The sequence below is a fragment of the Elephas maximus genome, chromosome X, assembly GCF_024166365.1.
Source record: "Elephas maximus indicus isolate mEleMax1 chromosome X, mEleMax1 primary haplotype, whole genome shotgun sequence".
Taxonomy (NCBI): domain Eukaryota; kingdom Metazoa; phylum Chordata; class Mammalia; order Proboscidea; family Elephantidae; genus Elephas; species Elephas maximus.
In genome coordinates this window covers 141,308,939-141,381,027 of record NC_064846.1, presented here as the reverse complement: position 1 = coordinate 141,381,027, position 72,089 = coordinate 141,308,939, and the positions used below count along the sequence as shown (strand labels likewise).

The following is a 72,089-nucleotide window of genomic DNA, read 5'->3' as shown; positions in this document are numbered from 1 at the left end:
ATTATTTCAGGAGGTGATCAGTTTGTATTGTTTTTGCTGAATGAATGTATGCCCCTATCAAAATGTTCAATATAACTACTGCAGTTTTAGCAGTTATGTATTTGTAATATAAATATAACATTTAATGATCACTACTCCAATTGCTTCATGACACTAAAAAGATATTACATTAAAAATGTGGTCTCTTTAGCTAGATTGTCAGTGTTCTAATCCCAAAGCTGCCACTTACCTGGGCAAGTTATTCAGCCTTTTTATACCTTAATTGCTTTATCAGTAAAGCAAGGCTAGAGGTACTACAAACCTCACAGAGTTGTTATGAGCATTAAATGCATTAATACAGGAAAAGCACTTAGAATGTATCTGGCATATATCAAGTACTATATGAGTGGTGAGTATTATCTTGACCAGGCATCATGTTAGGAAACATACATGTATTAATACTAACTCTAATGATAACCTGTGAGATAGGCATTATCTCTATTTTATATATAAAGTCATTATGTACTAAATTAAACATTTAGTAATTAAACATAATTTATATCTCCTTCCACTACTAAAAAATTGTTATTTTGTCTAAGCTAGAGCTATCATATTGATACTAGATAGATGTTCAAGGGTCATTTTTGAATATTTATAAGTGGCAGATATATAGGCATTCTACTGTGTGGATCATAACAAATTATGGATAACATTGCGAAGAACAGGAATTCCAGAGCACTTAATTCTGCCCATGAGCAACCTGTACATAGACCAAAAGCAGTCGTTAGAGCGAGGGGATACGGCATGGTCTAAAATCAGGAAAGGTATGCTTCAAGGTTGTATCCTTTCACCATACTTATTCAATCTGTATGCTGAGCAAATAATCCCAGAAGCTGGACTATATGAAGAATGCTGCATCAGGATTGGAGGAAGGCTAATTAACAACCTGAGATATGCAGATGACAACAACCTGGCTTGAGGAAAGTGAAGAGGACTTGAAGCGCTAAGTGATGAAGATTCAACATGGATTACATCTCAACATAAACAAAAATCCTCACAACTGGACCAATAAGCAACATCAAAATAAATGGAAAAAATATCAAAGTTGTCAAGGGTTTCATTTTACTTGGATCCACAATCAATGCCCATGGAAGCAGCAGTCAAGAATCAAACAACGTATTGCATTGGGCAAACCTGCTGCAAAAGACAGCTTTAAAGTGCTGAAAAGCAAAGATGTCACTTTGAGGACTAACACGTGCCTGACCCAAGCCATGGTGTTTTCAATCACCTCATGTGTATGTGAAAGCTGGGCAATGAATAAGGAAGACTGAAGAAGAATTGATGCCTTTGAATTATGGTGCTGGTGAACAATATTGAATACACTGTGGACTGCCAGAAGAACGAACCAATCTGTCTTTTGAAGAAATACAGCCAGAATGCTCCTTAGAAGAGAGGATAGATAGTGTGACTTCTTGCTTACTTTGGACGTGTTATCAGGAGGGACCAATCCCTGGTGAATGACATCATGCTTGGTTAAGTAGAGGGTCAGAGAACAAGAGATGGACCCTCAAAGAGATGGATTGACATGGTGGATGCAACAGTGGACTCAAACATACTAAGGATTATGAGGATCACAAGGACTGAACAATGTTTCCTTTTATTATACATAAGGTCATTATGAGTAGGAGCCGAATCGAAGGTATCTAACAACAACAATGTTCTCTATTCTCTACCTCCCAATTTTAAAATATTTCTTTTTTTTTAATTTTTATTGTGCTTTAAGTGAAGGTTCCCAAATCAAGTCACTCTCTCAAACAATAACTTATATACACCTTGCTAACCCCCAAAAAACCAAGCCCACTGCCATCGAGTGGATTCCGACTCATAACGACCCTATAGGACAGAGTAGAACTGCCCCATAGAGTTTCCAAGGAGCACCTGGCGGATTCAAACTGCTGACCTCTTGGTTAGCAGCCATAGCACTTAACCACTACGATACCAGTGTTTCCATACACCTTGCTACATACTCCAAATTGCTCTCCCCTAATGAGACAGCCAGCTCCCTCCCTCCACTCTCTCTTTTCATCTCCATTTTGCCAGCTTCTAACCCCCTCTACCCTCTCATCTCTCCTCCAGGCAGGAGATGCCAACATAGTCTCAAGTGTCCACCTGATCCAAGAAGCTCACACCTCACCAGCATCCCTCTCCATCCCATTGTCCATTCCAATCCCTGTCTGAAGAGTTGGCTTTGGGAATGGTTCCTGTCCTGGGCCAACAGAAGGTCTGGGGGCCATGACCACCGGGGTCCTTCTAGTCTCAGTCAGACCATTAAGTCTGGTCTTATGAGAATTTGGAGTCTGCATCCCACTGCTCTCCTGCTCCCTCAGGGGCTCTCTGTTGTGTTCCCTGTCAGGGCAGTCATTGGTTGTAGCCAGGCACCATCTAGTTCTTCTGGTCTCAGGCTGATGTAGACTCTGATTTATGTGGTCCTTTCTGTCTCTTGGGCTCATAATTACCTTGTGTCCTTGGTGTTCTTCATTCTCCTTTGATCCAGGTGGGTTGAGACCAATTGATGCATCTTAGATAGCTGCTTGCTAGCATTTAAGACCCCAGACGCCTCTCCCCAAAGTGGGATGCAGAATGTTTTCTTAATAGATTTTATTATGCCAATTGACTTAAATGTCCCCTGAAACCATGGTCCCCAACCCCTGCCACTGCCACACTGGCATTCGAAGCATTCCGTTTATTCAGGAAACTTCTTTGCTTTTGGTTTAGTCCAGTTGTGCTGACCTCCCCTGTATTGTGTGCTGTCTTTCCCTTCACCTAAAGTAGTTCCTACCTACTATCTAATTAGTGAATACCCCTCTCCCATCCTCCCTCCCTCTCCTCTCTCGTAACCATCAAAGAATATTTTATTCTCTATTTAAACTATTTCTCAAGTTCTTATAATAGTGGTCTTAAACAATATTTGTCCTTTTGCAACTGACTAATTTCACTCAGCATAATGCCTTCCACATTCCTCCATGTTATGAAATGTTTCACGATTCATCACTGTTCTTTATCGATGTGTAGTATTCCATTGTGTGAATATACCATAATTTATTTATCCATTCATCCTTTGATGAGCACCTTGGTTGCTTCCATCTTTTTGCTATTGTAAACAGTGCTGCAATGAACATGGGTGTGCATATATCTGTCCATGTAAAGGCTCTTATTTCTCTAGGATATATTCCAAGGAGTGGGATTGCTGGATCGTATGGTAGTTCTATTTCTAGCTTTTTAAGGAAGCACCAGATCGATTTCCAAAGTGGTTGTACCATTTGACATTCCCACCAGCAGTGTGTAAGTGTTCCAACCTCTCCACAGCCTCTCCAACATTAATTGTTTTGTGCTTTTTGGTTTAATGCCAGCCTTGTTGAAGTGAGATGGAATCTCATTGTAGTTTTAATTTGCATTTCTCTAATGGCTAATGATTGTGAGGTTTTCCTCATATATCTGTTAGCTACCTGAATGTCTTCTTTAGTGAAGTGTCTGTTCATATCTTTTTCCCGTTTTTTATTTGGGTTGTCTTTTTGTAGTTGAGTTTTTGCAGTATCATGTAGATTTTAGAGATCAGGCTCTGATCGGAAATGTCATAGCTAAAAACTTTCTTAATTTTTTTTACTCTGTAACAGAAGAAAATGGCAGTGATGATAAAGAAAGATATTCATAATTATAATAATTATCAAAAAAACAGAAAACTACGTCTGTGATTTTGGGGTTTTAATGTGAGTCTTTTTAAATTAATTGAAAGATTTTTATACCCTAATTTGAGCTAGCTTTTAGTTTCCAAAGTGCTTGAACATGGATTCTAATTTTAATCAACATAATAGCTTTGTTTTGTTTTAAAATTTCAGTGCATTGGATCCATTATAGCACTGATTTTATGAATGGTCGTGAAGGCACATTACTCCTTAGTGAGAACATGGGTCAAAATGCCATAATAAAGACTTGAATCTGGACTACTACTGAATGACTCTTAGTTCCAAAATCTGTTGTGTTGTTCTTTTCTTGTTGTTGTTATTAGTTGTCATTGAGTGCATTCCTACTCATGGCAACCCAGTGTGTTACAGAGTAGAACTGTTCCATAGGATTTTCTTTGCTATAATCTTTATGGAATCAGATCGTCAGGCTTTTCCTCCATGGTACCGCTGAGTGAGTTTGAACTGCCAACCTTTAGGTCAGCAATCAGTTGCCATGTAAATGCTTCTTAACTCTCCTTCTAAGATCACTGTGTTCTTTCTGCTGACATTAATAAAACCTGGCTTCTCACCTCACATTTGTTGTGCATCTTTTTTTATACCACTCTGCATTTTATTAGGGCTGTTCATGTATATATCTTTCTCTCAATTAATTAGCAACTAGGATAATGAACCTCTCTCCCATCAGGTAAGAAGTTTACGGGCTTATTTATTTATTCTTTTTTTTTTTTGGAAGTTGCATATGGATTGGCCTATTCAGTTTCATACTCCTCATGAGTCAGCTGGTAGAGGTATGTGTTTTGGAGTCTGTGCATGCTTGACATGGACAGAGCCTGTGCTTCAGCAGGGCCTGGGGTAAGGAAAGTTCCAACAATGTGCTACCATCTGGCACATAAGGTTATGCCCTCTCCATCCATGCTAGACAAAGCCAAATTCCCTATTTCATTTCCTCAGGATGTCCCCATGCATATATCGCCTTGTGCTCTTTTGGTCCTCCCAAGCTGAGGTTGCCATCTGGGAAGGTGTGCAGGAAAATTGGCCTAGATGTGCAAGTAATTTTTGAACACCTTCATTTTTATTTTATAGGTAATATACATATTCTTTTAAAAAATTAGAAAATGCTGAAAAGAGTGAAAAAGAGAGGTGAGATCACTCATAGTGTCACCATCCAGAAATAACCAGTTAACATGTTAGATTTTATCCTCCTCGATGTTTATCTATGTATTTATATGCAAATAGATATACACATACATATGGATATAAATACATATATGCATACATACAGAGATGGTGTTTTTGCCATATAGACCTTGTGCATTTTTATACAGTCAAATTTACAAATGTTGCCTTTATGGCTTTTGCTTTTCCATTCCTTTGAAAGGTTTTAGTATTAATACAGTTACATTTATCGATTTGATCTTTAGGAGTTGTGATTATTTCATGTTTAATTAAGAAATCTTTTCCCTACCTTAAATTCATAAAGTTATTTTACTCTTATATAATAGTTTTTATTTTTTCACATTCAGATCATTATATGAAATTTATTTTTGCATTTTGTTAGTTAGGTATCTAATTTTATTTTTTCCTTACGTAAAGCCAACTGTCCTAGCGTCTTTGACTGAATAGTTCATTCTTTCCTCTTGATATAATTTACAATACATACCAAATTTCCAGACATGCTTGTGACTCTTTCTGAACACCTACCTTACTGCATGTCATTGATTTGTTTTTCCCTCTGCCAATAACACCAGTTTTGATTGCTGGAGCATCTCAATAAATATTTTCTATTTAGCAAGGCAATTTCTGCTTCCTTGTTCTTTTTAAGAATTGCACTGGCTCTTTTAGAGTTCTCTAGTCCCTGTGTGGTACAAATCACTTGCTCTGGACTAACAAGAAACACTAATCTAAAGGTTGGAGATTTAAACCCACCCAGCAGCACCAGGGAAGAAAATCCTGATAATCTGCTTTGATAAAGGTTCCAAAAAACCAAAAACCTGTTGCCATCAAGTCAATTCTGACTCATAGTAACCCTATAAGACAGAGTAGAACTGCCCCGTAGAGTTTCCAAGGAGCAGCTCATGGATTTGAAACTGCCAACATTTTGCTTAGCAGCTAACTGCTTAATCACTGTGCCACCAGAATTCCTTGGTAAAGATTACAGCCAAGAAAATCCTACAGAACACTTAAACTCTGTAACGCATGTGGTCATCATGAGTCAGAATTGATTTGACCGCAATGCTTTTTTTTGGTTTTTACTTTCCATCTTAACTTCCAAATCAATCTTACGGTTTCATAAAAATAAGCTGTTGGGATTTTTATTGAAATTACATTGAATTTATAGGCTAATTTGAAGAAAAACTGACACTTGAAAACATTGTGTCATTTCCCTGCTCATTTTGTAATCCTGCTAAATACTTCTATTGATGCAGCTTTGTCTTCTACAATGGGATCTAAGGAAAGATGGATTAGAAAGAGGGACTCAAATTGCTGATTTGAAAGTAGACTTCCAAGAATATAAAAGCCATTTTTCTTTAGTCATAGAGTTTTTGTCACAAGAAAACATGATATAAAACAAACACTGTGTTGAAGATTCTGGGAAGGTGGCAGAGTAAACAGACCATCGTTCCAACCCTCCTGCACAATTACAGAAAGAAATACAACAAGAAAATGGTGCTCAGCTTTGAGAGACCCTGATTTGGGGAGCAGAGGAAAGCAGTAGGGAACTGTAAACAGGCAAGAGTCAAGGAATCAACAACAAATCACTTACATTAGGCAAATCCCTTCTCCCACCCCCCTCCCCCTCTCCCGAACCACACAGGCTACTGGCTGCTGTGAACTGGTGAAGTAGCCCCGGAAAAGAAGCCTGCTTCCCTAACCACCACAGCCCCTGCCTATACAAAGAGACAGGTCCCCAAGTTTCTGCTCTAAAATCAACAAGGCAGACCTCCCCAGGGGTTCATTTGGAGTGTGCCAACACCTTCCTACCCAGACACTGTTGCCTGTAAGCCAACTGTGAATTGCTACAGAAGGCCTGTGCAGTGGCATCTACTCTCATAGTCAACACTTGACCTGCCTCCCTGCACACCCCGCAGCTCAGGACAGACCTCCCAGGGAGTTAAGTCAGGTCTGTCTGCTCCCCCTTTCAGTTGGGGCTGAGGACTGCTGACTGAGGCTGCTGTGTGCTAAGAAGCAAGCATCTTTAGTGGAGGCTACACCTACACCCAACATACTATGGTGGGGGGGTGTCTGATAGCAACAAGGCAGACATCCCTGGGTGTCCATTTGTAGTGTTACAATTGCTCCCCCACCCAGACACTGTCATCTGCAAGCCAGCTGTGAACTGCTACAGAAGACCCCTGCAGTGGAGTCTGCCCCCCATAGTCAGCTGTGCATCCATAGCTCTGGCCTCTGAAACCTCCCTGAGGGTCAGTTAAGGTTAGTCTGCCCCCACTTATGGTTGGACAGTAGGAGAAATGAAGCCTTGATACATGCCTCAACATGGATGGAGGTGGAAAACATTATGCTGAGTGAAATAAGTCATAACAAAAGGACAAATATTGTATGACCTCACTTATATAAGAAGACAAGAAAAGGCAAATGTATAGAGAACAAAGTGTATTAGTGGTTACCAGGGGTGGGGGGGTTAATGGTGATGGAAAAATTGCATTGGTTAAGGGTAGAGTTGTACAATTGATTATTGTAATTGCTGTCAATAAGTTGTACACCTGTAAAAAGAAGAATTGGCAAAATTTGTGTGATAGATATATTTACAACAATGACCAAAAAAAAAAAAAAAAGAGTAGCTGCTGAGGCTGCTTATGTACAACCAAAAACATCATGGGGTTTGGTTTTTTGGTTTGGAGGTTTAGGGTCATGGTTTCATGGGACACCCCAGTTAATTGGCCGAATAACATGTTTAGTACCTTTCTTCTACCTCTGCTGACTGAGGCTGCTGTGTGCTGGGAAGCAGGAATCTTAAGTGGAAGCTGCACTCACAATTAACAATCTACTGGGGGGAACTCTGACAGCAACAAGGTAGATCTCCATGGGAATCCAACCAGAACATGACACCCCCTAACCCGGTAGTTGTTGGTTGCCAGGCTGTTGCAAACTGCTACAGAAGGCCCCCGAAGTGGAGTCTGCCCCCACAGTCAGCACTGTACCTGCCTTCTTGTGTACCCCATGTCTCGGGCCTCTGAAACTATTAGGGCAGATCTCTCTGGGATAATTTTGGGTCTGTCTCCTCCCCTTTCCAGCCATCACTGAAGACTGCCATCTGAGGCTGCTGTGTGCTGGGAAGCAGGCATTGTTAGTGGGAATGGGTGGATCTGTGATAGCAACAAGGCAGACATTCCTGAGGGTCCATTCAGAGTGTGACAACCCCTCACCCAACTGATAACTGTCAGCTGCTGGACTGATACAAACTCCTACAGAAGGGTCCCTACAGTAGAGTCAGAAGGTGGGTCACCTAAGTAGAGACTGCTCCCCTAACCACCACAGGGACACTGGGGCAGTGAAACTAACAACACAGATATTTCACAGGTCCATCTGGGGAGTGCCAGCCACTCCTCCTCCTGAAACAGAAGATGTCTGCCTGTGCTTCTCCTGAATGCCAGCTCAGATATAAGGGGCCCTGGCGGCATAGTGGTTAAGAGCTTGGCTGCTAACCAAAAGGTCAGCAGTTCAAATCCACCAGCTGCTCCTTGGAAACCCTATGGGGCAGTTTTACTCTGTCATATATGGTTGCTATGAGTCAGAACTGACGACGGCATCTAAGAAAAACAACAACACAGAGCAGGAAAGGAAGCCTTGGGCAAAACCAGACGGTAACACCCAGCCTCGAAGGGAACTCGCTGGGTATGGGTTTTCTGATTTAAAAAGCAATTGCTGAAACAGAGAAGGGAAGGGAGTAATAACCAGAAAGAGAGGACTGCATCCCCTGGCAGACAGATTGATTAGTGCATGATATCTCACTTGAATGGAGTGCCCACTGGTGGACAGACTGACCACAGCATGTTCTTTGGTGCATTTGGGAGAGATTGAAAGTTGGAAACCTAGATCTGGAACTTTCAAATCCTAATTAAACCAGGGAGGGAGAAGGAGCCATCACAGAGAGGAAGAGGAAATGGTAAGCAAAAGCCAAAGGCTCTGCCTGCCTAAGAGTTTTTTGCAGAAAGTAGTATGGGCAAAACCACCAAATACTGGGGAAAACTGAGAAAGTTAACACCCTCAGAAATTCCAATGCCCCAACAAAAAAATCACAAGACATACAAAAAGTAGAGAAACAATGGCCCATTCAAAGGAACATGACACAGGGAGTGAAAGCACATATAAGGATGGCCAAAAAAAAAAAAAAAGGAAGAATATAATACTACAACATCAAACACAATTAAAGAACTTAGGGAAAACATAGACAAAGATCTAAAAGAATAAGGAAAACAAATCACGAACAAAATGAGGGTCTAAAAACAATAGAAATTGCAACTGAAAGAGACAATAACTGAAATGAGAAACACAATAGAAAGATTTACCAACAGATTAAATCATGCAGAAGAAAGAATCAGTGAATTAGAGGATAAGATAGTTAAAATTACAGACACTGAAGAGCAACAAGAATAGAGACTCAAGAAGGCTGAGCACAGTTTAATTAAATTATGGGATAACAACAGACCTAATATAAGCATCATGGAAATTCTGGGAGATGAGAGAAAGAGAAAGAGACAGAAAGAATATTGGAAGAAATAATGACAGAAAATGAAGGACATGAAATCTACAAATCCAAGAAGCTCAAAGAACCTCAAGCAGGATAAACCCAAAGAGATCTACACCAAGAGACATCATAGTTAAAAATAGAGAGAATCCTGAAAGCAGTGAAAGAGAAGCAAACAATCACAAAGGATTCCCAATAAGATTAAGTGCAGATTTCTCCTCAGAAACATAGGAGGACAGAAGGTAATGGAATATATATTTAAAGTGCTGAAAGAAAAACAGAACAAAACAAAAACTGGCAACCAAGAATATTATACCCAGTAAAACTATCCTTCAAGAATGAGGGTGAGATTAAAACATTTCCAGACAGACAAAAACTGAGAGAATTCATATCCACCAGACCAGCCCTACAAAAAATACTAATGGGAGTCCTCTATGTGGAAGGGGAAAAACACTGGAAAATAACTCAAAGCTATACATAAGAAGAAAGATCCCTAATGAAGGGAAATACACGGACGAGTATAAGGGCTAGTAATAAGATATTCATGCTCGATAATTCTAAATGTTTTATCCTTCATGCTTTTTAATAACAAATATATAAAAAGCAAGGATAAAATTATGTTTCAGGGCATAAGAAATATAAAGACACAATTAGTCATAAAGACAACAAAAGAGGGGGGAGAGCAATGGTATAGACATAGAATTTCTTGTATGTTACTTTATTCAAGTTGGTACCAATTTACCCTAGAATGTTATAAATACAAGCTGTTAAATGTAACATCCATGATAACCACCAAAAAAATATATTTTAAAAATGCACAAAAAGAAAGGAGAAGGGAAACAAAAAGGCTTACTACAATAAACCAACAAAAAAGCAAGCAGTAGTAAAGGACAACAACAAAGAAGGCTTAACACACACACAAACCCAGTAACAAAATGGCAGAAGCAAGTCACTTCTTATCAGTAATTACAGTGAATATAAACAGACTAAATGCTTCAATCAAAAGGCAGAGAGTGACAGAACGGATAAAAAAAATGATCCAAATATGTGTTGTTTACAAGAGACACTCCTTCAACCCAAGCACACAAACAGATTGAAAGTGAAAGGATGGTAAAAATATTCCATGCAATTAATAAACAAAAGAGAGCTGGGGTAGCAATCTTATTATCAGACAAAGTAGACTTTAAGACAAAATCTGTTAGAAGAAATAAGGATGGACATTACATAGTGATAAAAGGGTTAATTAATCAAGAAGATTCAACAATCATAAATATATATGCACCCAACATCAGGGCACCTAAATATATAAAGCAAACACTGATAGAATTGAAGGGAGAAATAGATAGTACTACAATAAGAGCTGAAGACTTCAATACACCACTTTCAATATTGGACACATCTAGAAAGAAGATCAATGAGGAAAGAGAGAACCTGAACGACACTATAAATGAGCTAGACTTAACAGACATATATATAGAACACTCCACTCAAAAACAGCGTAATATACATTCTACTCCAGTGCACATGGATCATTCTCCAAGACAGACCACATTTTAGGTCACAAAGCAAATCCTGATAAATTTAAAAAGATTAAAATCATACAAAGTACTTTCTTTGACTGTAATGGAGTGAAGCTAGAAATCAATAACAGAAAAAAAACTGGAAAATACACAAACATATAGAAATTGAAATTGTCAAGGATTTCATTTTACTTGGATCAACAATCAACAGCCATGGAAGCAGCAGTCAAGAAATCAAAAGACACATTGCATTGGGCAAATCTGCTGCAAAGGACCTCTTCAAAGTGTTGAAGAGCAGATGTCACCCTGAAGACCAAGGTGCGCCTGACCCAAGCCATGGTATTTTCAATCACATCATATGCATGTGAAAGCTGGACAATGAATAAGGAAGACTGAAGAAGAGTTGATGCCTTTGAATAGTGGTGTTGGCGAAGAATATTGAATATACCATGGACTGCCAAAAGAATGAACAAATATGTCTTGGAAGAAGTGTGGCCAGAATGCTCCTTAGAAGCAAGGATGGTGAGACTGCGTCTTACATACTTTGGCCATGTTGTCAGCAGGGATGAGTCCCTGGAGAAAGACATCATGCTTGGCAGAGTACAGGGTCAGCGGAAAAGAGGAAGACCCTCAATGAGGTGGATTGACACAGTGGATGCAACAATGAGCTCAAGCATAATGACAATTGTAAGGATGGCGCAGGACCGTGCAGTGTTTCATTCTGTTGTGCATAGGGTCACTATGAGTCGGAACCAACTCGATGGCACCTAACAACAACATAGAAATTAAACAACACACTATTAAACAACCAATGTATCAATAGGGAAATGAAAAGAGAAATCACAAATTTCTTAGAGTCAAATGAAAATGAAAGCACAGCATACCAAAAATTATGGAATGCAGCAAAGGCAGTACTCAGAGGGAAACAAAAATGCCTATATGAATCAAGAAGAAAGATCTCAGATTAACAGTCTAACATGACAATGCCAAGAACTAGAAAGAGAAGAGCAGAGTAAGCCTAAACTTACCAAGAAGAAAGAAAATAACAAAGAGCATAAATAAATTAAAATGAAAACAGAAAAAACAATAGAAAGAATCAAGAAAATCAGAAGTTAGTGCTTTGAAAAGATCAATAAAATTGACAAACGTTTAGCTAGACTGACAAAGAAAGAAAAGATGCAAATAACCAAAATGAAACATGAAAGGGGGAAATTAAACTGACTTGATAGAAATAAAGAGAATTATGACAGAATTTTATGAATGACTGTAAGGCAGCAAACTGGATAGCCTAGATGAAATGGAAAAGTTCTTAGAAGCACACAACCTTCCCAAACTTACTCAAGAAGAAAAGTCTCAACAAACCCATAAGTGAAAAGATTGAATCAGTGATCAAAAGCCTCCCCCCGACAAAAAAAAAAAAAAAGCCCTAGACCAGATGGCTTCACTGGGGAATTCTACCAAATAATTAGAGAAGAGTTGATACCAACACTGTTTAAACTCTTCCAAAAGATAGGGAAGAAAGGAGTGCTCCCCAATTCATTTTATGAAGCAAATATAACTCTGATACGAAAACTAGGCAAAGACACCACAAGAAAACTACAGGCCAACGTCTCTTATGAATATAGACGCAAAAATCCTGAACAAAATACTAGCAAACAGAACCCAACAGCATATTAAAAGAGTCATACACCATCACCAAGTGGGATTTATTCCAGGAATGCAGGGATGGTTCAACATTAGAAAATCAATCAACATTACACACCACATCAATAGAACAAAGGAAAAGAACCAGACAATAACCTCTATAGTTGCAGAAAAAGCATTTGTTAAAATCCAACACCCTTTCCTGATGAAAACCCTAAAGAAGACTGGAATGGAAGGGAAATTCGTCAGTATGATTCAGGGCATATACTTAATGGAGAAAGGCTGAGAGCTTTCCTCTTAAAATTGGGAACAAGACAAGGGTGCCTGCTCTCACCACTTCTATTCAATACTGTATTAGAAATCCTAGCCAGAACAATAAAACAAGAAAAACAGAGATTTCATTTCACTCCAACAAGGCTGGCATTAATCCAAAAAACACAAAATAATAAATGTTGGAGAGGCTGTGGAGAGATTGGAACACTTATACACTGCTGGTGGGACTGTCAAATGGTACAACCACTTTGGAAATCGATCTGGCACTTCCTTAAAAAGCTAGAAATAGAACTACCATACGATCCAGCAATCCCACTCCTTGGAATATATCCTAGAGAAATAAGAGCCTTTACATGAACAGATATATGCACACCCATGTTCATTGCAGCACTGTTTACAATAGCAAAAAGATGGAAGCAACCAAGGTGCTCATCAAAGGATGAATGGATAAATAAATTAAGGTATATTCACACAATGGAATACTACACATCGATAAAGAACAGTGATGAATCGTGAAACATTTCATAACATGGAGGAACGTGGAAGGCATTATGCTGAGTGAAATTAGTCAGAGGCAAAAGGACAAATATTGTATAAGAGCACTATTATAAGAACTTGAGAAATAGTTTAAAATGAGAAGAAAACGTTCTTTTGTGGCTACGAGAAGGTGGAGGGAGGGAGGATGGAAGAGGGGGGTTCACTAATTAGATAGTAGGTAGGAACTACTTTAGGTGAAGGGAAAGACAGCACACAATACAGGGGAGGTCAGCATAATTGGACGAAACCAAAAGCAAAGAAGTTTCCTGAATAAACTGAATGCTTCGAAGGCCAGCATAGCAGGGGCAGGGGTTTAGGGACCATGGTTTCAGGGGACATCTAAGTCAATTGGCATAATAAAATCTATTAAGAAAACATTCTGCATCCCACTTTGAAGAGTGGCGTTTGGGGTCTTAAACGCTAGCAAGCAGCCATCTAAGATGCATCAATTGGTCTCAACCCACCTGGATCAAAGGAGAATGAAGAACACCAAGGACACAAGGTGATTATGAGCCCAAGAGACAGAAAGGGCCACATGAACCAGAGACTACATCATCCTGAGACCAGAAGAACTGGATGGTGCCCAGCTACAACCAATGACTGCCCTGACAGGGAACACAACAGAGAACCCCTGAGGGAGCAGGAAAGCAGTGGGATGCAGATCGCAAATTCTCATAAGACCAGACTTAATGGTCTCACTGAGACTAGAAGGACCCCGGTGGCCATGGCCCCCAGACCTTCTGTTGGCCCAGGACGGGAACCATTCCCAAAGCCAACTCTTCAGACATGGATTGGACTGGACAATGGGTTGGAAAGGGATGCTGGTGAGGAGTGAGCTTCTTGGATCAGGTGGACACTTGAGACTATGTTGGCATCTCCTGCCTGGAGGGGAGATGAGCGGGTGGAGGGGGTTAGAAGTTGGCAAAACGTGCACGAAAAGACAGAGTGGAAGGAGAGAGCAGACTGTCTCATTAGGAGGAGACCAATTGGGAGTGTGTAGTGGGTGTATACGGGTTTTTGTGTGAGAGACTGATTTGATTTGTAAACTTTCACTTCAGGCACAATAAAAATTATAAAAAAAAAAAGAAAAAGAAATAAAAGGTATCCAAATTGGAAAAGAAGGAAAATTATTTCTATTCGTGGATAATGTGATGGTATATATAGAAAATTCCAAAGAGCTCACAAGAAAAATGCTAAAGCTAATAGAGGAATTTAGCAAATTTTCAGGGTACAAGGTCAACAAAGAAAAGTAAGTTGGGTTTCTATATACCAGCAATAAGAAATCTGAAAGGGAAATTAGGGAAACAATTTCATTTGCATCTAAAAAATATAATACCTAGGAATAAATGTAACTGGGGATGTGAAGAACTTATACAGTGAAAACTATAAAATACTGCTGAAAGTGATTAAAGAAGACTTAAACAAATGAAAAAATGTTCTGTGTTCTTGCATTGGAAGACTTAATATTATTAATATGTCAATACTATCTGAAGTGATTTATAGATTCAACGCAATCCCAATCAAAATTCCAAAGGCCTTCTTTACAGAAATAGAAAACCCAACCCTCAACTTTGTATAGAATGACAAGAGGCTCCAAGTAGCCAAAGCAATGTTGAAATAGAAGAACAAAGTAGGAGGACTCACACTTTCTGATTTTAAAAATACTATAAAGCTACAGTAATCAAAACAGCCTGCTACAGGTATAACAATAGACACATAGACCAATGGAATAGAATTGAGAGTCCAGAAATAAGTCCACACATCTATGGTCAACTTATTTTTGACAAGGGTGCAAAGTCCATATGATGGGGAAAGAAGAGTCTCTTCAATAAATAGTGTTAGGATTTCCACATACAGAAAAATGAAGCAGGATCCATGCCTCACATCATACACAAAAACAAATCCAAAGTGGATTAAAAACCTAAATGTACAAACTAAAGCCATGAAATTCTTAGAAGAAAAAGCAGGGACAACTCTGTTAGGCCTAGCTTTCAACAATGGATTACCTAATGTAAAAACAAAAGCAAAAACAGCAAAGACAAAATAAATAAATGGGACCTCATAAAAATTAAAAACTTTTGTTCATCAAAAGACTTTACCAAAAAAGTGAAAACTCAAGGTACGGACTGGGAGAATATTTTCAGAAATCATATATCCAAAAAGAGTCTAATAACCTAAACATATATAAAACTTTGACAACTTAACAACAAAAAGACAACCCAAACATAAAATGGACAAAAGACTTCAATAGACATTTCACCAAACGGGACATTCAAGTGGCCACCAAACACATGAAAAGATGCTCAGCGTCATTAGCTATCAGAGAGGTGCAAATCAAAACCACAATGAGATTCCATTTTACTCCCATTAAAATGGCTAAAATAAAACAATAAATAAATAAAACCAGAAAATAACAAACGCTGATGACAATGTGGGGAAATTGGAACACTTACCCATTGCTAGTGGGAATGCAAAATGGTACAGCCATTGTGGGAAACATTGTGGAGGTTCCTGAAAAACTAAAAATAGAATTACCATATGACTCAGCAATTCAACTTCTAAGTATATACCCAAAAGATTTGAAAGCAGAGAAACAGAGATTTGTAAAACAATGTTCTTTGCAAAAGTATTCACGATAGCCAAAGAGCAGAAACAATCTAAATACCCATCAACAGATGAATGGATAAACAAAATGTGATACCTATATGCAGTGGAATACTACTCAGCCAGTAGGAGAAATGAAGTCTTGATATATGCTACAAGGTCTGATGTCACACAGACTGCTTGAAATTCTACAGACGTACCTATGTCTCCTATCTTTCCAGATCATATCCTGGAATCCTGCCATATAAACAGACGGCTACAGAACCTAATATTTGAAAACGCTTCGTTTTCCTTATAGTGATAATGATTGCACAACATGAAGAATGTAACCAATGTCACTGAATTGTATATGTAGAAATTGTTCAATTGATGAATGTTTTGGTGTGTATATTTTCACCACAATGAAAAAAAGCAATTCCTCCTTTTTGGACAAATCACTGTAGCTTCAAGATCTCTTTTTTACAAGGCAAATACACCTCTGGAGTGATTAATCATTGATACTTTCTTCAAACTCATTGTGTACAACAATCCTAGAGAGGAGATATCAGACAAACGAGTAAAAGAGACAAAATTGGAGAAGTCTTATTTGTGGAAGAGGAAGATGGATTATCAAGTTTCCACTTCAAAAAGACTGTCTTGGATGAGAGAAATGTGGGCTGGGGGAAGAGGATACACAGTTTGGGGGAACAGCACAATACCGGTTTCATGGCCCTGGTGAGGGATGCATACATGACTAATATATAGAGCATGACTTGGAAAGGAAAGATTGAATAGTGGCAAAAGCAAGCTTTGCCCCTTTTCATATTGTTTTATGAATTGCATCCTAGTCTGCTACAATAGATAAGGCTCTGGCCAACCAGGTGATGGCTATGCATACGCGGTTTGGGCAAGCATGTGAGGTGAGGCATATGGGCTAAATCAGTTGCAAGCTTGAGAGGAAAGGATACAGAAGACAGGCAAGTCGCCAGTACAATCTTTTCACTCAGAAATTTAGAAATGCTATTGGCATAATAAAATCTATTAAGAAAACATTCTGTATCCCACTTTAAAGAGTGGCATCTGGGGTCTTAAACACTAACAAGCAGCCATCTAAGATGCATCAGTTGGTCTCAACCCACCTGGATCAAAGGAGAATGAAGAACACCAAGGACACAAAGTGATTACTAGCCCAAGAGACAGAAAGGGCCACATGAACCAGAGACTACATCATCCTGAGACCAGAAGAACTGGATGGTGCCCGGCTACAACCGATGACTGCCCTGACACGAAACACAACAGAGAACCCCTGAGGGAGCAGGAGAGCAGTGGAATGCAGATCCCAAATTCTCATAAGACCAGACTTAATGGTCTGACTGAGACTGGAAGGACCCCGGTGGCCATGGCCCCCCAGACCTTCTGTTGGCCCAGGACAGGAACCATTCCCAAAGCCAACTCTTCAGACATGGATTGGACTGGACAATGGGTTGGAAAGGGATGCTGGTGAGGAGTGAGCTTCTTGGATCAGGTGGACACTTGAGACTATGTTGGCATCTCCTGCCTGGAGGGGAGATGGGAAGGTGGAGGGGGTTAGAAGCTGGCAAAAAGGACACAAAAAGAGAGAGTGGAGGGAGAGAGCAGACTGTCTCATTAGGGGGAGAGTAATTGGGAGTGTGTAGTGGGTGTATATATGGGTTTTTGTGTGAGAGACTGACTTGATTTGTAAACTTTCGCTTAAAACACAATAAAAATTATTAAAAAAAAAAGAAATTTAGAAACATACATTTCTTCATCTATTAAAAGCCGACATGCCACTTACTTAGTATGGAAATTTGGGAAGTATTTAAAATTACAAGTGGCGCATTGAGGTAGGTGGAACACCAACTCCACAACATGAATTTGAATGTGACATTGGCCTTAACACTTCTACTCTTGAAAACATGTGCTGGGAATTTTAACCTCTACGTATCATCAGAATTGATTTCTAATGTCGACATAAAATCCATTTCTGACTTGGGTAAGCATGAAGAAACGAGAGCAGATATTTTGTCCTTTCAGTAAACAACTGAACTTTATCTCCCTGATGTTGAGCTCCCGTTGAAGCTTGTTGGATATCCCCCCCTAGGCAGAATCACTGATTGGGAGAAAGAGGGACTGAGAGCCTGGGCAGCAGGTCCTCGGCTTTATTCTGGCAATATTTTATTAGCAGATAGTGTGATCCCTCTCCTGAAACTGCGTCTGTAACCTGACATTGTGTTACATTCTGCTAGATATTGCAAAAATGTGTTTACATTAAATATAATAGAGTTATGGTAAAAATATACATCAATTTTCAAACGTGTTTAGTTTTTTATTTCCAAAAAGAGACAAGAAGAGGACAGAGCTCCACTAGAAACATTTATTTTAATCTCTTTTTATGGGCAACGATGAAGGAACTGTCTTCCTGCTTCAGAGGCCTTGTCTTTCAGCTTTCGCTGACAGCTCAGGTCTGAGAGATGAAAGTCCCCCAGGAATGTTGACAGAATGGAAACACCCCTTCCTGAGGTTGTCCCTGCAGGGGTTCCCTGTGTTTTCTGTTCCTCTCCAGGCAGGTGGCCCATGAACACAGTTTTCTTGCTTCTTTTCAGCTATTCACAGATTCCTGAATCTTTACTTTCATCCATGCTGCTTGGGAAAGGAGAATAACTTTATGCCGCTCCTCTGATTGCAACATATGTGCTAACAAAGCAACGCAAAGAAAATGAAGAGGGAACTGCTGTAGGGCTGCAACTTCTGGAAATCACATTTCTCAGGTTTCTTTGTTGTCAGAGTGAACTTGATTGTAATTGACTCTGCCTCAGGTCTTACTATGTCCTATCTATAATTACATTTTAAAATTTCGTATTCCAGGGTAATTCACATGGTTTCAGAGTGTGATGGTTTAGGTTGTGTGTCAGCTTGGCTGGGCCATGATTCTCAGTGGTTTGACAGTTATGTAATGATGTTGTTTGGCTCTTATGTAATGATATAATTTGGCAGTTATGTAACTATGCAATCATCTCCCATTTTATCATTTGATGTGAACAGCTAATCATCTGAAAAGGGAGTTTCCTAGGGAGAGGTGGCCTGCATCCAATATATATATGGATGTTCTGGAAAAGCTCTTGGGTTTTGGATCTTACACCTGACTCGTCATCCTCTGACCTTTGGTTCTTGGGATATGAGCCAGTAGCCTGCAGTCTGACCTGCAGATCTTGGGATTCATCATCTCCCGCAAATCTGTGATCCAACAGCTTTCTGCCTGACCTACTGATTTTGGGCTTCTGGGCCCCTGCAACCACATGAGTCAGGAGAAGCCTCCAGCCTGACATCAGACCCACAGATTTGGAACTTGCTAGCCTCTACAACTGTGTGAACCATTTCCTTGAGACAAACCTCTCTATATATATTTAAATACATACACTTCATTGGTTTTGCTCCCCCAGAGAACCCAGCCTAAGACATTTGGTACCAAGAGCAGTTCTAGAGGTACAAAATCGTAATGATGAGTTTTCTGAATTGATTCTCAAGTCTGGTTAGCCTTAAAGGCATGCGTGACCCTGCCTCCAGTAGTAAAGAGGGTACTGCTAATCCATAGCATGAGGTGGCAATAGAAATACACAAAATATCACCATTAAAGGATCAAATATTTTCGAGAGACATGGCTCTGGTTGATGGCATATTTGATACTTTTCTACAGTTTTCTCAGAATGAGAAGTGTAAGGAAGCTGTTTGTTTGGTCCTGCTTTCACTAGACAAAGTGGTGAAAGAAAGAGATAAGCTCAGGGCTTCAGAGTTACAGCTCAAGAGCCACATAAGACCTGAGAGTTGCCACTTGTGCCCTGTAAAAAAGCCTCATTTCTTGTAGTAACAGAGCTGATATTGCCAAAAAAAAAAAAAAAACCCAGAGACTTATTGTACCAAACCAAACCAAACCCAGTGCCGTCGAGTTGATTCCGACTTATAGCGACCCTATAGGACAGAGTAGAACTGCCCCATAGAGTTTCCAAGGAGCGCCTGGCGGATTCAAACTACTCACCCTTTGGTTAGCAGCCATAGCACTTAACCACTATGCCACCAGGGTTTCCGAGACTTATTGTAAGAGTGGCCAAATTACAGTGCCAATTGATTTCTCAACCTCAAATGGTCTCCGACGTTAAAGTGAAGGCATTGACTGGGAAGAAGTGGGATCTGGCAACTTGGGATAAGGATATATGGGCAGATAATTAGGAGGCTAGGGACACTGAGCCCCTAATTTCCATTGAATCGCTCCTGTCAACAAAACCATTAGCCCCTCCACCCCCATCTGATGAGATTAACCCAGCTGTGTCTGAAGAGTCTTTGTCTGAGATATTTCCTTTGGTGGTATGTGAGTCATAACCTGAGGAAGCATCTAAGTCATTGCCTGAGATATCACCTGAAGCAGATGCCTTCAAGACATTGCTGAACGTTCTCAAAACACATCCAGGCCACCCATTTTTGCTTCTAGACCTATAACTAGACTTAAGTCCCAGCGAGCTCCAAAAGGTGAAGTGCAAAGTGAGATCCATGAAGGAGTACACTACACTTCAAAAGAACTGCTTGCTTTTTCTAATATATACAAACAGAAACCTAGGTAATATGTGTGGAAAAGGCTATTATGAGTATGGGATAATGATGCAAGGAACATAAAGATGGATCAGTCTGAGTTTATTGATATGGGCTCACTAAGCACAAATTCTTCATTCAGTGTTTCAGCTTCAGAAGCTAGAAAAGGATCTAATAGTTTATTTGGTTGGGTCACTGAAGCATGAATTAAGAGGTGGTCTACATTAAATTGGATTCCTGGTGGTGCAGTGGTTAAGAGCTTGACTACTAACCTAAAGGTTGGCAGTTCAAATCCACCAGCTGCTCCTTGGAAACCCCCTGGGGCAGTTCTACTCTATCCTATAGGGTCGCTATGAGTTGGAATTGACTTGATGGCAATGGGTTTGATTTTGGTTTTTTTGACACTAAACCAAGTTGAAGTGCCAGTCCTGCATTGATATACTGCAGAACAAGGCTTAGGGAAATTGGCATATTAGAGTGGATCTAGTAGGCTGTACCCACATACCCACCCATGGAGTGCCCAGATGACACATCTTTCACCACAACGGGGAGGAACAAATTTGTCAAGGGAGTCCCAGTATTCAAGAAGATTGCTGTGATTGCTATTTTATGTAAGTCAGATCTGACAGTGGAAACTGCCCTAACTGAATTAAGACACCTAACTACAATGGGGCTGATTGGGCCCCATAGTGGTAGGGGCCAAGTGATGGCACTTAATCAGCAAAGACAAGGTGGGCGTGTTTACCTTAATGGACAGAGGAGTCAAAGCAGTAATCAGAATAGTCTGGCTCTTATGTAATTACGGCATTGTCTACTTACTCACGGTATCCCTAGAAGTGAGATAGATGGGAAATCTATTAAATATTTACTTGATTTGTACAAACATAAGAATTCTAGATCAAATGAACGGAGGTCTAACTCAATCACCAGAATAGAGATTCATGGCCCCTCAATTAATTTACCAGACTTGAGTGAGTCTATAGGCCCACAACACCTCGTATGAAGGGAAGGCCGGATCCCCTTGAGAAAGGACCCTACTACACGGCCAAAACTTTATACTTTAATCTTTTTCCCAGCCTTCTCCAAAGGAATCCTTGGCCTTTTAGGAGAGTGTCTGTTCATTGGGGAAAAGAAAATAATCAGACTTTTCAGGGTTACTGGATACTGGCTCTGAACTGACACTAATTCCAGGAGACCTAAAATGTCACTGTGGTCCACCAGTCAGAGTGGGGGTACATGGAGGACAGGTTATTAATGGAGTCTTAGCTCAGGTCCATCTCACAGTGGGCCCAGTGAGTCCCAAAACCCATCCTGTACTGATTTCCCAGGTTCCAGATTTCATAATTGGAATAGACACACTCAGCAACTGGCAGAACCCCCATATTGGATCCCTGACATGCAGAATAAGGGTTATTATGGTGGGAAAGGCCAAGTGGAAGCCATTAGAACTGCCCCTGCCTAGGAAAATAGTAACCCAAAAGCAATGCTGCATTCCTGGAGGGATCACAGAGATTACGGCCACCATCAAGGACTTGAAGGATGCAGGGGTGGTTATTCCCACCACCTCCCCATTCAACTTGCCTCTTTGGCCTGCACAAAAAATGGACAGATCTTGGAGAATGATAGTGGATTATCATAAACTTAACCAGATGGTGATTCCAATTGCAGCTCCTGTTCCAGATGTGGTTTCATTGCTTGAAGAAAATTAATACATCTCCTGGTACCTGGTATGTAGCTATTGACCTGGCTAATGCCTTTTTCTCCATATCCATTTTGAAGGACCACCAGAAGCAGTTTGCCTTCAACTGGCAAAGCCAGCAATACACTTTCACTGTCCTACATCAGGGGTACATCACCTCTCCAGCCCTATGTCATAATTTAGTCTGTAGGACCTTGATCACCTTTACTTTCCATAAGATGTCACACTGGTCCATTACATTGATGACATTATGCTGATTGGACCTAGTAAGGAAGAAGTATCAATGATTCTAGACTTATTGGTAAGACATTTGCGTTCTAGACGGTGGGAAGTGAACCCAATAGAAATTCAAGTACCTTCCACCTCAGTGAAATTTCTAGGGCTCCAGTGGTGTGGGGCATGTCCAGAGTATTGCTTCTAAAGTGAAGGATAGGTTGTTGCATCTGGTCCCCCCTACAACTAAAAAGGAGGCACAATGCCTTGTAGGACTCTTTGGATTTTGGAGGCAACAAATCCTTCATTTGGGTATGCTACTCTGGCCTATTTATCAAGTGACTGGAAAAGCTGCTGGTTTAGAATGGGGCCCAGAACAAGAAAAGGCTCTGCAACAGGCTCAGGCTCCCATGCAAGCCTCTGCCAGTTGGGCCATATGATCCAGCTGATCCAACGGTGCTTGAAGTGTCAGTGGTAGATAGAGATGCTGTTTGCAGTCTTTGGCAGGCCAGTATTGGCGAATCATGGCACAGACCCACAGGATTTTGGAGCAAAGCCCTGCCATCCTTTTCAGATTACTCTCCTTTTGAGAAACAACTTTTGGCTTGTTACTGGGCCTTACTAGAGACTGAACACTTAACCATGTGGCCTGAGCTATCCATCATGTACCAGGTATTGTCTGGCCCACAGAGGTGTAAAGCCAGACATGCATAGCAGCACTCCATCATTAAATGGAAGGGGTATATACAAGATTGGACTCGAGCAGGACCTGAAGGCACCAGTAAGTTCTAGGAGGAAGTGGCCCAAAAGCCCATGGTTTCCATTCCTATCATATTACCCTCTCTCTCCCAGTCTGCACCTATGGCTTCATGGGGAGTCCCTTATGATCAGTTGACTGAGGAAGAGAAAACTCATGCCTGGCTTACGGGTGGTTCTGTGTGATATGCAGGCACTGCTCGAAAGTGGACAGCGGCAGCACTACATACCCTTTCTGGGACCCCCCGAAGGACAATAGTGAAGGAAAATCCTCTCAATGGGCAGAACTTCGAGCAGTGCATTTGGCTGTTTGCTTTACTTGAAAGGAGAAATAGCCAGGTGTGCGATTGTATACTGATTCATAAGTTGTGGCCAATGGTCTGGCTGGCTGATCAGGGACTTGGAGGGAACATGGTTGGAAAATTGGAGACAAGAAAGTATCAGGAAGAGGTATGTGGATAGACCTTTCTGAATGGGCCAAAGAAGTGAAGATATTTGTGTCTCATGTGAATGCTCACCAAAGGATGACCTCAACGGAGGATTATTTTAAAAATCAAGTGGGTAGGATGGCACGTTCTGTGGAAACCACCCTGTTTCCCCAGCCACTCTTGTCATTGCCCAATGGGCTCATAAACAAAGTGGCCATGGTGGAAAGGATGGAGGTTTTGAATGTGCTCAACAACAGGGACTTCCACTCACCAAGGCTGACTTGGCTACAGCCACTGCTGAGTGCCCAATCTGCCAGCAGCAGAGACCAACACTGAGTCCCCAGTATGGCACCATTCCTCAAGGCAATCAGCCAGCAACGTGGTGGCAGGTTGATTATGCTGGACTGCTTCCATCATGGAAAGGGCAGTGTTTTGTTCTTACTGGGATAGACACTTACTGTGGATACTGATTTGCTTTCTGTGCACACAATGCTTCTGCCAAAGCTACCATCTGTGAAATTACAGAATGCCTTGTCCACCATTATGGTATCCCACACAGCATCTCCTGGGATCAAGGGGCTCACTTCATAGTAAATGAAGTGTGGCCATGGCCCATGCTCATGGAATTCGCTGGTCTTTTCATGTTCCCCATCACCCTGAAGCAGCTGGCTTGATAGAATGATGGAATGGCCATCTAAAGACACAGTTACAGTGCCACCCAGGTGACAGTACTTTGCAATGTTGAGGCAGTGTTCTCCAGGAGGCTGTATATGGTCTAAACCAGCCTGAACTATATGGTGCTGTTTCTCCCATAGCTAGAATTCATGGGTCCAGGAATTAAGGGTTGGAAATCGGAGTATCACCACTCACTATTACTCCTAGTGACCCACTCACAAAATTTTTGCTTCCTGTTCCCACGATACTATGCTCTATGGGTCTAGAGGTCTTAGTTCCAAAGGGAGGGATGCTCCCTTCTGGAGACACAATATTGATTGCATTGAACTGGAAATTAAGAATGCCATCCAGCCACTTTGGGGTCCTCATGCCTCTGGATCAAGAGGCAAAGAAGGGAATTACCATATCGGCTGGAGTGATTGATCTTGATTTCCAAGGGGAACTCTGATTGATATTACATTTTGGAGGTAAAGAAAAGTATGTCTGGAATACAGGAGATCCTTTAGGGTGTCTCTTAGTACTACTGTGCCCTGTGATTTAAGTCAACGGAAAACTATAGTAACCAAATTCTGACATGACTACTAATGGCCCAGACCCTTCAGGAATGAAGGTTTGGGTCAACCCACCAGGCAAAGTATCATGACCAGCTGAGTTGCTTGCTGATGGCAAGGGGAATATGGAATGGGCAACGGAAGAAGGTAGTTCTAAATACCAGCTACGACCATGTGACCAGTTCCAGAAACGAGGACTGAAATTGTTTTTAGTGTTTCTTCCTTGTTTTGTTATACACATATGTGTGCATATATATATAATCATATATACATATGTATATATACATATAAAAAATACACATACATGTATATACATACAGAGTCGCTATGAGTCAGAATCGACTCGACAGCACTGGGTTTGTTTTTTTTGTTTGTTTACATATATATGTGTATATATATATGTATATGTATATGTATATATATATATATATATATATATATATATATATATATATATATATATATATATATACATACACATATGGAGCCTGGTGGCACAGTGGTTCAGGGCTCGGCTGCTAACCAAAAGGTCAGCAGTTCAAATCCACCAGCTGTTCCTTGGAAACCTTATGGGGCAGTTCTACTGTGTCCTATAGGGTTGTTCTTAGTAGATAGAAATGGACTCGATGGCAACAGGTTGGGATTATTTGGATGAGTGAAAACATAAGCCCTCAGTTTACCTGGTGCATTCACTGGCACATTCACTGGCACATTCGTGAACTGTTTTCATGAATCAATGGGTGGTTTGAATACAGCCAATTCCAGCTGCAAGAATCAATGTTTTATTTATGTATTTATTTTTTCATTTAATTGCAATTTATTTTCATAAACATGAAGTATATCAAAGTGCTATGCGATGCAGGGAAACCCTGGTGGCGTAGTGATTGTTACAGCTGTTAACCAAGAGGTTGGCAGTTCGAATCCACCAGGTGCTCCTTGGAAACTCTACAGGGCAGTTCTACTCTGTCCTATAGAGTCGCTATGAGTTGGAATCGACTTGATGGCAGTGATTTGGTGTTTTGTTTTGTTTTTCATAAGATGCAGCACTAAATATATACATTTCGAAGAAATTAAACAAAGAACTTTGCATTCACCCAGGCCTGGTAGTGCAATGGTTAAGCGTTTGGCTGCTAATTAAAAGGTTTGCAGTTCGAATCCTCCAGCCGCTCTTTGGAAACTCTATGGGGCAGTTCCACCCTGTCGTATAGGCCGCTATTTGTTGGAATCGACTTGACAGCAATGGGTTTGTTTTTTGGGTTTTATGCAGCAAACATGAACAAATACATTAATAGGAAGAAACAGGCTAGGAAAAAGGTATACATATATAGTAAATTTCTCAACAAAATTTCTTAGTTCAAAAAGCGATAAAGTAATATCTATTCAAAACTTTCACAGCTCATTTTCATATGAAAATATAAATATCAAGTTTAGTTATGTATCAGCATCATAGTGAAGTATACAGGCAGTGTAAGAATTCGTACAGTACATACCAGAGATTAACAATATATTTGTATACAAAATATGCTCCTCAAACATTAAGGTATTATAGTACTTAGGTATGAACTTCCAGTCTAATACTGGCCTCAAAAGCCACCTTTCATTACCCAAGACATGTACAAAAGGCAGTGTAGCAATGGTATTTACAGAAATGTTGCCCAGGGGTGGAAACCCTGGTGGCGTAGTGGTTAAGTGCTACGCTGCTAACCAAAGGGTCGTCCTGGCAGGACCTCCACTCGTCATGCTCGCAGTCCAGATCCAAATAGACAGGAGACTGATTTGAAAGTACACCAACATTCTTAATGTCAACATGATATTTGTTTTTAAAAAATAAATCAAAATGTGCAAAGTGGCAGTGATGGTCCAGTTCTGAGAAACGTTTAGCAAGTCAGAGCTTGTTCAGTTTTCTTTAGCAACTGCTGCTGTCTTGCCTGCAATTTTTTTTTTCCAGCAAAAGCTGGTGCTCTTCTGCCTGAAGGGAATGGACGTACTCCTTGGCCTTTTTCAAAATGACCGCCTTGGTGGCCTTCTCGTTCTTCGCCAGCTCTGACACGTGGTCCCTGAGCGTGAGGAAGCTGGGGTGCAGGTCGTTGCATCACTGGCGCTCCATGATGTTGTGGTTGGGGTGACACTCACTGTCGTCTGAGTCAGAATTGTGGGGGCTCAAGCTCTCAGCCTTTTGGGGGAATGATGCTCTTGAGGGGACACGGGAGCATCTTGCTCTTCATCTTTTTCTAGAGCTGCGCATCGTCAGTCTCCACGTAGGGTAAGAGGGAGGCATAGTTGTGTTGCTGGCGGTTGGGGACACAGCTTTTGAGGATTAGCTCACCCGACTGAGCCCTCCCTGGGCCCAGAGCTGTGTTCTTGGGATGCACTGTGATGGTGAAGTTGGTGACAGCATTGCTGTTGAAGGAGGCACACCACTTTTCCACTGTGACCAAGTCAATGTCTTCCTCTTCATCTTCCCCTTTGTTATCTTCAACATCTCCTGTTGGCTGCCGGGGATTCAGTGGTAGGCTATGGGTGGGTCCTCGTGTGGCTCTCTGTGTGGGCTTGTGCCTGGCTAGCACTAGCTAGGCTCCAACCCAGTTCCCAGGAGGCCCCTGCATCCACCAGCACATCCAGACAGATGACTGTCTCTCAAGAATCAGTGTTTTAATCATTTGTTTTCATCACCATTGTGAAAGGAACCGTGTCTTACTCAGAGGGGCAGCCATCGTGCTGAGCACAGCACCTGCTATCTTGCCTCTGGTGGCTCTTCAAAAGCAGCTTGTTGAATGACAGATTATTAAGACTTAAAAATTATATATGTTACATCCTGCTTATAAAGAGAAGAGGGCACTTTGTTCCTGTAATATAAACCAAGTTCATTTCTTAGTAATGGGTCATGTGGTTTTGCATAATTCCACTTCCGGCCTTAGTGGGGAACATGGCATTTCAAAGTGCAAAGTACACCCACAAACTGGATTAGCCGAGGTGCCCAAACACTTTTTGTAACTAAAAGTGCTCTGGTTTTAGTTTTTAAGTGGAAACAAAAGAAAGCCTGCAAGTCCTACCTTGGCTATTTTGCCATTTGTAAGTGGAGGCTTTGTTGTCCAGAACTTCATTCTGCCTTTCTCTGGATCAGGTACTCATGACAAATTGTTGCATGAAGCACTTCTTTTTATTTAACATGAAGCACTCTCTTGCATCAGAGAGAAATATTTTTTTCATTGTTTCCATCCATTTAATACTTTAGATATTTGAAGGACAATATTGTTATCTGTTTTGATGGAGTAAAAAAAGACTGTAGTTGAATGCTTGACAAATTGCAATCCAGGAAAGTCAGTGGGGGACATGATGTCAGAAGTAAGTTGACAAGGAAGGTCAGTGAGAAAACACATGGGAAAGGTAAGCAAAAATATGGCCTGGGAGAGGCAGGCTTGATCCCTTTCTCCTCGTGTCAAGTGTCAGCTGGCCGACAGTAGCACATACACAAGAACACGGTCTCAGTTTTTAGAGACACAGACTTTTAGAGCTGGATGAACATGTGGAGATGGTATTCCTCTCATTCTGCAGAGTGATACTCAAGAGGCTCAGCCTCTAAGGAGGTAGAGTCGAACAGAATACCTCCTCGCTTTCTTACAAATGTGGTCATTGAAGCAAAGGCAGGCCTGGAATTCAGAGAGCCTCAGGCTAGTTTCTTGCTTGTCCAGTTTAATTAATTCTTTACTTCATGCAACGAGCTACATGGATGTATGCAGACAAGCAGTCACAGTCAGCATATTGTCTGGATAAAATGGCCCGTTTTTTCTGGAGTGAGGAAGTCTCAGAGCAAATAGCAGTGGGTGTGGTGGAGGTGCTGAGAGTGGGGCAATCAGCTACCCGGGAGAAGTGGGGAGGGAGCTCAGGAAAGGCCTCAGGAAGGGGGCTACATCGGAGCACAGGAGACAGGATCCTCACAACCAGACCTAGCTGGTTATTATGCACTGATTCCTCACACACACACACACAAATGCAACCAATTGTGCTCAGAGCAAATGAAAGCTACAGTTTTAATCTCCAGGAATCCTGCCCTCATAGAATCACAGCTGCAGGGTTTCTCAGATCCCTGGGAACGCACTGCCTGGAAAGAACAAAAAATCTGTTAGGAAATAAAACTTCGGAAATTTAACAAGAAAATATCCCACTTCCAGGAAAGCTTGCACTTCAACCAAAGCACTGAACCTAAAATCATAATAATATAAGGCTCGGATGGTCGCTGCCATCGAGTTGGCCCTCAGTTCATGGGGATCCCACGCGTGACAGAATGATCAGTCATCACAGCAACGTGCGAATCCCCACTGAGTGGGCGGTGGCTGCACGTGAGATGCGTTGGCCAGGAACTGAACCCAGTTCTCCCACATGGAAGGCAAGAGTTCTACCACTGAGCCACCACTGCCTTCACAAGGCTCGGATGTTGTCATTGTTTTGTTGTGTGTTTGCCATTGAGTCAATTCCAACTCATGTTGTTGTTGTTAGGTGCTCTCCAGTCAGTTCCGACTCACAGTGACCCTACATACAACAGAACGAAACACTGCCTGATCCTTTGCCACCCTCACAATCATTGTTATGCCTGAGCCCATTGTTGCAGCCACTATGCCAATCCATCTCCTTGAGGGTCTTCCTCTTTTTCATTGATCCTCTAGTATATCCAACGTGATGTCCTTCTCCAGGGACTGGTCCCACCTGATAACATGTCTAAAGTATGTGAGGCTAATGAGTATTCTGGCTGTACTTCGTCCAAGACAGATTTGTTCATTCTTCTGACAGTCCTGGTGTCGCAGTGGTTAAGAACTTTGCCTTAACCAAAAGATCAGCAGTTCAAATCCACCAGCCGCTCCTTGGAAACCCTATGGGGCAGTTCTACTCTGTCCTATAGGGGCACTATGAGTTGGAATCGACTTGACAGCAATGGGTTTGGTTTTTGGTTTTCTGGCAGTCCAGATGCCATAATTCAAAAGCATCAATTCTTCTTCAGTTTTCCATATTCATTGTCCAACTTTCACATCCATATGAGGTGACTGAAAATACCATGGCTTGGGTCAGGTGCACCTTAGTCCTCAAAGTGACATCTTTGCTTTTTAACACTTTAAAGAGGTCTTTTGCAGCAGATTTGCCCAATGCAATGCTTCTTTTGATTTCTTAACTGCTGCTTCCATGGGCACGGATTGTGAATCCAAGTAAAATGAAATCCTTTACAACTTCAATATTTTCCCTGTTTATCATGATGTTGCTTATTGGTCCAGTTGTGAGGATTTTTGTTTTCTTTATGTTGAGGTGTAATTTATACTGAAGGTCGTGGTCTTTGATCTTCATCAGTAAGTGCTTCAAATCCTCCTCACTTTCAGCAAGCAAGCAAGGTTGTATCAGCTGCATATTGCAGGTTGTTAATGAGACTTCCTCCAATCTTGATGCCCTGTTCTTCTTCATACAGTCCAGCTTCTCAGATTATTTGCTCAGAATACAGATTGAATAAGCATCGTGAAAAGATGCAGCCCTAATGCACACCTTTCTTGACTTTAAACCATGCAGTATTCCCTTGTTCTTTTCAAATGACTGCTTGTTGGTCTATATACAGGTTCCACATGAGCACAATTAAGTGTTCTGGAATTCCCATTCTTCACAATGTTATCCATAATCTGTTATGATACACACAGTCGAATGCCTTCCCATAGTCAATAAAACACCAGTAAACATCTCAGCCAAGATCCATCTGACATCAGCAATGATATCCTTTGTTCCATGTTCTCTTCTGAATCTGACTTGAATTTCTGGCAGTTCTCTGTTGATGTACTGCTGCAACTGCTTTTGAATGATCTTCATCAAAATTTTACTTGTGTGTGATATTGATGGATGGTATTGTTCGATAACTTCCACATTCTGTTGGATCACCTTTCCTTGGAATGGGTTCAAACATGGATCTCTTTCACTCAGCTGGCCAGGTAATTGTCTTCCAAATTTCTTGGCATCTGTCAGTTTGTCATACTGTGGCAGCTTGCATTTTGCTGCGATGCTGAAAGCTATGCCACTGGTATTTCAAATACCAGCAGGGTCACCTATCGTAGACAGTTTTCAGCTGAGCTTCCAGACTAAGATAGACTAAGAAGAAGGACCTGGCAGTCTATTTCTGAAAAAAATAGCCAGTAAATACCTTATAAATAGCAGCAGAACATTGTCTGATATAGTGCCAGAAGATGAGCCCCTCAGGTTAGAAGTCACACAAAATTTGACTGGGGAAGAGTTGCTTCTTCAAAGTAGAGTCAACCTTAATAATGTGGATAGAGTCAAGCTTCAGGATCTTCATCCGTTGATGTGGCGTGACTCAAAATTAGAAGAAGCAGTTTCAAACATCCATCTGACTCATAGCAACCCTATATAACAGAGTAGAACTGCCCCATTGGGTTTCCTAGGCTGTCATCTTTATGGGAGAAGATGGCCAGGGGTGGGATACAAGGGTTTAGATCCTACAACAGAAGTCTTTCTTGGTTCCTCCTGGGACATTCTGTAATCCCAGATGTTACATCTGTATGCAGTTTGTCCTTCCAATGAGTGATGCAATTCCAGTAGCAGTAACCGGATAGTTAACATTAGGCTACAAGAGTTCTCAAAGACAATGCATTAGCGATTGATAATCTTGGCATATTTATATTCCCCTTCCTCCTTTAAACTTATATTAGAAGTGAGTTCATGTGTCACTGATTTACTATTTAAATCTGCATAAATATTTCCATACTACCTTCTGGACTAAGAGGTTTTTTTTTTTTTTGGTGAGCATGTTGAGGGGTATCAGCCTCTTTTATTTCAGCTATTTTTTTTTATTGTGGTTTAGATGAAGGTTTTTCGGGCAAATTAGTTTCTCATTAAACAATTAATGCACATATTGTTTTGTGACATTGGTTGCCAACCCCACAACGTGCCAACACTCTCCCAATCTTGACCCTGGTTCCCCGTTGCCAGCTTTTCTATCCCCTCCTGCCTTCTCATCCTTGCCCCTGGGCTGGTGTGCCTATTTAGTCTCATATATGTGTCGAGCTACATGTATTATTGCTTGTTTTATGGGCCTGTCTAATCTTTGGTTGAAGGGTGGACCTCAGGAGTGACTTCATTACTGAGCTAAAAGGGTATATGGGGGCCATACTCTCCGGGTTTCTCCAGTCTCTGTCAGGCCAGCAAGTCTAGTCTTTTTTTGTGAATTAGAATTTTGTTCTACACTCTTCCCCAGCTCTGTCTGGGACCCTCTGTTGTGATCCCTGTCAGAGCAGTTGGTGGTGGTAACTGGTCACCATCTAATTGTGCTGGATTCATTCTGGTGGAGGCTATGGAAGTTGTGGTCCATTTGTCCTTTGGACTAATCTTTCCCTTGTGTCTTTGGTTTTGTTCATTCTCCCTTGCTCCAGACGGGGTGGGATCAGTGGAGTATCTTAGATGGCCGCTCTCAAGCTTTTGAAGACCCCGGATGCTACTCACCAAAGTAGGATGTAGAATATTTTTCTTTACAAAATATGTCATGCCAATGGAACTAGATGTCCCCTGAGACCATGGTCCCCAGTCCTCAGCCCAGTAATTCAGTCCCTAAGGGAGTTTGGATGTGTCTATGAAGCTTCCAAGACCTTGCCTTGGTCAAATTGTGCTGACTTCCCCAGTATTGTGTACTGTCTTACCCTTCACCAAAGTTACCACTTATCTATTGTCTAGTTAGTGTTTTCCCTCCCCAACCCTCCCTTCCCTCATAACCATCAAAACTTGTTTCTATGTTTAAACCTTTTCATGACTTTTTATAATAGTGGTCTTATACAGTATTTGTCCTTATGATTGACTTATTTCACTCAGCATAATGCCCTCCAGATTCATCCATGCTGTGAGATTTTTTGCAAATTCATCATTTTTCTTTATCGTTGTGTAGTGTTCCATTGTGTGTATGTACTGTAGTTTGTTTACCCATTCATCTGTTGATGAGCATCTAGGTTGTTTCCATCTTTTTGCTATTGTGAATAATGCTGCAATGAACATGGGTGTGCATATGTCTACTCATGTGACGGCTCTTATTTCTCTAGGATATATTCTTAGGAGTGGGATAGCTAGATAGTATGGTATTTCTATTTCTAGCTTTTTAAGGAATCATTATAACATTTTCCAAATGGTTGTACCATTTTACATTCCCACCAGCAATTCATAAGAGTTCCAATCTCCCTGCAGCCTCTCCAATATTTATTTTCTGTTTTTTTTTTTTGCTTCATGCTGCAATGTTAGGGTGAGATGGTATCTCATTATAGTTTTCATTTGCGTTTCTCTAATGGCTAGTAATCACAGGCATTTCTGTCAGCCACCTGAATGTCTTCTTTGGTGAAGTGTCTGTTCACATCCTTTGTTCATTTTTTAATTGGATTATTTGTCTTTCTTGTTGTAGAGGTGTTGTATTTTCCTATAGATTTTAGAGATTAGACATCTGTTAGATTTGTCATAGCCAAAATTTTTTTCCCACTGTGTTTGTTCTCTTTTTACTCTTTTTGTGAAGTCTTTTGATGAGCATAAGTGTTTAATCTTTAGAAGATCCCAGTTATTTAGCTTATCTTCTGGTATTTGTGTGTTGTTAGTTATGGTTTGTATTCTATTTATGATGTGTATTAGGATAACATTCCGAAGAATGGGAATTCCAGAATGCTTACTTGTGCACCTGAAGAACCTATACGTAGATCAAGAGGCAGTTGTTTGGACAGAACAAGTGGATACTGCATGGTTTAAAGTCAGGAAAGGTGTGCATCAGGATTGTATACTTTCACCATACTTATTTAATCAGTATGCTGAGCAAATAATCCAAGAAGCTGGACTATATGAAGAAGAATGGGCATCAGGATTGGAGGAAGACTCATTAACAGCCTGTGCTATGCAGATGACACAACCTTGCTTGCTGAAAGTGAAGAGGACTTGAAGCATTTACTGATGAAGACCAAAGACCACAGCCTTCAGTATGGATTACACCTCAACATAAAGAAAACAAAAGTCCTCACAACTGGACCAATAAGCAACATCAGGATAAACAGAGAAAATATTGAAGTTGTAAAGGATTTCATTTTACTTGGATCCACAATCAATGCCCATGGAAGCAGCAGTCAAGAAATCAAAGGACATATTGCATTGGGCAAATCTGCTGCAAAAGACCTCTTTGAAGTGTTGAAAAGCAAAGATGTCACGTTGAAGACAAAGGTGTCTCTGACTTGAGCCATGGTATTTTCAATCTTATCATATGCATATGAAAGCTGGACAATGAATAAGGAATACTGAAGAATTAACGCCTTTGAATTGTGGTGTTGGCTAAGAATATTGAATATACCATGGACTGCAAAAGAACGAACAAATCCGTCTTGGAAGAAGTACAACCAGAATGCTCTTTAGAAGCAAGGATGGCGAGACTACGTCTCACATACTTGAACATGTTATCAGGAGGGATCAGTCCCTGGAGAAGGACATCATGCTTGGTAAAGTAAAGGGTCAGCGAAGAAGAGGAAGATCCTCAACGAGATGGATTGACACAGTGGCTGCAACAATGGGCTCAAGCATAACAATGATTGTAAGCATGGTGCAGGACCAAGCAGTGTTTCATTCTGTAGTACATAGGATTGCTATGAGTCAGAATAACCGGATGGCACCTAACAACAACATTAGGGCCTCTAGCATTGACCCTATTTTTTCGTCTATGATAGTTATAGTTTTTGGTTTTACGCTTAGGTCTTTGATCCATTTTGAATTAGTTTTTGTGTATGGTGTGAGGTATGAGTCCTGTTTTATATTTCTACAGATAGACATCCAGTTTTGCCAGCACGATTTGTTAAAAAGACTGTCTTTTCCCCATTTAATGGACCTTGGGCCTTTGTGAAGATCAGATGACTGTAGGTGGATGGATGTACACCTGAGTTTTTATTCTGTTCCATTGGTCAATGTGTCTGTCATTGTACCAGTACCAGGCTGTTTTGACCACCATAGCTGTATAATAAGTTCTGAGGTCAGGTAGTAAGAGTCCTCCTACTTTATTCGTCTTCTTCGGTAGTGCTTTACTTATCGGGGGCTTCTTCCCTTTTCATATAAAGTTAATGATTAGTTTTTCCATCTTTTAAAGAATACTGTTGGTATTTGGATCAGGATTGCACTGTGAATTTGTTTGGGTAGAACTGACATTTTCACAGCGTTTTATCTACCTATCCATGAGCATGGTTTCTGCCAAGTAACCAGAACTTAGTCTTATTGTTTTCCTTCTGTATTTGACTTTTCTTTTTTCTGGAGCTGCTCTCAGGATTCTTTCTTTGTCTTTGGTTTTAGCAAGTGTGATTATGATATGCCTTTGTGATTTCCTTTGCCTTGGTGATTTCCTTTTGGGGTCTATTCTATATGTGGTTCATTAAGCTTCTTGGATGGTCAACTTTTCATCTTTCATGATATTAGTGAAGTTTTCTGTCAGCAAATCTTCAATAATCCTCTCTGTGTTTTCTGTTTTCTCCCCCTGTTCTGGAACTCCAATCACACAAAAAATTTTTGCTTTCGGTTGTATCACACATCGTTCTCAGGGTTTCTTCATTCTAGCCAAATGGTGTGGCATAGCCCATCAAGAAAGGGTGAGGATGGCACGTGGCACTAGCTGGGCAGGAGAAAGGAAGGGAAAGAGAGAGAAGAAAGGGAAAAAAAGCAACAAAAAAAATAACAAAAAAAATGGCACTAAAGGGGCTGGCCAGTGTGGATGGGGTGGACCCGGGAAGCATTGAGCTGGTATCTCTTCAGCCAAGTGACCATTGCCCACTGCAAAGAGATGGAGGCCAAGTAGAGGGAAGGGTAGAGGGTGGGAAAGCATGTATCCCTGGTTACTGGGTGCTCTGTATCCTGTTGGGAGCTTCTTGAAGTTGCCTTCCCATACTCCCTCTCCACCATTCTTGGTGGCTGAGATTCAAAATGGTGAATTCATGCTGCAATAGTAGTAGGGGACCTCCACTCTGTAGCTCTCCTCATTCTCTGTTCTCTGTCAGTTTCTTATTTCTTTTGGTGCTTGATCGAATTCTTCATCCCTTCATTTGACACTTAGGGTTCCAGGATTGAAGTTTGTGTCTGTTTTACTTAGTTTTTCAGGTCTTTGCTATAGAGGGATGGCATGGTGCTTCTGTCAAAAGCACTATGTTTGGGCCAAGAGATTAAGTCCTTTCTAAAATTTAATATAGTTCAAAATTTATAAAACTGGACCAGAATCCCTAAATAAATACATATTTAAACTATTATTTGTGCTTGGCCTCTAAACAAACCACTCTAATATTAATTTTAAGTGTTATTTAATTAATGTAACTATGGCTTTGTTTAGTGATATAGGCTCTGCTGTAATTTAAATTGGAGCTCTTTCTTTCCTTATGCCGAAACCATTAGTAGAAAAATAAAATCTGGTCGAAAAATAAACCAGAAAGCAGTGATGCCAGGAATCACTTAGGCCCCAACCTTCAGTGAAGCCCTTTGGGAATGTTCAACATGGCACTAATGAAGTCGAGTTTGTGAGACGGATGGGCCCTGGGATGAGCATGGGCAAACCAGTCCCTTTTCCAAACCCACACTCCTATGCCCATCCCTATGAGAATACCCTTTGTAATAAATTCCTCCTAGGATTCAGTGTCTCTTTTGACTCCAGATGGGAGCATCTACTGTTCTTTAGCAGAACTCACAGTACAAATGAACTATTATTGTTTTACGCCACGGAGATTTTGGGATTATTTCTTTCTGCAGCACAAACTAACCTATCCTGACTAATTCAATCACCTTCCATGTGCAAGAGACGTATTAATGAAAATAGCATTCAAGGGAGGTTCTTACATTGGAAACCTAGTTGGGCTATGGATTTCCTTCTAATTTTATTTCCTGCTTTTTTCCCTGTCTTAAAGTATAGTGAGTTTTTTTAGTCATACACATGGATCAGTCGATGCCTGTTAGGATAGGGAGCAATCCTAATCTTCCTTCTGTAGGTCGCTGCCTTGGACACCACATAGCCTGCAAGTCTCTGTGCTGACACCTAGGGTGGCATTTCTCTGATGACTTCTCAATGGTCTATGAGCCTGTAATTGCTGGACTCATTCCAGGCATTTGTGTCACAAAATCTCCTGACAAGACAAACACTGAGTGGCAGACTCGTTTGCAGCTGACAATGGGGTGGGGGAGGACTACAAGTTCAGAAGATCAATGATTCTGCTTCGTACTTGCCTTGGTGTGTAAAAAGGTGTGACAGGTGCACTCACTGGTTTTAAAAGGGAAAGGGCTCCTGCACTACTGCTTTTCCCATCTAAGATTCTTTCCTCAAACTTAAAATATATTAATCAGGAGCAGAAAGCTGCTTTCCTCAAGGAACTATTACAGCTCTTATTCTAGAAGCTTTCTAGAAACTGCACAGCAAGTACATGGCTTTGTAGGCAAGGACCATCTCAGCACAAAGACCTGCAGTGGACTTATTCTCAGCCATCACATACAGTTTGATTGTCCATGCCTGGTGTAAATTGCTTTCTGGTCCTGTGTGGTTAGTGTTTTTACATTATCTTCTTTTTTTTTTTTCTCTACCTAAATTGATACTCTTGGTGTGCCAAAACGAAGGAGAGGCTGCCTGCCCACCAGTTTAACTTCAGTGATTCCTTCTGCTGCATAATGGAGTCACTGTAGAAAATAAATTGGGATTCATGAGACATAATCTGTTCAGTAAACTTGTGCTTTTATTTCTTCCTGGGTCCCAAGGAAAAAACACACTCAATATAATTAAATAAAAATTTAGCTCATTATTTTCTCTTAGACTAACCCCTTCTTTTGTATTTCCTGACTTAGTAGAACTGTTTTCCCTCCAGATAAATACCAGACACTAACCATGAGAAGAAATAGCTGCAAAATTCCATTAATAATTGGAATGTGGAATGTACGAAGTATGAATCCAAGAAAATTGGAAGTTGTTGAAAATGAAATGGAATGCATAAAGATCCATATCTGAGGCATTAGTGAGCTGGAATGGACTGGTATTGGTCATTTTGAATCAGATAACCATATGGCCTACTAGGCCAGGAATGGCAAATTGAAGAGGAATGGCATCACGTTCATCATCAAAAAGCACATTTCAAGATCTGTCCTGAAGTACAGCATTGTCAGGGATAGGATAATATCCATATGCTTACAAGGAAGATCAGTTAATAAGACTATTATTCAAATGTATGTACCAACCACTAGTGACAAAGATGAGGAAATTGAAGATTTTTACCAACTTTTGCAGACTGAAATTGATCAAACATGCAAACAAGATGCATTGATAATTACTGGTGATTAGAATGTGAAAGTTGGAAACAAGAAGGATTAGTAGTTGGAAAATTTGGCCATGGTGACAGAAATGACATGGGAGATCACATGATAGAATTTTGCAAGACCAATGACACTCTCTCGTACAACCATAAATAGGATTTTAGTAGCTTCATGTTCATTTTTAAGGAAGTTGATGTTTCCTCCTCTGGGAAAGCTATAGTCAATGAGCACATGTAATGAATATATCCAAAGGATCTTGAATACTTGAAATATGTACCATAATATTTTATAATCGGCTTAGGGGTGCTAATAATCAAAATAATGATTGTAATCATGTGTGAAACCTATGCTATGTTAATAGATGAACCAGGAAATAATGAAACATAGGACTTTAGATAAATTGCTGGAAAACTATTAGAGTGTCTATGGAGAATTACAACCAAAAAAAAAATCTTTCTGCAGAAAACTCACGATCAGGACCGCTGACAACTAGGATCAGTCTGACAAGAACATCTACAGCTCCCTGACACTTTAGAGGACAACAAGGTCTCCACCTGAGAAGGTAAAATCCTTTGACAGAAAAGCTTGCTGAAACTTCTCATTTGATTCAAAAATAGTCATAAAATGAAATTTGTAAAGCTTTCCACGGAAATTGCCAGTAGAGCTGTAAGTTTGGTATAAACCTCTACTAACTTATGATGCCTGAATACCGGTCATTCTTCCCAATGATAACATGAAACTATGATCTAGGTTTCAAAATACAAATGAATCTAATGAGAGTTAATATTCAGGAATAACATAGCTTTGGAAAAGTTATAATTTGACGTCTGTGGAAAGGAACTAGGGAACAGTGGAAGACCGCTGGACCAGATCTCAGGTTGAATTGGAGCTCTAGCCCTCATCAGATATGTGACTTTGGGTAAGCCATTTAAACTGTACTACTTTGTGTAACAATTTCTCTACATAAAATAGAGATCGTTGTTGTTATTAGTTGTCATCGAGTCGATTTTGACTCATGGCAACTTCGTGTATGCAGAGTAGAACTGCTCCACAGGATTTTCAAGGCTGTGAACTTTTGGAAGCAGATCTCCAAGCTTGTCTTCAGAGGTGCCTCTGGGTAGGTTTGAACCGCCAACCTTTCGGCTAGTAGTGAATTGCTTAACCATTTGCACCACCCAGGAACTCCTTAAAATAGAGATAATCATATTTAATATGATTGTTGTAAAGATTAAATTGGGCCACATGCAAAAGCGCTTTGTAAACATCAATGAGTTGTACAACTGTTACATAGTAATATTAATGTCTGTCTTAACTCCCTCACTGTGATTTCTGACATAGTCATATATAAAGGGTATATCCCTCACTAGCTGATTCCCTTCTATTCAGCTCTCACACACACACTAGCAGTTAATTCTTCAAATTTGAATCACTGCAGAGTTCTGAGTCAGTCCTTAAAATGGCTGATCTGAATCAAGGTGTCATCTTGCTAGTTGCTGCTTTCATCTTAACAAGTAGTTCGGATCAATTATGTAGTCATCTGTTTGATTATTTGACAACTGAGACTTTCTGTAGCTAAAATAATTGCCTCAGCTGTATTTTTGGTCAATCCTGTCATACTGTATAAACCCTAGCATCATTTTAATGATTTCTTTCCTCTGAAGAGAGTTAAAGCGTACATGACTAAAATAACAAAAGAAGGTAAATAAAAGCCTTATCCTATATTCTACAATATGTGTGTCCTGAGGAGGAAGAAAAGAGTGATTTTATATCATCAAGTATATTCCAGAAGCATAAATAAATCATCAAATGAAACTGAGGTCATTCAAAGGCAGGGAAAATATACTATTGGATAGTCAACAATCAAGATCAAGCCAAGCTACAAACAAATCTGAGTTGATTATGAATATGAACTAGGACAAGGATTTGAAGGAGTTAATGAAGAGTCAGAATTCAAAATGAGATCTGTGAACTGTGAAACTGGCATTAAATACAACTAAATTTCCATCTTGTCTGACGTTCCTTGTGATTATTGTGTATGTAAGAGCCTGGCTCCAGCAAATCAGTGGCACAAATAAAGGCCTTCTTTGCCCTCTGCTGCTTCTCTTTCACAAACCCTATATGCATTTGTGGGAGTCCCTGGGTGGCATGAATGGTTAAGCACTTGACTACCAGCCGGAAGGTTGTAGGTTTGAACCTACCCAGAGGCACCTCAGAAGATAGGCCTGGTGATCTGCATTTGTTCAAATCCTGCTCATCCTCATATGAATTCCTGACTTCTCAGGGTAGCTTAATGCCTTAAGCTATAATCTACTACTCTTTGCCTTCCTCCTCTCCCTTTTTTGGGGGAACTACTTACTTATTTAGGAGCCCTGGTAGCGCAATAGGTTAAGTGCTTGGCTGCTACCTGGCAGTTTGAACTCATTCGACTCCATGAGAAAAAGACCTGGCAATCTGTTTCCGTAAAGATTAGAGTCTAGAAAACCCTATGAGGCAGTTCTACTTTGTTACATGGTGTCAACTATGAGTCAAAAATTGATTGATGGCACCTAACGACAACAGTTACTTCTTTTAATTATTTACTATGGAAATTTTGGAACATACACAAATATAGACAAACTGTTTAACATAATGTACACAGAGCAGTGTCCAATCGCTTGCTTTGGACACGTCATCAGGAGGGATCAATTGCTACAGGAGAACGTCATGTTTGGTGAAACTGAGGGCCTACGTGGGCGTGGGAGGCCCTCAGTGGAATGAATTTGCACAATAGTCTCAACAATGGACTCAAACGTGCTGGTGACTGTGAGATGAGGCAAGACTGGGCAACTTTTGTTCTGTTGTATATAAGGTTGTCAGAAGTTGGAGTCAACTTGATGGCAGCTAACAACAACATACACTCAGGTACCCATCCCTCAGCCCTAAAAATCATCACTCCATGGCCAAATCTGCCCCATTTGCACCCCATCTACCTCCTCTTTCCACCTGTAAATTCTTCAGTTTGCATTTCCAAAAGATACCGTTTTAAGAAAAAGCTATAATCAAAATACTAATTCTGAACCTTAAACAAAATTAGTATATTTATGTCATTGAATATCCAGATAATATTCAAAATTATAATTGCTTCGCACATCATTTTTTTACATTTTGTTCAATAAAGGTTTAAATGACACCTGTATACTCTAATGATTAATATGCCTTTCACATTCTTTAAATCTATGTTTCCTCTTCATCTTTTTCCTTCATTTCACATACCATGTCATAATAATTGAGTACTTACTAAGTGCCAGGTCCTCAGGAGATCTCTTCATGTATGGCTTCCAGTTCTTATAAAAGCACTGTTTTAAGTTGGACATTCTGTCTTGCCCAGCACTTTGTTTCAAACATAGGGGTGTCTGACTACAAAGCCTACATTCTTTCCATGATACCATGCTCCTTCTAGTTTTACCTCCAAAGTAACACAAATGTAGCAAAAGCCACATCGTTACTGCTAAATACCCCTGCCATGCAATTTTCTCCCATAGTCATGCTTTTTTGCAGACAGAGGAGAAAACTAATGCATTTCTTAAGATAAACTAATCCCTGTCAAGGGTTTTAATGAGAATTTAGATATGGAGTGGTACTTATCAAACACCATTATGGATTAATTAATAACAAGTCAAGTCAAAAATCACCTCATTTCTTCTTTTGACAGGGTTCATTTTTTACTAGGCTGATGGATGAGGGGGAAGAGCACAGAAAGATGGTATATGAACCTCATTAAGAATTTTTATAAAACCTCTCAGTGTCCTTGTGGGAGAGATGGAGAATCAGGCATTGTATGTTAGTAAAATTATCTATATTCAACGAGCCAAAACAAATTAAATAAAAAATGTTTGAGAGATCAATACTTTACATAAAGTTGGGGTCAAATATTCAGCCATATCTGAAAAGCTGCAAGACAAGAAGAGACAGGGCCATGCCGAAGTTTAAATAAATAGGATGTGAATGATACAAGACTCAGATCACAACTGCTCCTCTATTCGGTATGGCCGCTGACAGTCTTCTAATCACATTCTCTATGTGTACTGTTCTTAAGGACTCTTTGGTCATGCAGTGGATACATTAATCAGAGCTTCCTTATCTTGGTATGGGAGACACTTCGAGGCGGAGATTTCTTCAGGGGACAAGGGTCTGACATCTTATATATGCGATGGAATAATAATTTGAGATAGCACCATAAATAACATAACGTGTAAATAATAACCTGTAGAGGCCATATGGTATAATGGATACCGGAATAGGGTTATAATTACATTACCTGGATTCATGTCCCAGTTCTGCCACTCACTAGCTGTGTGATCTTGGACAAGGTATTTTACCACTCTGCCTCAGTATTCTGAGCTGTGAAATGCTGACGATAATACTAGTGTCAACCTTACAGGATTTTGAGGAGAATCCAATGAGTTAATAGAGGTAAAATGCTTAAAATAATGCTAGTACATAGTAAGCGTTGCATAGCAGAGGTAATTATTATTGTTGCTATCTATGAAGAATGGAAAATGTGACTGTTTCTATCGGGAGATAATTTTCCATGGGTCTTTAACATTTCTCTAGACGTTTTCAAGCAGAAACACTTGTTCACAACTATGTACTCAAAGATGTTTTCCGGGTGAACAGCCTTGGAAGACAGAGATAATGTCTCTTGCCCAGACAAACGTGAGGCATTCATATTGTCCATTAGAAAAAAATTGGGTTCACTAATTTCAATATTCTTCTCCTGTACTGCAGTGTACAGATGTCACCCGGCCCTCTTCACATTACCCTGTGGGAATTGGAGATCAGGGAACCTCTGCAAATGCTGATATGCTGGCTACTGCTCTTTCTGTGAGTAATAAACCATATCTTGTCTCTGATCCAGGATTCTCATGTTTTCTGACAGTATCCATGAAACTGTGACGGGCTACCTTGGTAGCTTGCAAGTTGGGTAAAAGCTCAGATCCTTAACAGTTCTTGACAGTTTCTTAAAGAGTGAATCCTGGTTTACCAGATTTAAATTCTAATTTTAATGTAATGTTCAAATCAAGTATATTGTAGACAATTTGCAGAACCCATGTTCTTAATTAGTTAAAGGGAATGAAAACATAATGCAGTTCAGAGTTCAAGTTGTGAAGATTATCAGAGGATTTTCAGTTCAGATTTTGGTTCAGATATGGCTAACAGGAGCCCTGGTAGCACAGTGGTTAAGAGTTGGGCTGCTAACCAATATATTGGCAGTTTGAATCCACCAGTGAAGTAGAGAAAATAGTTTTTCTCCAGTGTTTTAATATTAAAGTAGAGAGAATATATTTTCTTGTTTGTTTTAGTATAACTGTATAAGCTTCGATTAATGTCTAGTCTTTAGAAAATTGCCCAGGTTCTGTTCAAAATATGGCTGAGCAGCCTGGTCCACTCTTAACAAACACCCTAATACCTTACAACATGTTTTCTCCTATTCACAATGGGTGATTGAGAACTTGACATAACTAACACCATAATGATGCTTTAAGTAACCTCTAAAAACATTTTTTTATTGCACCGGCTGTACTGGTCTCTTCCAAAGGGGTATGGAGCTCTCTCAGCTCCTGTGGCCTTGGTCTCTCTTCTCTTCTTTGTTCTCTTGAGAAATGGCCTTCAGCCTGTAAGACGGCAGCTAGAAAAGATGCCTGGCATTTTTAATCTACAACTTTCTTTCTTCTTCCCTATCTCAGCCAGAGTGGACTTGGCAGGGCATTTCCACTAGCCGAGAGATTCTTATGTGAGTTTTTTTAGCCTGTTAGAAATATACTGATTAATGGGTAGAGTCCAGATGTCTTACATGCATATCTTTAGTTTAATAGTTTCTTGTAGTTGTTTTGTGATGTATAAGACCATCTGTGGACTGCGTGATCAAAACATTAGGCAACCCTGACCTTGCCCCTATAAAACTCTCCCACTAGTGCTTTAGAACTAGACAGAATTTGGGAGAAATTTAACCCCCTCTGTCTCTTGAATACTGGTATTCAATAAAGCCCTCTTACTGCTTACCTCCTCCTGTCTCAGTATTGGCTTTGTGGCAGGTGGCTTGAATCCATGATTTGCGGTAACACCAGCTGCTCCTTGGAAACACCACGAGGCAGTTTTACTCTGTCCTATAGAGTCTTGATAAGCTGCAACTGACTCGATGATAACAGGTTTTTTTTGTTTGTTTGTGTATGGCTAATAGGGTCTAGTTGTTAGAAGTAATTTTAATCATCCAGGGATAGGAAATAAGATGGAAAAATTCTATTAGTCTAAAATACAGAATTAAAACATAGGACAAAAAAAAAAGCCCTTCTGCTTTCTATAACATTTAGTAAGAAGATGTAATTATTCCCACTGTCATGATTGAGAGGAGTCCCTGAGTGGCTCAAATGGTTAAGTATTTGGCTTCTAACCCAAAGGTTGGTGGTTCACCCAGAGATGTGTCAGAAGAAAGGCCTGGCAATCTACATACAGAAAATCCACAATTGAAAACCCTATGGAGCATAGTTCTACTCGGACACACATGGGGTCACCATGAGTCAAAATTCACTCAATGGCAACTGGTTTATTATGATGGAACAATCTTATAATAAAACCACATATAGATATAGTAAAGCCGGCACAGTTAGTACGAGACAAAATATGTGGTACAAAAAGTACATCAAGGTGGAAAGGAAAAATATCTGAAAAGCTTGACTACGTAAATATTAACTTTAGTCTATTATGGTATAACGAAAAGTGAAGGACTAAAGTTTGTGTTTTGACTCTGCATTAAACCATAGTCTACTATTTAGCTTTGACTTTAGGCTCGGTCTTTGGAAGGCAGAAAAGCTGATTGCCCGATTCAACATAATTTCTGGTATCCTTGAATTTCTGCCTGATTAAAAGTCCGTGATTGCAAAAAATTATCATTGAATCTAATCAGCTGAGCCCTGTCAATAATACCCTCAGGCATATCAATTGAATTTTTTTTGTTAATTTCCTGAATACTCACTTTCAAATATAGGTGACCATTAAAGATTTAATTTGACACGAATATATTATTTTTATATGTTGCTATTCTATCAATTAGTTGAGGTATACGGTTATATTTATCATCCTAAGATTGAAGTGCAGCTATAATTCGTGATGATTGTTGTCTTAGTCATCTAGTGCTGCTATAACAGAAATACCACAAGTGGATGGCTTTAACAAAGAGTTTATTCTCTCACAGTCCAGTAGGCTAGAAGCCCAAATTCAGGGCGCCCACTCCAGGGGAAAGCTTTCTCTGTCAGCTCTGGAGGAAGGTCCTTTGATGCATAAGTCTTCCTTTGGTCTGGGAGTATCTCAGCGCAGGAACCTCAGGTCCAAAGGACACACTCTGCCCCGGCACTGCTTTCTTGGTGGTATGAGGTCCCCATGTCTCTCTGCTCACTTCTGTCTTTTATATCTCAAAAGAGATTGGCTGAAGATACTGCCTAATCTTGTAGACCTCATCCATAACTGGCACTAATCCATCTTATTCCATCATAGTGATAGGATTTACAACATATAAGAAAATCACATAAAATGGTGGACAATCACACAATACTGAGAATCATGGCCCAATTAAGTTGACAGATATTTTGGGGGGGACACATTTCAATCCATGACAATTGTGAAAACTGTTAATTTTATATACATAGTTGTAAGATAAATAAGAAAAATTGTTTGAAAGTTCAGTGTATATTAACTAGACAATTTTAGATGTCTTTTTAAGACATCAATGTTTATAGCATTTTAAATAATACAAGGCACAAACATAGTGATAGATTAAAAATACACTTTTTTTTTTGGTTGGGTGGCATTAAATAAAGTAAGATTTAAGAACCATACCTAACATTTAATTGCACATTTTATTTTATTAGGCCATGAATTGTTTACGAGAAAAAGGTCAATTTGTACATTCTTCAAATCTTGAGAGGATGACTTTAACACAGCATGTTCACTTTGCCACAACAAACTTACATTAGTATGAATAATTCTATAAAATCATATGCATTGGTGATAAATATTGAATCCAGAAGTAAAGATAAACATGAAGACTGTGACTTAAAGAGAAAGTGTTGGATAAAAATGAGGCTCCTCATATACTTTTTGTTCTCACCAAACACATTTCAAAACAACAGGCTTTAGAAAAATCCTTAAAGTAGACCATTTCTTACAGTTATGTCTTCATGGGGGCTAATTTTTTTTTAATTTCATTAAAATGATTGTTGTAGACCACCAATATTTTTCCATAATTGAAGATAAAGGATTTTTTTAAAAAACATTGAAAAAATTTTGTTAAACTGATGAATTCTAGATATAAAATTCCTTCTAGAAAACATCTAAGTGAACAGCTTGTGGAATGGCTTTAATGAAGTGGTGTTATCAATACGCACTAAATTTTCAATTCTCAGTTTACGAGTTGTAGAGGAGACAAGTCCTGACTTTATTTAGTCATTACAAAGAAAGTCAACAATAACTTCTTGATAGTGTTCCCCACAAGTAGTACCCTATACTAGCAGAGTTGGCCAGAAAAAATCTTGTTCTTCTATTGGTCTTAGTGAAAGTGTCTACCTAGTATCACAGATGTGAAGCATAGTGACTGCCAGAGCAACCTAGCAAGGATTGTCCTGAGAAATAGTTGTTTCTACTCTATACGGTCGCTATGAGTCAAAATCCACTCGATGGCAACAAATTTGGTTTTTACTCTATAATATCAAAATTTTCTGTTTTAATTACAAATTTAAGTAATGAAATTATAATATTATTTTTTTTATAACATTTCAGTTTCACTGTTAAATCCCAGAATTTTATCGCATGGTGGTGATATTTAGCTTAAGCATATACTTCACTGAAATATTGATTTTTAATAGTTGTCATTTGGTGAAAATATAAATTAAATACAATAATCAATATCTCACATTAATGTGTGATGCTCAAAGGGTATAAAGAAATATTTTTAAATACTATTTAAAATGTCAGCCATTCACCATATAATATCCTCAGGAAAATTCAGTTATAAAAACCTTCACTGAATTTTAAAATTTTTATTATTTTAAGATAAATTTTTACTTTTAAGAGTCACAGGAAATTGCAAAGACAACACAGAGAGGTGTACTTACCCTTCACTCAGTATCCCACAATGGTTACATTAAATGTAATTATAGTACATTTACACCATGATACATTTTGAATTAGTTTTCATGTGAAACTTGGGACGAGGTTAATTATGTATTTGTGTGTGTATATGGATATCCAATTTCTCCAATACCATTTGGTGAAAAACTATCCTTCCTCCATTGACTTGCTTTTGTACCTTTGTCAAAAATTAGGTGGCCATATTTGTTCCAGTGTGTTTGTTTCCTCTATTCTATCCCACTGATCTATGGGTCTATCCCTCTGTTGATACACATCAGTCTTGATTACTGTAGCTATATAATGAGTCTTGATATTGGGTCAATGACTTCTTCCCCCTTTATTCTTCTTTTTCAAAATTGTTTTATTCATTTCAGTTCCTTTGCTTTTCCACATATCTTTTAGAATGAGTTTGTCCATATCTAGTAAAAATCTTTCTCAGGTTTTAATGGGAATTGCATTAAACCTTGAAGAAAATTGTCATCCTTAATATTTTGAACTTTTCAGTTGATGAACACAGTATGTCTCTGCATGAATTTGATCTTCCTTGATTTCTTTCATGAGGTTTTAGAGTTTTTTAGCACACAAGTCTTGTACATGTATATATACACACACGCAAGTCTTGTACGTGTATATATATATTATTTTTGAACTATTGTAAATATTATTGTATTTAAAATATTCTTTCCACATATTCATTGCTGTTGTTTTTAGCTACTTTGACACAGTTCTAACACACAATGACTCTATGTACAACAGAACGAAACACCGCCTGGTCCTGAGCCATCCTCACAATCATTGCTATGTTTGAGCCCATTGTAGCAGCCACTGTGTCAATCCATCTCATCGAGGGTCTTTCTCTTTTTCGCTGACCCTCTACCAAGCATGATGTCCTTCTCCAGGGACTGGTCCCTACTGATAACATGTCCAGAGTACAAAAGATGAAGTCTCATCATCCTTGGTTCTAAGGAGCATTCTGGCTGTACTTCTTCCAAGACAGATTTGTTCATTCTTTTGGCAGTCCATGGTATATTCAATATTCTTTGCCAACATCATACTTCAAAGGCATCAGTTCTTTTTCAGTCTTCCTTATTCATTCTCCAGCTTTACATGCATATGAGGTGATTGAAAATGCCACAGCTTGGGTCAGGTGCACCTGAGTCCTCAAAGTGGCATCTTTACTTTTTAACACTTTAAAGAGGTCTTTTGTAGCAGTTTGCTGTTTCATTTCTCTACTGCCGCATTCATGAGCATTGATTGTGGATCCAAGTAAAATGAAATCCTTGACAACTTCAAAATTTTCTCCATTTACATGAAAGGGACTGGACAGTGGGTAGGTGAGAGATGCTGATGAAGAGTGAGCTAATTATATCAAGTGGTCACTTGAGACTGTGTTGGCATTTCCTGTCTGGAGGGGGGATGGGAGGATAGAGAGAGTTGGAAGCTGGCAAAATTGTCACAAAAGGAGAGACTGGAAGGGCTGACTCATTAGGGGGAGAGCAAGTGGGAGTATGGAGTAAGGTGTATATAAACTTATACGTGACAGTCTGACTTGATTTGTAAACGTTCACTTGAAGCTCAATAAAAGTTAATAAAAAAAATTTTCTCCATTTATCACGATGTTGCTTATTGGTCCAGTTGTGAGAATTTTTTGTTTTCTTCTTTTTTGCTTTAACAAAGAGAAATTTATTTCCTCACAGTAGTAGGTTAAAAGTCCAAATTCAGGGTGTCAGCTCCACGGGAAGGCTTTCTCACTCTGTCAGCTCTGGAGAGAGGTTCTTCTTATCAATCTTCCCCTGGACTGGAGCTTCTCCGCACCAGAACTCCAGGTCCAAAAGACGTGTTCTGCTCCTTGCAGCTCTTTCTTGATAATTTTTGTTTTCTTTATGTTGAGGTGTAACCCATAGTGAAGAATGTGGTCTTTGATCTTCATCAGTAAGTTCTTCAAGTCCTCTTGGCTTTCAGCAAGCAAGGTTGTGTCATCTGCATATTGCAGGTTGTTAATTAGTCTTTCTCCAATCCTGATACCACACCCTTCTTCATATAGTCTGGCTTCTCAGGTTATTTGCTCAGCATACAGGTTGAATAAATATGGTGAAAGGATACAACCCTGACATACACCTTTCCGGATTTTAAACCAAACAGTATCCCCTTGTTCTGTTTGAACAACAGGTTCTGCATGAGCAAAATTAAGTGTTCTGGAATTCCTGTTTGTTATGGATTGAATTGTGTTCCCCAAAAATGTGTGCCAACTTGACTAGTCCGTGATTCCCAGTATTGTGTAGTTGTCCACTATTTTGTGATCTGATGTGCTTACCTATGTGTTGTAAATCCTGACCTCTATGATGTTAATCAGGCAGGATTAGAGGCAGTTACCTTAACAAGGCAAGGCTCAATCTACAGGATTTGGCTGTATCTTGAGTCAATCTCTTTTGATATAAAAGAGAACAGAGCAGAGAGGAGAGAGGCCTCATACCACCAAGAAAGAAGTGCTGGGAGTGGAGTGCATCCTTTGGATCCAAGGTCCCTGAGTTGAGAAGCTTCTAGACCAGGGGAAGATCGATGATAAGGAACTTGCCCCAGAACCAATAGAGAGAGAAAGCTGTCCCCGGGAGCTGGCACCCTGAGTTTGGACTTCTAGCTTCCTAGACTGTGAGAAAATAAAATTCCATTTGTTAAAGCTATCCACTTGTGGTATTTCTGTTATAGCAGCATTAGATAACTGAGACACCATTCTTTGCAAAGTTGTCCGTAATTTGTTATGATCCACACAGTCGAATGCTTTTGCATAGTCAATAAAACACAGGTAAACATCTTTCTTGTAGCCTCTGCTTTCAGCCAGGATCCATCTAACATCAGCAATGATATCCCTTGTTCCACATCCTCTTCTGAATCTGGCTTTAATTTCTGACAGTTCTCTGTCAATGTACTGCTGCAACCGTTTTTAAATTATCTTCAGCAAAATTTTACTTGCGTCTTATATTAATGATTTTGTTTGATAATTTGCACACCGTTGGATCACCTTTCTTTGAAATGGGCACAAATAATAGTAGGAGACTTTAATACACCACTTTCGATTATGAACGAACAACTAGAAAGAAACTCAACAAAGATACAGAAGATCTAAATAACACAATCAACAAACTTGACCTCATAGGCATATACAGAACACACCACCCAACAGCAGCTGAGTACATATTCTTCTCCACACACATGGATCATTCTCCAGAATACACCATATCTTAGGCCTCAAAGCAAACCTCAATAAATTCAAAAACATCAAAATAATACAAAGCACCTTCTCTGATCATAACACTATAAAACTAGAAATGATTAACAGAAAGAACAAGAAAAAACATTAAATACATGGGCACTGAATAACACCTTACTTAAAAACTACTGAGTATTAGAAGAAATTTAAAATGAAATTAAAAAATTCCTAGAATCAAATTAGAATTAAAATACAACATACCAAAACCTTTCGGACACAGCAGAAGCTGTGCTCAGAGAAGAATTTATATCAATTAATGCTCACATCAAAAAAGAAGAAAAGGCAAAAAAGTCAATAGCTCAACACTACAACTAGAACAAATAGAAAAGGAGCAGCAAAAGAAGTTCACAGTCTGCAGAAGAAAGGAAATTTTAAAGATCAGAGCAAAAATAAATGAAATAGGAAACAGAAAAACAATAAAAAGAATCAACAACATTAGAAGTTGGTTCTTTGAGATCATTAAAATTGACAAACCATTGACAAAAGAAAAAATGAGAAGATCCAAATAACCAAAGTAGGAAATGAGATGCATGACATTATAACAGAACCAACTGAGATGAAATGTATCATGAGAGAATATTATGAAAATTTATTCTCCAACAAATTTGAAAACAGAAGAAATGGACAAATTTCTAGAAACATACTACCTAACTAACCTAACACAAATAGAGGTAGAAAATTTGAACAGACCCATAACAAAAGAAGAAATCAAAGAGGTCATAAAAACCTCCCAACAACAACAACAACAAAAAAGCCCCAGCCCAGACAGCTTCATTAGAGAATTCTATGACGCATTCAGGGAAAAGTTCACACCAATTCTACTAAAACTACTCCAGAACATAAAAAAGGAAGGAATACTTCCTACTGCATTCTATGAATCCAGCATAACCCTGATACCAAAGCCAGGCAAAGACACTGCTAAAACAGAAAATTACAGGCCAACATCCCTCATGAATATAGATGCAAAAATTCTCAAAAATATTCTAGCCAACGGAATTCAACAGTATATATGTGTGTATATATGTATATATAAAGAAAATAACACATCATGATCAAGTGGGATTCCTACCAGGTGTTCAAGAACGGTCCAACATTAGAAAATCAATCATTTACCACATAAATCAAACAAAGGGAAAGAATCATATGATCATCTCAGTTGATGCAGAGAAAGCATTTGATAAAATTCAACACCATTTCCTGATAGAAACTCTCAGCAAAATAGGAATAGAAGGGAAATTCCTCAACATAATTAAGGGCATATATGCACAAAAAACTGCCAATATTATTCTCAACAGAGAAAGATTGAGAGCATTTCCCTTGAGAATGGGAATGAGACAAGGATGCCCTTTATTACTGCTCTTATTCAATAATGTACTGGAAGTCCTAGCTAGAGCAATAAGGCAAGAAAGGGAAATAAAAGGTATCAAAATTGGAAAAGAAAAGGTAAAACTATCCTTATTTGCAGACGACGTGATCCTATGCATTGAAAATTCCAAAGACTCCACAAGAAAGTTACTGGGACTAATAGAAGGATTCAGCAAAGCTGCAGGGTACAAGATCAACACATATATATCGGTTGGATTCCTCTACACTAACAAAGAGGACTCCGAAAAAGGACATCAAGAAAACAATGCAATTTATGTTGTTGTTGTTAGCTGTCGTCTAGTTGGTTCCAACTCATAACAACCCTATGCACAACAGAACGAAACACTGCCTGGTCCTGCGCCATTCTTACACTCGTTGTTATGCTTGAGCTCATTGTTGCAGCCACTGTGTTAATCCCCATTGTTGAGGGTCTTCCTCTTTTCCACTGACCCTGTACTTTGCCAAGCATGATGTCCTTCTCCAGGGACTGATCCCTCCTGACAACATGTCCAAAGTATTTAAGACGCAGTTTTGCCATCCTTGCTCCTAAGGAGCATTCTGGTTGTACTTCTTCCAAGATAGATTCGTTCGTTCTTTTGGCAGTCTGTGGTATATTCAATATTCTTCGTCAACACAATTCAAAGGCGTCAATTCTTCTTCAGTCTTCCTTATTCACTGTCCAGCTTTCACATGCATATGATGCAATTGAAAATACCACGGCTTGGGTCAGGCGCACCTCAGTCTTCAAGGTGACATCTTTGCTTTTCAACATTTCAAAGAGGTCCTTTGCAGCAGATTTGCCCAATGCAATGCGTCTTTTGATTTCTTGACTGCTGCTTCCATGGGCTTACATACTTTGGACATGTTATCAGGAGGGATCAGACCCTGGAGAAGGACATCATGCTTGGCAGAGTACAGGGTCAGCAGAAAAGAGGAAGACCCTCAACGAGGTGGACTGACCCAGTGGCTGCAACAATGAGCTCAAGCATAACAACGACTGTAAGGATGGCTCAGGACCGGGCAGAGTTTCTTTCTGTTGTGCATAGGGTCGCTATCAGTTGGAACCGACTCAATGGCACCCAACACCAACAGCTTCCATGGGTGTTGACTGTGGATCCAAATAAAATGAAATCCTTGACAACTTCAATCTTTTCTCTGTTTATCATGATGTTGCTTATTGGTCCACTTGTGAGGATTTTTGTTTTCTTTATGTTGAGGTGTAATCCATACTGAAGGCTATGGTCTCTGGTCTTCGTCAGTAAATGCTTCAAGTCCTCTTCACTTTCAGCAAGCAAGATTGTGGCATCTGCATAATGCAAGTTGTTAATAAGTCTTCCTCCAATCCTGAAGCCACGTTCTTCTTCACAGAGTTCAGCTTCTCAGATTATTTCCTCAGCATACAGACTGAACAGGTATGGTGAAAGGATACAACCCTGACGCACAACTTTCCTGACTTTAAACCACTCAGTATCCCCTTGTTCTGTCTGAACAACTGCTTCTTGATCTATGTAAAGGGTTCCTCATGAGCACAATTAAGTGTTCGGGAATTCCCATTCTTTGCAGTGTTATCCATAATTTGTTATGATCCACACAGTCGAATGCCTTTACATAGTCAATAAAACACAGTTAAACATCCTTCTGGTATTCTCTGCTTTCAGCCAGGATCCATCTGACACCAGCGATGATATCCCTTGTTCCATGTCCTCTTCTGAAACTGGCCTGAATTTCTGGCAGTTCCTTGTTGATATACTGCTGCAGCCATTTTTGAAGGATCTTCAGCAAACTTTTGCTTGCCTGTGATCTTAATGATATTATTGTTCTATAATTTCCTCATTTGGTTGGATCCCCTTTCTTGGGAATAGGCATAAATATGGATCTCTTTCAGTCAGTTGGCCAGAAAGCTGTCTTCCATATTTCTTGGCATAGTCGAGTGAGCACCTCCAGCGCTGCATCTGTTTGTTGAAACATCTCAATTGATATTCCATCAATTCCTGGAGCCTTGTTTTTTGCCAGTGCCTTCAGAGCAGCTTGGACTTCTTCGTTTAGTACCATGGTTTGCTGATCATATGCTACCTCTTGAAATGGTTGAACATCAACTAATTCTTTTTGGTATAATGACTGTGTATTCCTTCCATCTTCTTTTGATGCTTCCTGCGTTGTTTAATAATTTCCCCATAGAATCCTTCACTACTGCAACTCGAGGCTTGATTTTTTTCCTTACTTCTTTCAGTTTGAGAAACACCAAGCATGTTCTTCCCTTTTGGTTTTCTATCTCCAGCTCTTTGCACTTGTCATTATAATACTTTGTCTTCTTGGGCAGCCCTTTGAAATCTTCTGTTCAGTTCTTTTACTTCATTATTTCTTCCTTTTGCTTTAGCTGCTTGACATTCATGAGCAAGTTTCAGAGTCTCCTCTGAAACCCATCTTGGTCTTCTATTTCTTTCCTGTTTTTTCAATGACCTCTTGCTTTCTTCATGTATGATGTCCTTGATGTCCTTGCACAACGCATCTGGTCTTCGGTCACTAGTGTTCAATGTGTCAAATCTATTCTTGAGATGATCTCTAAATTCAGGTGGGATATACTCAAGGTCATATTTTGGCTCTCATGGACTTACTCTGACTTTCTTCAGTTTCAGCTCGAACTTGCATATGAGCAGTTGATGGTCTATTCCACAGTCGTCCCCTGGCCTTTTTCTGACTGATGATATTGAGCTTTTCCATCGTCTCTTTCCACAGATGTAGTCAATTTGATTCCTGTGTGTTCCATTTGGTGAGGTCCATGTGTGTAGTTGCCATTTACGTTGGTGAAAGAAGGTGTTTGCAATGAGGAAGTCGTTGGTCTTGCAAAATTCTATCATTTGATCTCTGGCACTGTTTCCATCACCAAGGTCGTATTTTCCAAATACTGATCCTTCTTCGTTTCCAACTTTCGTGAATGTGAAAGTTGGAAACAAAGAAAAAGGATACAATTTATAATAGCCCCCAAAAGGATAAAATACCTCGGAATAAACCTAACCAAGGATGTAAAAGATTTGTACAAGGAACATTATAAAACACTACTGCAAGAAATAAAAAAGAAAAGATCTACATAAATGGAAAAACAGTCCATTCTCATGGATTGGAAGATTTAACATCGTGAAAATGTCAATACTACCAAAGGCAATCTATAGATATAATGCAATTGCAATCCAAATCCCCAAAACATTCCTTAATGAAATGGAAAAACTAACTTCCAACTTTATATGGAAAGGAAGGAGGCTCTCAATAGTAAAAACAGTATTGAAGAAGAAGAATAAAGTAGGAACCCTCACATTTCCCGACATCAAAACTTAACTATACAGCCATGGTAATCAAAACCGCCTGGTACTGATTCAGTGACAGACACAGAGACCAATAGAACAGAATTGAGAACCCAGAAGTAAATCCATCCATCTACTGACATCTGATTTTCAAGAAAGGGTCAAAGTCCATTCAATAGGGAGGAAACAGTCTCTTTAACAAATGGTACTGGCAAAACCGAATATCTGTATGCTGAAAAATGAAACAGGTTCCTTAACTCACACCATGCACAAAAACTAACTCAAGATGGATCAAAGACTTAAATGTTAAAGCTAAAACTATAAAGTTCCTGGAAGATAACATAGGGTCAATAGTAGGAGACCTAATCTTCAGCATAAAAAGTCTACCAAACAAAACTAAAAATGCAAGAATGACAGAAGATAAATTAGATAACTGAGACCTCCTAAAAATTAAATACCTATGCTCATCTAAAGACTTTACCAAGAGAGTAAAAAGAGAACCTACAGACTGGGAAAAAACCTTTGGCAATGACATACCTGATAAGGGTCTAATTTCTAAAATGTATAGAAAACTTCAATGACAAAAAGACAAGCAGTTCAATCAAAAAATGGGCAAAGGACAGGAAGAGACACTTCACTAAAAAGAACATTCAGGTGGCCAACGAAATACATGTAAAGATGCTCAAGATCATTAACTGTTAGAGATGCAAATCAAAACTACAATGAGATACCGTCTCACTTCTGTAAGAACAGCAATGATAAAAACAAAATACAGAAAACAACAAATGCTGACGAAGGTGTGGGGGAATTGGAACTCTTCTTATACGCTGCTGGTGGAATTGCAAAATGGTATAAGCACTATGGAAACCAGTATGATGTTTCCTCAAAAAGCTAGAAACTGAAATACTCATCATTCAGAAATCCCACTCATAGGTGTATATCCTGGAGATAAAAAAGCAGTGACACGAATAGACATATGCACACCCATATTCATTGCTGCATTATTCACAATAGCAAAAAAAAAAAAAAAAGGAAACAACCTAAGTGCCCATCAACAGATGAATGGATAAACTATGGTACATACATACAGTGGAATGCTATGCAACTGTAAAGAACAGTGATGAATCTGGGAAACATCTCACAACATGGATCAATCTGGAGGACATTATGCTGAGTGAAATAAGTCAATCACAAAAAGACAAATATTGTATGGTTCCACTATTATAAAAAAATCAAGAATAGATATACAAGCAGAAATCAACGTTCTTTGATGGTTACCAGGGATGAGAGGGAAAAGCAGGGGGAATTACTTTCTAGGTAGTAGACACTTGTTAGTGGGGTTTTTTTTTTTTTTTTTTGGTTAGACACTTGTTACTTTTGGTGATGGAAAAGACAAGACCAAATATCCATTAAGTCGGTACAACTGGAACACTAAGAAGTATATAAGAAAAAGGGACAATTTAGGGAAATGCTACAATTTTGTTATACACAATTTTGCAACAACAGTAAAAACAACCAAAAAATATGTGTGTGGTTACATGGGTAGATATGAATGTATATATGTGTATATAGAATGGCATACTCGAGTAAATGCACATGCATATATAGGTGTATCTGTAAGCATGTGTATATATATATGTTTGTGTGTGCGCATATATATCCACATATATAACAGTTACAGAGGCTCCCTAGACATACCCAAACAGCTTGAGGGATTGGGTTACTGGGTTAGAAGGCTTGGGACCATAGTCTCTGGGGACAACTTAGTCAATTGACATAAATAATAGTTTTTTTAAAAAAGGTAAAGTTCTACATCCTAGTTTGGTGAGTAGCAACTGGGTCTTAAAAGCTTACAAGTGGCCACCTACGATACAACTATTGGTATCTACTCATAAGGAGCAAAAAGAGAATGAAGGAAATCAAAGGCTCAAAGAAGAAGCTAGTTCATGAGGCTAAAAGCCCATACAAACCACAGCCTTCTCTAAGCTGAGACCAGAAGAACTAGATGGTGCCTGGCTACCGGTACTGACCGTTCTGACCAGGGACACAATATAAGGTACCGGATAGAATGGGAGAAAAATGTGGAACAAAACTCAAATTCCTAAAAAAAAAAAAGATAGACCTACTGGACAGATAGAGATTAGAGGAACCCCTGAGACTATTGCCCTAACCTTTGAATTTGGATTTGAAGCTATTTCTGTAGGTCATCTTTCAGCCAAATAATAGATCGGTTCATAAAATAAACAATATCACCTGTGAGTAACTAACTATATGAGACCAAACGATCAACATTTATCCAAAAGCAAAGATGGGAAGGCAAGGAGGGGAAGGAAGGGATGGTAGATCAATGGAAACAGAACAAACAGAATGGAAATGAGACTGCTGACACATTGTAAAAATTGTAACCAATGGCACGGAACAATTGGTATAAAAATTGTTAAAAAAAAATTGTTAAAGGAGAACCTAATTTGCTGTGTAAACTTTGACCTAAAACACAATGAACTATTATTTAAAAAAAATGTGTCAATAGCAGGGTGAGAAATTATCCCAGATAGAGGGAAAAACATACAAAAATGCCTTTCAGCCAGGGGAAGCAAGAAACCTTCAGAAAAATGGGAAAAAGGACAGAATGGCTGAAGCATAAACTGTGAAGGAAAACATGGTGCTAGGTGAGGCTAAAGAGCTGGGGAGGATCAAAGTGCGTTTCACCTATCAGTCCTTTATCATAGTATAAATCAAACGCCACCGAAGGGATTTAGGCAGTGGGATAACATGACTCCATATGCATTTCAAAATTTTTACCCTGGAAAAATGACTGGAAGAGGGATAGAATTGATAAAAGATGAAGAGGAAGCTCAGGAGAGATTAATAATGTGCATCCAATATTTTAATAAATAGTTTAATTTCAGAGAAACAATCATTGATTGGATTATGTTCCAATCAACATTTTTTGTCAAACGTATCTAGGGACATCTTAGTTTACTGACCCATCTATCTATCACCTGAAGGAGCTGTGGTGGTGCGGTGGTTAAACTGATCAACTGCTAACCAAAAAGTCAGTGGTTCAAAACCATCAGCAGCTCTGCGGGAGAAAGATGTGGCAGTCTGCTCTCCCTAAAAATTACACCTATGGGGTCGCTATGAGTTGGAATCCACTCAAAGGCAGTGGGTTTGGTGTTTTTTTGTTTTTGTTTCTTATTTATCTATTACCTGAGGTATAATTTCCACTCACTTCCTTTAATTGCACTCAGTGTCCGGAAGCAAACAAACCATTTCTGAAGTGAGAACCATACAAATCCAGACCCACACAATGATGGCAAATGTCACACAGAGTTTTAATTAAAGGTACAAAAGATCCAAAGCAAATATCATTCAGAGAGGATGGAGAGACACATGCTTCATTCTATTCGGCTTACAGAGACCTAGGGGAAGAAGTGCTTGAAAATTCCCTTTAGTTTATTTCCCAGAGGATCTTAGATTAAGGTAGCAAACAAAATGAGAAGAAAATTACAGCCTTAGGAACTGCCAGACTAAATAGCTCTTTCTGAAAAGACTAGTGGTTTCTTTTGGATACAGTTAAGCACCAAAGCTATAATTTTCCATTTACTTTCCTTTGTCATTGCTGTATGTAGAACATTTACCCCAATTTCATGCCATTTGCTCTTTGTCAGAAGAAGTCTTTTCATCAGCTCATTTCTTCTAAAATATGTTGTAAAAAAAACTGTCACTCACTCTTCTTTTGATATTGGCCATTTCCTCATAAAGAGCTTGGTTGTCAAATGATTGGGAGGCCTGTGTAATTTAGCTCTAATGGATTGTATGAGGCAAGGGTGTTTTAAACTGCTCTAGTTTAAAATGTCTTTTCCCAAACAGCCCATATATCTGAAAGTACTGTTGTTGTTGGGTGTCGTCCACCCAGTTCAGACTCAGCAACCCTGTGTGCAACAGAAGGAAACACTGCCTGGTCCTTCGCTATCCTCGTGATCATTACTATGTTTGAGTCCATTGTTGCAGCCACTGTGTCAGTGCATCCTGTTGAGGGGCTTCCTCTTTTTCACTGACCCTCTATTTACGAAGCATGATGTCCTTCTCTAGGCACTGGTATCCCCTGATAAGATGTCCAAAATAAGTCTCGCCATTCTCACTTCTAAGGAATATTCTGGCTGTACTTCTTCCAAGACAGATTTGCTCGTTCTTCTGGCAATTCATGGTATATTCAATATTCTTCATCAACACCATAATTCAAAGACATCAATTCTCTTCAGACTTCCTTATTCATTGTCCAGCTTTCACATGCATATGATGAGATTGAAAATACCATGGCTTGGTCAAGCGCACCTTAGTCTTCAAGGTGACATCTTTGCTCTTCAACACTTTGAAGAGGTCCTTTGCAGCAGATTTATCCACTGCAATGCATCGTTTGATTTCTTGGCTACTGCTTCAATGGGCTTTGATTGTGGATCCAAGTAAAATGAAATCTTTGACAACTTCAAACTTTTCTCTGTTTATCATGATGTTGCTTGTTGGTCCAGTTGTGGGGATTTTTGTTTTCTTTATGTTGAGTTGTAACCCATACTGAAGGCTGTAGTTTTTGGTCTTCATCAGTAAGTGCTTCAAGTCCTCTTCGCTGTAAGTACACAATCTTCAAATAGAAAAGAAAAAAATTCCAACATCATTGATATTGGAATAGATATTGTGGCAGCTTTTTATATAAAGATTTTTTTTTGTCTTTTTTTTTTGGAGAGGGGTCCTTAACTTGAGCAAAGACACATAAGTCACAGGTGAGCTGGATATCCGGGCTGAGAACTATTGGATGTTGGGTGGATTGAACAGAAGTTTAGGCTGTGTATCTTTTTCTTGGACCAGCTCATTTTTCACCTACTTAATGTCAGTTTCCATAATTGCTTTTTTTAAATTAATTATTTAAAGATTGTACCTTTTCCCAGAGAGCTATGACTATACCTTGACTACAATACTATTTTTAAGTAGATTCAGTTTAGTGCATAGTTTATTGTAGTTTTTCCTTCCCAAAGGGCCTTATTATCTTGTGTCAAAGATTAATACATACTTCTTAAATAAGCAAGTAAAACACTACTGCTGTTTTACTCTTCTTCAAAGTACTGATTAGTAGGGAACCTAGTATATTCCTCAGTGCCTTTCCATGGCCATGTGAGACTGATTTTTTCCTGTTTTGTTCACTGATGTGTTCCCAGGACTTGGATAGTCCCTGGCACATGGTAATCACTCAGTACATATGTGTGGAAATAAACCAATTAGTGAGTTAGTGAAGTGTTTGCATGAACATGGTGGATTCTACCCCTAGGTCTTCGGATTTATTTTGGTCTAAAGAAGGGTCTGGGTATGTGTCCTCTCTGTCTGTCTCTCTCTCATCATTTCCTTTTTTATTTTGATGTGTACGCTAGTTAAAAATCAACGAAGCCTTGAGGTGGAAGAGGGAATTAGCCTGTTCATCTTTACTGGAAAATAAAATCCAATGGAGAGAAACTATATGGAGATAGATTTTTCCTTAAAAAATAACTTTTTAACAATTCCTAGTGATTAAATAGTAGAATTGCCTTCCTCTGGAAGCAGTGACTTTCATATCACCAGAGGTGTTTGAGAAGGCTGACTGCCAACTAGCTTTGTTATTAAGAAGGAATGGAAGCACACAGATGGAGATAGGTGGGGCCTGAAGCTTTACATTTTGAGTGGGCCTCCTTTAAAGAGAACACATGACTACAGAGAAAATTAAATACGAGAGTAAATGTATCTTTCAGAAGAGAAAATAAGTCAAATATATTACAATCTTTTAAAATCTGAGAAACAACCATGTTCTTTAACACTTTTGGCTACTATAGGCATTTTTCCCACTCTGAATTTACACGTAATCGATAATTCGGAAAATACTTTAAAGATCTGATGTTAAAACACATATAAGAATAATGCCAATGCATTTAAATTAAACTATTAAAGTGTGTAATCAAACTACTCTTAGACTTAATTCATACATTGACTTGCTGATGAATATGTGCAGGGTTTTATCACACGAATACTTGTTTTTTCAAGCCATGCATTGTGTTGGTGACAATATGAAATGCTGTTTTCTCTTCATCAGGGCAAGATGGGCGGAATATGCAAAGACAGGATCTGATATGTTGACATAAAATATGTGACCCCACAGACACACTCGCCGTTCCAGTAGACTACACATCACTGCCTTACAAGTAGAATGATCCCAAACAGTGGTATGTTGTACAGTTCTCATCATGATGCATTTAAAATGATATATTCTGCAATTCTGAATATTACTGACAGGAGAGAACTTTGATTTGGGGTATTCGTTGATGAGGACTGACTGAAACCAATGCTTAAATTCTGTGTCTAACCAGTGGAAGAATGTTCCACAGATGAGCTTTAAAACCTATCTGCCCCTTCAAGGGCATATCCATGTCTGTCTTATGACTTCTGGTCTTGAAACATCACGTCATTACCTCAGGGGAATTGCCACATTGGGTAGCAGGAGCATTCCTGGAAGCCATTCCTGTATCAGGGTGGTTAGCAATAACTTCACTCACTATACGCGGTAGCGATTGTGAGTCACATGAACACATCCCACTAAGCCCATACTAAATGGAAACACAACTTCCCCGTGGCCTGGCCATATTCTAAAAATGTCCATCATCACTGCAATGTCACTCAACCTGAAATGGAAGTCAGACTGGTAAGAGACAGTGTTTAACTGATTGTAGCTACAATAGCTTACTTTTAGCAAATTAAAAAAAAATGTGACCGATGAACACATTGCTAGAGCCCCTCCCAAGCCTTGGCAGGGGCCCAGGAATTGAGGGGCCCTGAGGCTGAGGCTCCATTGACCTTGTGATAAATCTACCTGTGCACCTCTGTGTATGTGAGTGTGTGCGAAGATTTCCTCCAAATCTTAGATATTTTAGTCTGAAAATATATTTTCCGTGTTATTCATAGTTGGAATAAAAAATGCCTCTATAAATAAAAGAGGCAAGATTTTATTCACATATCCAAGGTTAAAATTAGTATGAAATTAGGCATTGCTCTTGGAGATTGGAGTGAACATTTTGAAAACCACCAAAAGCTTCACCTACGTTTATCATCGGGTGCTAAGGTATTTGTCCAGGGTTTATTCACATGCTTCCTTTTGCCAGGCATCTTGATCTAAGTAGGTCCCCCCATCCCCAAATGGAATTTTTTCCCATAAACAGGAAGGATTCTTGCAGAATTCCTTTGCTCACGTTAACTGTGATGCAAAAGGGTTAGTTAGGAAAAGTCATAATGCAAATTTCCTGGAGACAGCTGGAGAAAACAGGTATGTTTGTCTGTGCAAAAGCAGCAGGAGATGATGGCGACTGCTGGGACACACACCTGAAGACAGGGAGGGAACAGCAAATGGCAGGCACTGACCCGGCTGGCTGCTGTCCCCAAACTCAGATGGGCTCCGTACTCCTGGGCAGTACTCTAGGCAAACACTTTTTCACACTGTTCTGGACACTTCTGTGAGGTACAGATGGTTAGCATCCAGTAAGAGAGCTGACTGTGGTAAAAGAACAGGCTACAGAAAAAGATGTAAAGAGGGGCCCGCACTGGGAATACTTAAAGCTGTTAAAATATGGCAGATAAAGTAAAGAAAGCAGTAGGAAAAAGGTTTCCTGGTGCTGTTTCATTAAAATGAACTCATCATACACATCTTTATCCCAGAGCAATTTCTAGTGGCTTTTACTTATTGGCTAGTAACTCTTTGAAGTCAACATCACCAAGGAAACACATATAATGGTGTCCATTTAAAATTTTATATGTGTGTGTGCTGTTGTTGTTACTAGTTGCCATCGAGTCAGTGCCGACTCACGGGGACCTCACGTACAACAGAACGAAATGTTGCCTGATCCTGCACCATCTTCATGATCTTTGATATGTTTGAGTCCATTGTTGTGGCTATTATATGTGCGGGTTCACGTGTAGTGGTAATAATTTGAAAATGTAAGCAATAGGAGATCTCTAATTAGTTAAGTGCTTACATAGAGTTCAACAATGTAATGGCAGTATTTAGACAATTTCATGCACAGGAACAGGAATAGTCAATTCAGATATTCACATTAAGAAATTACAGAACTATTTCAATAATGACTTAATGACTTTTCGGTACATTCTGATTTTTGTATCTCCTTTTCTGGGATTGCCTTCAAAGTCAGTCATATCAGTTTATAGCCACACTGTTTTGGACAAAATAAACAACAATAAAATAACAACAGTGTAATTTTGGAAATTCAGTCACTTTTTCACCAGGTATATCTCAAGCCATCCTGTTTGTCTTTCAAAATCTAAAACTACCTCTCTCTCAAAATGTTGACAGTATTTCATCACTCAGGAAATTCTAATGAGGAAATATAACCACAAGCACAAGTTAAAAAAAAATATTCTTAAATGTTTTGAATACTGGCAAGTGTTTATCATTCCATGATGATTACTAAGATGGAAAACACTCATTTCCAAGTGTGATGGCTAATTTTATGTGTCAAGTTGGCTAGGCTATGGTGCTTAGTTGTTTGGTAAAACACTAGTCTCCCGTTGCTGTCGAGTTGATTCAGACTCATGGCTACCCCACAGAACAGAGTAGAACTGCCCCATATGGTATACAAGGCTGTTATCTTTATGGAAGCATCTTTCTCCTGTGGAGCAACTGATGGGTTTGAACCACTGACCTTTTGATTAGCAACTGAGCAATTAACCACTTCGCCACCAGGGCTCTTTAAACACTAGTCTAAACCCACTGCCGTCGAGTCATCTAGCTGCTGTTATTTAATTTGCATGTATTTAATTACATGTGATTAAATCAGCCAACCTCAAGTAAAACAAATTACCTACCAAAATGTGGGCAGGATTCAAGTAGTTGAAGACCTTAAGAGGAAAAAGGGAGTTTCCCTAAGGTGTGTTCTGTCTCTGGACAGTTTGCCTGAACTTTCTTACTCTTCACTCTTCTTATCACCTGACTTATGGATTTGGGGACACAAGCCTGCAGGAATTACCAGCCTGCCACTTGACCCAAAGACCTTAAATTTGACAGCCCCCCACAATCATGTTAGCCAATTCCATCAAGTAATCGTACATATATGTGTGTATATACACACATAAATATATACGTATGCATCTATATCTATATACACCCACTCCTGGGTGAATATATCCACATGGTTAAATTCCAAAGACCAAGTCATTATGCAAAAATCAATCGGTGTTATGCCAATGCCCCGTCTTTGGTGTCAGTGTCACCCCGCCCCCCCAGTTGCTCACTGCCCAATGGGGAACCACCGTGGTGTGTCTCAGGATGCACGTGGTATGGCAGGTCCCCCTTCTCCACCACCAAGGAGCCCGTCAGGGGTGGCAGGGGTGGTGGTCAGGGGTTGCCCATCACCTACAGAGCAGCAGGGGCCCACCATTACCTGGCCACTCTCCAGGCCTCCACTCGGACAGCCGCGCCTCACCTCTCCAACTTCCTACTCCGCGGGCCCTGGAGACAGGCCTTAGCGGTGGGCAGTTCTCGGGCCTGTGGGCAGGTGAGGCCCGGCCACCTGGGCCCAACAGAAGCAGCGGAGGCAGCAGAGAGGCTTTTTTGGAAGACAGGATTTCCGACTCCCCCCCCCACCATCCCACTTTTGTGGCCCCAGCTCCCATTGCCTCCTCTTGGCTGAGCTGCCCACCACCTCCCCCTCCTCGGAGCTGTCCGTCTGCCTCGAACTCACCATGGTCTAGCCAAGCTCTTCTGCCCCATCCAGGTAATAAGATGCCCTCCTCCTCCCCCTTAGCTCCTTTTTAATGCGAAAAATAGTCTCGCACTAGATTTTTTACTATTGTTGTGAATGTGAAATGTCAGATAAGGAGACAGTAGGTACGTGAGGAGTGTATGTGTGTGTGTATACATACACATGTATCTCACTGGTTCTGTTTCTCTAGAGAACCCTGACTAAGACACCAAATGAAATATAAGATATGCCTATGGAAACTAGTCATTCATATATTTTATAGTCAAATATTGTGCATATAGAAGGGATACTTACAAATCTTGGTTTAGTCGATCTCCCAAAATTTCACGATGGAAATACATTCTTCATGCGTTGTTACATAATTCTATTTGTAAATAGAGATTTTGGTCAGTCTGGTGGAAAGAATAATGCCCCAATCAAAGATGTCTGTGTCCTAATCCCCAGACCCTGTGAATATGTTAGGTTACATGACAAAGGGGAATTAAGGTTAGACATGAAATTAAGGTTGCTAATCAGCTGACCTTGAGATGGAGAAATCATCCAGAATTACCGAGGTGGGCTCAATGTAATCAAGAGGATCTTTATTAGTAGAAGAGGGAGGCAGAAGAGAGAGAACTCGAGAGATGTCAGCGTGGGAAGGACTCATCCAGATGTTGCAGGCTTTGAAGATGGAGAAAGGAGGCCATGAGTCAAGGAATGCAGGCAACCTCTAAAAAAAAAAGTTCGAAAAGGCAACAGAATATGGATTCTCCCCTACAGCCTCCAGAAGGACTGCAGCCTTGCAGACAACACCTTGACTTTAGCCCAGTGAGACCCTTTTAGACTACTGACCTCCAGAGAGCTATAATAAACTTGTGTTTTTTAAGCCACTAAATTTGTGGTAATTTGTTACAGCCACAGTCAAAAAAATTACAGTCAATTAGCTGACATTTTTCTAGTCATAATCCCTCTGAAATGATTTGAATAATGATTATGATTTTTTAAAATTTTATTTGTATTGTTGAGAACATAATTATGATTTATTTTTAATATCGAGTGTCTTCACTGGCATTACGTATAAGTAGAGTTCACTAATATACTGAACCCCCACGTGTCTATCAGTTTGTCATACTGTGGGGGCTTGTGTGTTGTTGCGACGCTGGAAGCTGTGCCACTGGTATACAAATACCAGCAGGATCACCTATGGAGGACAGGTTTCAGCTGAGCTTCCAGACTAAGACAGACTAGGAATATCATTAATATCACATCCAAGCAAAATTTTGCTCAAGATCATTCAAAAGTGGCTGCAGCAGTATATTGACAAGGAACTGCTAGAAATTCAAGCTGGATTTAGAAGAGGACATGGAACCAGGGATATCATTGCTGATGTCAGATGGATCCTGGCTGAAAGCAGAGAATACCAGAAAGATGTTTACCTGTGTTTTATTGACTATGCTAAGGCCTTCGACTGTGTGGATCATAACAAATTATGGATAACATTGCAAAGAATGGGAATTCTGGGACACTTAGTTGTACTCATGAGGAATCTGTACATGGATCAAGAGGCAGTCGTTCAAACAGAACAAGGGGAAACTGTGTGGTTTGAAGTTAGTAAAGGTCTGCGTCAGGGTTGTATCCTTTCACCATACATATGCTGAAAAAATAATCTGAGAAGCTGGACTATGTGAAGAAGAATGGGGCACCAGAATTGGAGGAAGACTCATTAACAACCTGCGTTATGCACATGACACAACCTTGCTTGCCAAAAGTGAAGAGGGCTTGAAGAACTTACTGATGAAGATCAAAGACCATAGCCTTCAGTATGGATTACACCTCAACATAAAAAAAAAAAATCCTCACAACTGGACCAATAAGCAACATCATGATAAACAGAGAAAAAATTAAGGTTATCAAGGATTTCATTTTACTTGGATCCACAATCAACCTGTGGAAGCAGCAGTCAAGAAATCAAAAGATGCATTGCACTGGGCAAATCGGCTGCAAAAGACCTCTTTAAAGTGTTGAAAAGCAAAGATGTCACCTTGAGGACTAAAGCGTGCCTGACTGAAGCCATGGTGTTTTCGGTCCCCCTTTTTTTTTTCATATGCATGCAAAAGCTGGACAATGAGTAAGCAAGACTGAAAAAGAATTGACGCCTTTGAATTGTGGTGTTGGCGAAGAATACGCAATATACCATGGACTGCCAAAAGAACGAACAAATCTGTCTTGGGAGAAGTACAATCAGAATGCTCCTTGGAAGCAAGGATGGTTCTCATGTACTTTGAACATGTTATCAGGAGGGATCAGTCCCTGGAGAAGGACATCATGCTTGTTAAAAAAAAAAGAGGGTTAACGAAAAAGAGGAAGACCCTCAACAAGATGGATTCACACAGTGGCTGCAACAATGGGTTCAAGCATAGCAACAATTGTGAGGATGGCACAGGACCGGGCAGTGTTTCGTTCTGTTGTGCACAGGGTCGCTATGAGTTGGAACTGACTGGATGGCACTAAACAACAACAAAATACTTAACATGCCTTTAAAGAGATCTCTCTATCAACCTGTAAGTGTTTAAACAGTTTTCTAAAGGTAGATTTTTTTTCTTTTAACTATGAAAAGTATTCAATGCACACAGAACTTCCAGATACCTATGTCCATTGATTAGTTGCCTATCAAATCTGCAACTTCCGAAACAACACAGCACCATAGCAGTTCTGAATATCAGAGGAGGGGAGGTGTGCAGTGCTTTCTATGAAGTGAGTATTTTTAATTAAGATAAATGTTGCCCAGAGGTACAATTATGAAAAAAATGAACACAGTGGAGGAACAATCATTTCAGTTCAGTAATTAATGAGTCATGGGTAGATCTTACTGAATAGATATATCTAACCTCCTGAAGTTTAATTTACTCTTTTCTCTAATTACTACATCAAGTAGTAAATAGTTTGAACAATCATTAGAGATTTCTCATGAAATTAATATCGAACTCTACCCTCTCTTTTGTAAATTTAGTCCTCATCCTTACAATGAAGATAACTCTAAATATAAAAGAATGTGTTCAGAATTTCTTCTTCAACTCAGAATTTGATGAAAACTAAGAAAGGTAGTGCCTTAGTTATCTACTGCTGCTATAAGAGAAATACCACAAGTGGATGGCTTTAACAAAGAGAAATTTATTCTCTCACATTCTGGGAGGCTAGAAGTCCAAATTCAGGGTGACAACTCCAGAGAAGGCTTTCTTACCCTGTGGGCTCTGAGGCGAGGTCCTGTTATCAATCTTCTGAGGTTGAGGAGCTTCTCTGCACAGGTACCTTGGGTCCAAAGGATGCATTATTCTCCTGGTTCTTTGTTTCTTGGTGGTATGAGGTCCCCATGTCTCCCTGCTCACTTCTTTCTTTTATAGCTCAGAAGAGATTGGTTTAAGACACAATCTAACCTTGTAGATTGAGTCCTGCCTCATTAACATAAGTGCCACTAATCCCACTTCGTTAACATCATAGAGGTAGGATTTACAACACATAGGAAGATCACATCAGATGACAAAACGGTGGGCAATTACACAATACTGGGAATCATAGACTAGCCAAGTTTATACACATTTTGGGGGGAAATAATTCAATCTATAACAGGTAGTAAAAAGATGATCAGGATGCATTGTGAACATAAGAATTTTCCCTAGAAAAATGAGGCAATCCCAAGGATGGAATAAAGAGTTATCACAGGAAATAAACATGGAACCTAGAATCAGAAGACCTAATTTCAAATCCCAGCCCAGCCCTGTATTACCCTTTTGGCCTTGGGCATGGCATGCCACTTCCTTGTGCCCAGATTTCTCATCTGTAAAATGGAAATAATAAAACATGCTACCAAAAAAAACAAAAAACAAAAAACAAATCCACTGCCGTTGAGTTGATTCGTACTCATAGTGACCTCAAAGTGTTTCCAAGGCCGTAAATCTTTATGGAAGCAGACTGCCACATCTTTCTCCCACAGAGCGACTGGTGAGCCGCTGACCTTTCGGCTAATAGTCAAGTGCTTTAACCACTGTGCCACCATGGGTCCCTGCCACAGGAAGTGAAAACATGCCATAGGAAGTGCAAATGGTTGTTTGAGGACAATATGCAGAGGATAAATCCACTTCATCAGTTGTAAAGTAACATAAATACACAGCCTTCTTGTAATATTTTTAATTCCTCAGATGTTCTCAAGATAAGGGAGGGACAGAGCAACAGTATTTTTCTAATGCTGTCTGTAATGCAAAGGTGAATTCTTTGGTTCATGTTTTGGGAGACAAAGATGGGGTATTTCTCCTTCTGGAGATACCCGGGTACAGCCAATTGTCCAACCCCATCCCTTAGTGCAAAGCACAGTACATTTGCTATATGGGCACAAACAGTACTTCCTGTACATATTTGTACTATCGCAGTGTGTTTTTCAAGACCTGTGACAGATAATGCTCTCACACTAGTTAAGCAAAAGAAAATATGAGGCACATCAAGAAAAGAAGACAGTGTAAACTGACTTCAGATATGGCTGGATCCAGCGGTTTGAATTATGTTGTTAAGAGTCATTCTTCTGTTCTCCATTTCTCAGCTTTGCTTTTCTGTTTGTTGGATTTATTCATAGCCCAGTTGTTCCCGTATGAATTGAAAGATGCTGCTCTAAACACAGTATTCTTAGGACTAGCGGTTCTGGACACAAAAGAGCCCCTCTTTCCCAATAGCTGCAGCAAGAACCTGGGAGAGGAATCTGATGACTTGTTTGAGGCACTTGCCCATCCCTGACCCAATCACTCCGTGTGTGTGTGTGTGTGTGTGTGTGTGTGTGTGTGTGTGTGTAGGGGCAGACACGATATTCTCATAGGTCAAACTGAATAGTGCATTCACTCTATGATGTGAACAGTGAATCAAGGTGATTGATGGCTCTGCCATGTAGGAGAGGGGCATTTCCTAAAATAAAAAGAAGAGACAAAAAGTAACAAATGTCAAATACATGCAGTAATCACAATTCACCATTTTTTTTTCTTGTTCCATTAAACAATAACAAAAGACTCTCAAGAAACCTGTCATTGATAAAAATTGGGATTTCGTTCTATCACGTGGCTGGGGTAACTGAAAGATCTATTTAGAAAATGCTGAGAGCACTAGATGCCGTGTTTTAGAATCCTCTTTCGTCTTGCATTGTGTGATGCTTTGCGTGTGTGTATGTGTGTGAATGTGCACACACTTACCTTGAGGAAAGAGAAACAAAAGTGCATGTGTTTGGAACTTAGACTCTGGAGTCAGGTTAGCTAGCTTCAAATTTTGACCTTCGATTTACAAGCTGGGTGATCTCGAACAAATTATTCCAGCACTCTTAATCCCAGTTTTCTAACCATTCAGCAAAAAAAAAGAAAAGAAAAAAACAAACCTGTTGCCATCGAGTTGATTCCGACTCATAGCAACCCTACAGGACATGGTAGAACTGTCCCATAGGGTTTCCAAGGAGCAGCTGGGAGATTCGAACTGCTGTCCTTTTGGTGAGCAGCCAAATGCTTAACCACTAAGCCACCAGGGCTAACCATTAAAAAAAAACCATTAGTATGGGGATAATAAGGGCACCTACTTCAGAGGACTTTTGTAAGGATTAAATAAATAAATTCATGTGAAAGACATAGGACTATGCTTGGCATAGAGTAAGCAGCAGTTATTGCTGTAACTGTAATCGCCACTATTTGGAATAGTGAGAGGGCAAACACAGTCACATAAAAGGACGGCATGCTCTGAGAATTAACTGCAAAATCATTTCTTTCTCTGGGCCTCTCTGTTGTCCAAACACCATTATTACTAGAAGCACTTGGTGGTAGTTCTCTGATAAGTAGAAATACCACAGCAAAAAAGTGAAATAGAGCATGAGAGAGAGCTAGATTGAGAGAGAGAGGATCCTCCCACCCCTAAATTCTGATTTAGGAATCCCAGTGGAAGAGCTGGAAACCGCAGTCAGGGAGGCACAGCAACAACCGTGTCTGCAGCTCCGCCTCTGGTGTGCCAGTCTGACCTCTGCATATTCACATTTCTCTGAGCTTCATGCTCAGACTGGCTTCCTGAGGCGGAGCTGCTGTATCCCATCAATTAAAACAGGCTGCGAATCCCCCGCTGTGAGTTTCTGACACTCCTGGTTTCAATGTGATGCATTTTAATTTCATAGTAACTGTCAGTTTTCATCAGCTCAAAAGTCCTCATGACAACACGACTTGAAAATATGTAAATAGCTCCGTACCAGATACTTCTGATTAGATGGGGGTGTTACTCCCTAATTAGTTCTGAAGTAATCAGGAGAAATTGCACTTGATTAGATGCTATAAACTCGCTTCTGGAGCTCAGGGCCAGCTTTTACCTTCATGGGACCTCTGGAACAGACTCCCGTTTCTTCTTTCACTGGAAGATACTTCACTCTCCCCTCACAGCTTCTTCCTATCACCTCCTCCCACTTTATATCCATGCTTTGCTGACAGCCCATGACCTGGCTTGACATTTTTAGACCACCAACCAGGCTGAGAGCAAATGCCACAGAGTCTAAAGAAACCCAATAGTCAAACCTCAGAGCAAACACACAGGTGTCAGGTGGCTGTAATTGGAAATCATTGGGAAATGTCACAAGTACGGTGATATGGTGAAAGGGAACTTGTCAACTAGTGGGGAAATGACAATGTTGGCACCTGGCTTGTTGCATGCAAGAGAAGGCTGAAGTGAAACTGAATTGAAGGGAAATCCCCAAAGAGCTACAATTGCGAGTACTTAGGCCATGAATCCATTTTATATACCTTTACCTGTAAATCTCTTTGTGGCCATTTTACATTAATGGCTCTTAGTTTGATCTGTAATTGTTAAAACTTCACGTTCTTAAGTTTGATAGGGTTTGAGTTAAGACACACCCTGGACTGTGAGCACACCACAGTGAAGCTGTGACATCCGGGGAACATTTCGAAGGAGGATCAGCCGCCTGAAGTTTTTGTCTCTGTGTGCAGTTT

At 39.8% G+C, this 72,089-nt stretch overlaps 1 pseudogene; it reads right to left on the bottom strand.

Annotated features, from left to right (window-relative positions):
* Positions 1-26,787: 26,787 nt before the first annotated feature.
* Positions 26,788-65,085, bottom strand: LOC126068820 (N-myc proto-oncogene protein-like; annotated as a pseudogene).
* Positions 65,086-72,089: the final 7,004 nt, after the last annotated feature.